The sequence below is a fragment of the Bactrocera tryoni genome, chromosome 2 (genome assembly GCF_016617805.1).
Source record: "Bactrocera tryoni isolate S06 chromosome 2, CSIRO_BtryS06_freeze2, whole genome shotgun sequence".
NCBI lineage: Eukaryota > Metazoa > Arthropoda > Insecta > Diptera > Tephritidae > Bactrocera > Bactrocera tryoni.
In genome coordinates this window covers 78,818,186-78,887,464 of record NC_052500.1, presented here as the reverse complement: position 1 = coordinate 78,887,464, position 69,279 = coordinate 78,818,186, and the positions used below count along the sequence as shown (strand labels likewise).

Genomic DNA, 69,279 nt, shown 5'->3' with positions numbered 1-69,279 from the left:
GTGTGTGTATGTGATGTATGTATGGGGTCCAACCCCTGGCCACCAGTCCAGAGCCGTATGGAAGCTCAACTGGTAGTAGTTTCGGCTACGAGGTCTGACCGGAACTTAATCCTGGTACCACGGGGAACAGGAGCCCTTAGAGGTAACTCCAACCTGCTCATGCGGACTGGCCCATCGGGGAGTATCGTGGTGGTTGTGGTTAAAACCCAAATGCGGGAAGAACTGACTTTGTCAGTTGAATGTGGAGTTGCATTGCAACCGGGTGCCGGACCCAAAGCACGGCAGAGGTTTTAGATGGGCCTCGAACCCTACCAAGGGGGTTAGTGTGTCCATTCCACACTGCCAATTGGTACTGAAAATGTTTAGCATTCTCAGGGCGCTGATCAACGCATTGATTTGATCCGCTGTGCTTTTGAGCGCCGTGGAGTAAGGCTGTCGTCAGCAGGTGCCCACGTAAAACACACCGGACGTTGTCAACAGTGACGTGAGAGCCAAGTCGCGAGTGCGACGACTGTTTTTTTTGATGACAGGAGATATTTCGTCTTGCCCTCGTTCACTGCCAGACCCATTTGCATTGCTTCCTTGTCCAGTCTTGAGAAAGTAGAACTAACGGCGCGGGTGTTGAGGCCGATGATATCATATAGCAGCAGATTGAAGAAGTCGCACGATAGGGAGTCGCCTTTTCTGAAACCTCGTTTGGGATCGAACGACTCGGAGAGGTCCTTCCCGATCCTGCCGGAGCTTTTGGTGTTTGCTCAACGTCAGTTTACACAGTCGTATTAGTTTTTCGGGGATACCAAATTCAGACATCTGGGCATAAAGGCAGCTCCTTTTCGTGCTGTCGAAAGCAGATTTGAAATCGACGAAGAGGTGGTGTGTGTCGATTCTCCTTTCACGGGTCTTTTCCAAGATTTGGTGCATGGTGAATATCTGGTCGGTTGTTGATTTTCCAGGTCTAAAGCCACACTGATAAGGTCCAATTAGTTTGTTGACGGTGGACTTTAATCTTTCACACAATACGCTCGATAGAACTTTACACGCGATGTTGAGGAGACTAATCCCACGGTAGTTGACGCAGATTGTGGGGTCTCCCTTTTTGTGGATTGGGCAGCACACACTTAAATTCCAATCGTTGGGCATGCTTTCGCCCGACCATATTTTACAAAGAAACTGATGCATGCTCCTTATCAATTCTTCGCCGCCGTGTTTGAATAGCTCGGCCGGCAATCCATCGCCCCGCGTCGCTTTGTTGTTCTTCAGGTAGGTAATTGCTATTCGAACTTTTTCATGGTCGGGCAGTGGAACGTCTGCGCCATTGTCATCGATTGGGGAATCGGGGTCGCCTTCTCCTGGCGTTGTACGTTCACTGCCATTCAGCAGGCTGGAGAAGTTTTACCTCCACAATTTAAGTATGCTCTGGGCATCGATGACTAGATTACCCCTGTCGGTCAGCTTATCAAACTTTTCGTACTCACGCATTTCGGCCTCTTTCTTTTTCTGTGTGCAAATGGGTCTCGCTTCCCTTTTCAACTCCCGCTACATATCCCATCCCGCACGTGTTGTGGTCGATCGTAACGTTGCGAGGTACGCAGCCTGGTTTCTCTCCGCTGCGACACGTGACTACTCGTCGTACCAGCTGTTCTTTTGCACTTTCCGAAAACCAATGGTTTCGGTTGCAGCTGTACGTAAGGAGTTTGAAATGCCGTCCCACAGTTCCCTTGTTCCGAGTTGTTGACGAGTGCTCTCAGAGAGCAGGAGTGCAATCCGAGTAGAAAATCATTCAGCTGTCTGTTGTAATTGCAGCTTCTCGACGTCGAACCTTCCTTGTGTTTGTTGACGGGCGCTTTTTGCTGCACAGAGGCGGGTGTGAATCTTGGCTGCAACAAGATAGTGGTCCGAGTCGATGTTAGAACCTCAGAGCGTACGCACGTCTAAAACACTGGAAACGTGTCTTCCGTCTATCAGAACATGATCGATCTGGTTGGTGGCTTTTCGATCCGGAGACAGCCAGGTAGCTTGATGTATTTTCTTATGCTGGAATCTAATACTACAGATAACCATATTTCGGGCCCCGGCGAAGTCAATCAGCCTCAACCCATTTAGGGATATTTCGTCGTGGAGGCTAAATTTACCGAACGTAGTGCCAAAGATACCTTCTTTGCCCACCCTGGCGTTAAAGTCGCCATGAACGATTTTGACATCGTGGCGGGGGCAGCTCACATAGGTGCGCTCCTAGCGCTCATAGAAGGCATCGTTGGTCACATCGTCCTTCTCTTCCTTCGGGGCGTAGGCGCAAATCAGCGATATGTTGGTTTATTCCAGCGTCTTTTGAGGCCACGCTCATTTTAGTTTCTTCCATAGATGTTTTCCGACACTTTTTCAGTTGATTCTTACTGTCTACAGCCATATGAGCTTAACGGGGTTACCATATTTTTGTCAAAATTAAACGACAGTTCATTAATTCATCATTACAAACTCCAAAACTATCTTCGAAACCCAAATTTTAATAGCCGCCTTTTTTTCGTCCCATCAGGTGAAGAATACAATCAACTTCCTGCTTCCAATGAAATTTTGAAAATACTTAATAAACTAGATTCTCCAGTTACTTCAAGCTTTTTGAACTTTGGCTGGATTTAAGTAAAAGGCCGAAAATAACCGAAGACTCTGATTCTTAAGTTCGGTTCTCTGCTACTTGCTGCTTAAAAGAAATAAATATTTATAAATGGTCTTCTGATTTTTCAATTTCAAAAGCCGTCAATTCTTCCGGCAACGGATCGTATATGGTGGGTAACGGGTAGCTAGAAATAATTATTTCTCATTTGTTTTTTAATAAAAGCACTAACCAATTTAAATTGCGGCTCAACGTCCTCCGCAGGTAGACACAGTTGTGCACATACTGTTTGTTCTGAAATAAAAATTAAAATAACCTTGCCGTAACAATTTGCGAAAAAATAATGGAATCTTATTATAGCTCTATGGATTAAGGAATCGAATGATGTTCTAATAAACCATACTCGATGTCCTTTTTGCAAAGGATACAGGTACGACATTGCATTGACTCGCAAAAAGATAAACTAAAATGTTAATCGCTCCATAAAAGATATTGACTTCCTCTATAGCACAAAAAAGGGATGATCGACCTTTGGACCAATCTCGTCCTTTTATATTTTCAATAATATATACTACTTATATATACGTAATAGGTAGCCAGAGATATTAATTTCTCTTTTGCTCTTCTCTAATGACCATCACGACGGAGGATTTTTCCAAGTACTATTTCACTGGAAAATTCGTTGGCATTCGTATTTTTTAACATTCAAATGTTCATGTAACTTTAAATATACCACATACTGGTCCAGCTAACACCTACAGTTGTCTCAATCCCACGACAGATCACACGACGATCTTGCAATATCAGTTTGCTCAGAGCACCAATAGTTTGTGGAACAACTGCTTTTAGACGACCTTCCCGAAATTCGTCTTGGAGTGATCTACGACCTTGATTGAGTTCAACATAAATATAGATAAACACTGATATTTAATGGAGCTTCGTCGCTAAGAAGTGCCTACATATGTCAAAAAGTTATGAGTATGCATTACATTATAAGTTGAAGATGATGAAGATTAAGTTCTGAGTTGCCATATTGCAATATTGCAGGATTACCGGATAGACCTTTTTTATAACCTAATGTTATCTAACTTATTTAACCACTGTAAACAAAAAAGTTCTAAAAAGGATTAGAAAAGAAGAGATACGAGAAATGTCGTTTTCCAAAATATTTTTATTGGTTGCTTTATTTTTTAAAATGTTTATTAAAAATTATAAAATATCACATTCTTCCAACAAACTTCGTTATAGTACACGTTCTTAGAGAACAGCTGTTAACCAGTAGGAATATCATTTTGTATACATAAATAGAGAATGAATAGTCTTTCCAGCATTTCAGCAACCTCATTTATATTATAAAACCGTGCATAATGAGATTCCTCCTATAACCGATATCTACGGTATATATAACCATATTCCAACTCCATGTTGTAAATCAGCATTTGTATAGAAAATGATGCACAGGTAAGCGTGGGGCTTAATCAGTAGAAAGTCATTTAGTTTTAAACGTAATCTAGTATAGCTTGTGTTCGGAGTTTTATGAATTCTCCATATTATAGCTCAAGTTCTTTAGAGGGGTAAGGTTTGTATCCTGTATTACTTTCCTGCTGAATAGCACCTAGTTCAGTAAAAGCTCCTTCCAGTGTCCTTTCAAGCCGCGTACTTGCCTACTAGTCTTTCTTTAGGTACTTCCTAATTCTGATTTAACTTCCTGATTCTGATGTCTGATGTTGATGTATTCAATGCGTTTGAAGTTCTTTGATGTCGCGATTTCTTGCTGATGCGGAAGTGACAGAATTTTGATATGGTCAATGTTCAATCCTTAAACCTGATTTATTCCTCTGTAGTTTTAGAAGCCTTCAGTTATGATGTAACCCTGTTTGATATGACCAGCTTCCTTACTAGTAATGACTGTTGAATGATTTTTAATGCTACCAATTGGTGACGAGAAAGAATTATCCCTAATTCAGATCATTCAAAAGAAGAAAACGATGTTATCCCATTTGCCGTGAAGGCGCAGGCCATTTGGCATTACCCAGAGTGCACCAACGGGGAGGCGACCTGCATTACACTCCAAAAATGTTGTGATGTGTCTGTCACAAAATTGATAAATTACTTAATAAGCTAAATTCTCTAGTTACTTGCAGCCTTTTGAACTTTTACTCGGGCGAAGTAAAAATTCAAAAGTAACCGAAGCGTCGGTTTCTTAAAGTCGGTTCTCTTGCCACTAGCAGTCATTTGAACTTGTGGATGATTTTAAGTACAAATCCGGAGCAGCTGGAGAACTCCCTTCTCGATACCTGTTATGAAATTAAACAAACAATTAATTACGCAAATAATACATACATATATAAACAAATAGAATTAAGCAAAAGGAAAGCCGAAGAATCGGATTTTCAAAGTCGCTCTCTAGTTGCTTGCAGCTTTTTGAACTTGGGATAGAGTTAAGTAAAAAGCCGGAAATAACCGGAGAACTTCCTTTCCGATACCTGCAAAAAAAGTAGACAAAAAAACTCTTTAGTTACTTACAGCTTTTGAAACTTGGGATAGAATTAAGTTAAAAGCCGGAAATAACCGAAGAACCGGTTTCTTAGAATTAAATAACGCCTACAAGCATAACTGACCAAGAAACAAATATTCTTACAATAAATATTTACAAATATCCCTATTGATTTTTACTATTTCGAAAGCGTAGTATTTAAACGTTTTAGCCGGCGGCTCTTCCGGCAAGCGATCGTATTACGATCGCGTCGTAACTGTTCCTCAACTGTGCGATCTTTTGCAGGGAACTTACGAGCTTTTTGTGGTTGATAAGGTAAAATCTCTTCCAAATCCGCAAGAGTTACGTTATTTCGCAAACTTGAACAATTTCTAGATCGTCTTAAAGATTGCTCCCTTTGATTGTGCACATTACCTTTGATGATATTTCGCTGGATTCGAGTTGTTGCCCCACCCAAGTAATTGGTACTTGTATTTTCTGCTACAAGAGGTGCCGAATATGCTTGGGTATTCGGCAGAAATTCCGTTTGTTGTCTTCTGACGAAGTCTCTATAAACAACTTGATCTGCTGGAGGAACCAAATAAGGTTGAATGTATGGCAGAACCCCTATTTGTTGCATTCGGACAGAATTTCCACCACTTTTCAAAATTTGTCCCTCTGATGGGACGGAATGTGGAAGAATATGTGGAAACGTCGGAAACTGTGTCTGCAAAGGCTGTACGAAATTAAATCTATAATTTGGTGACATGGCTAAGTTTGGATAATTACCAAAAAATTCTCCGAGAGGAGGGGTCCGATATGAAAAAGGGGGAGCTATCGGTGGAAATGCTGGTGGCATTCCAAATTTTTTTGGTTGAGTAGAATTGCTTTCCCACGGTCTAAAGGGTTTAAACTCGCCTTGCACAGATTGAACCATTGTAAATTTTTTTCAACAACTCTGATATTATTTAAGATAATTTGCAGCTCTTGATGTACACTCTCGGATGACTGTCAAAGGAATGAGTATAACTGGGCACTTTCGTCCATTTATAGGAGACCTGAAATGTATTGGTAGGTAAGAGGTAGCCAAATATATTAATTTCTCTTTTGTTTACTCTAACCAAAGTTCAGACTAAACGACCTCCGCAGGTAGGCATAATACACATACCTTTTGTTCTGCAATGAAGACATTAATGTAAATTAAAATGACCTTGGATTAATAACACTGGTAAACACTGTTTTTGTCACATGAACTTTGTTATGATTTTTATTTATGTTGGTGTACCCTCATTAAAAATATATAACAGTTTTGTTTCTATCACATCCAGTTTTCTTGTGACAGCTACATATTCATTTCTGACCTCATATACGTTTCTTTGTTTACATAACTGCATTTAGTCGACTGTGTAATTGTTGTGTTTGCTAAATTACATTTTATTTTCATTAGTTAGATCGTAAATATGCCACGAAAGTGTTTGAACAACGCGGACAATTTTTGTTATGTGTGTGGAGAATTAACTTTTACATCTCAGCGTCGAAATTTCACATCACTAATTGAACAGTGCTATTTAGACTATTTTGGTTTTCCTATGAGGAATCAAGACAAATACTGGGTTCCACATAAATTTTGTGTAACGTGTGTGAGGCTCCTTTTAGGTTGGGCTGAACAAGAATCTAGACATTTGTCATTTGCTATACCAATGATTTGGACGGAAGCAAAGGATTATGTAAGTGATTGTTATTTTTGTTTGACTCAAACAAAAGGTATTACTACCAAATCCAAACACACTATCCAGTATCCAAACTTGTCTTCAGCCAAGAGACCCGTTCTACATAGGGCCGAACTGCCTATGCCAATGCCTCCAAATCGATCAAAAAGTGAGAATTCTAGTCTGGAATTTGTTCTCAGTCAGCATAATAGGGTATCTGAAGATAGTGACTCAAGTTATGAACCGTCAACTTCAAAAGAACCGCACTTATTGACACAACGTGGTTTAAGCGACTTAGTTTCTGATTTAAATCTGTCTAAAAAACAGGCTGAGCTTTTGGGGTCTAGATTAAACGACTGGAATTTACTTTCTCGTGGTACAAAGATTTCTTATTTTCGACGTCGTGACGATAAAATAAAACCTTACTTTTCTTGAATACAGTAAACAGGCTTGGAAAATTTGTGGTGATTTTAAAGTCATTGCACTTTTACTTGGACTACAGCTTGGTTATACGAAATTTTGCTGTTTTATTTGTAGAGTAGTAGTAGAGACAGAAAAAGTCACTATACAAAGAAAGTGTGGCCCAAGCGTGAACCGCTAACTCCAGGCCAAAAAAATGTTAAAAATGATCCTCTGGTGAACCCTGATGACATACTTTTACCACCGTTGCTCATAAAGCTTGGCCTGATAAAAAATTTTCTAAAAGCTATGCCTAAAGATGGAGATGGATTTTTATATCTAAAAGAGAAATTGCCTAAACTCAGCGAGGCGAAAATCAAAGAGGGAATATTTGTAGGCCCACAAATACGGCAATTGATGAAGGATAAGAGCTTTGAAGAAAAACTGAATGATCAGGAAAAACTCGCCTAGAAATGTTTTGTGAATGTTGTTCAAAATTTTCTCTGTAACTATAAAGCAGAAAATTACAAAGATTTAATAAATGAACTTAAGCTTTGGGGTGTCATATGTCCTTGAAAATACATATGCTGTACTCTCATCTGGATTTCTTTCCGGCAAATTTGGGTGCTATGAGTGACGAACAAGGTGAGAGGTTCCATCAAGACATTTCCTTAATGCAGAAGCGTTATCAAGGGAAATGGAGTCCAGGAATGCTAGCACACTTTTGTTGGAGACTTAAAAGGGACCTGCCGGAAGCCAAATATTCAAGAAAATCATAATTATCTATTAGATATTAAGAAATAATTCTGTAAGTGTGGCTGAAGTTTGTTCTTTTTACGAAAATATAAGTTTTGATGTCACAAGAAAAAATGATTTGTATGTACATTTTTTTTCATCGATATATTATTATTTGGTGACCCTAGTATATTCAAAATTTGATATAAATTTTCATGTGACAAAAAAATTACAATCTATCTATTGAGGAAATGTACAAGTACGAACCTTGCATGAATTGTAAAAGTGAATATTTTTTAATTAATTTTTTGAATCATCTATCAAATAATAAGGCCCTACTTAATATTTCCATTGCCGAATATTCTGCAACGAAACCCTTAAGGGGGGGTAAGGTTTGTTTCGTCGAAAAAAGACCTTTTTTCGTGAATTTTTTTAGAAAAAATTATTGCTGTAAGTTTATTTTACTTATTATTATATGAAAGTACAACATTTTAAGGATACTTAAAAAAAGTTTTATCGAAAAATAGCGAGGAATAACGGATTTATCGTCGATCTCTGCAGGCACCTCGAAAAAAAGTTGTTGTGCGGTGACCAGCCTACAGCATCACTGGATCATCTGAAAGCAAAAAATCAAAACGCTTTCTTTAGTTTATTAGTTTGTCTTTCAATTGACGTCGATTTTTTTTTTAATTTTTCAATTTTTCAATTTTTGGTACCATTTTCAAGCCAAAATGACGATTTTAGACGAAAAAAATCGACCTATTTGTTATTGTAAAATTCTTAGAAATTATAATTTTTGGAAAAACTCGACGTCATTCGAGTTGTAACAATATTTCATATTGTAAAATATTTGTACAAAATTGCAAAACGATCGATGCGGTAGTTTTTTCTGTAGGCTGGTCACCGACTTTAAAAATTACATATTTGGGAAAATCGATTCAAAGTTCTGTACACTTAGCGCAGGTAGTTAGAGGTACCGTTATTCAACCTGCTGTAACTTCGTTAGTTTTTTTCCGAATGACCTAAAACTTTAACACAATATTCTTGAGATCTTGATGGTTCTGAAAAAAAAATTTAAAAAAATGGAAAAAGAAAGTTGTCAAACCTTAGCCTCCCCTTAATCAATGTAGATTTTATGGGGTTATATATAGTTAGAATGCCGAAAAAGCTAATTTTCCAGAACTTTTTCTGAGAAACTTTAAAATTTATTGATCCAAAAATTTGTTCACACATTTTGGTATCTTTTAACTGTATTTAAAACTTAGTATTAGTAAAAATATTTATTTGGAAAGGACCTACAGCTGATCTCCGAGAGCTCCCTTCAAAAAAGACGTCTTACGGTGACCACTATATCTCTGAAATGGATCCTCTGAAATTAAAAAAAAAAAATAGGAGATTTCGTCAAAGTAATGTAAAATTTATTAATTAATCGATGAAATAAGCAAAACAAAGTTTTTTCACAAAATGACGGTTCTTAAATAAACGATTTTTGACCGGCCTTTAATTGTTTATATAAAAATATTTATCGGCCCGTGTTAAAATTTGAGACAAATTGGTTTAACGGTTTTCAAGTAATGTTGGTCACTGACTTTGAAAAATACCATTTTGAAAAAAAAAACGCGTTTAAAGTCACTTCCAAGGACTTTTGAGTGTAACTTCGTAAATATTCACCGGAACGATATGCAAATTTTTGTGTATATTCTGAAAAATATGGACATTAAGAAAGTAAAATAAAACAAGTAAGAAAGAGGTGCAGTCGAACGTTTTACACTCTTGCAACAATCATATAGAGAAAAGTCAGCCGGATGTTCGAAAATTCTGATATTAGTTTTCGCTCAAATGTATCCATTTTAGGCACAAAGATATACTGTTATAAACAAAACACGCTCTCTTGTTTTCATTTTGATATCTCATATATCGGAAATCTTTATATTAAATAAATGGGAACTAAGAAAAGTATTTGTTCATCATAACATTATAAGAGAAGGATTATCGCTTAATTTCCGTTGTATATATCACACATTGGCCGACATTTTCGATCAAAAGTCACCTATATGTACCGGGGCCTAAATATTCGGTATTTAGAGGCTTGAACAGTTTTTATTGTATTTCAACAATTTTCATAAGGTGGCACACACTAAAGATATTATTCGTGCAAAGTTTTATCCCGTTATATTAATTGCTTCTTGATTTGTGTACTGGAAACTAAACGAATCAAGTGGAATTAAATAAGACTTGTACTCAGCTAATTTTGTTATTGGAGCTTACGTGGTTTACTACATAAAACTTGTTAGAGGGCAGGTCGACGCTCACTTTTTCAAAAAGTGTTGCTCACAAGTGTCCCGTGCTATTGGGATCCTCTGTACGAAATTACAGCTTTATACCTTAACTAGAGAACCCGTCCACGCTTTACTGTGGCTGACACATAGATAATACTACTACTACCATCTAAATGATTTCTATTAGTTGGATTATAACTATTAGTTAATAATTAGATATAGCAATTTTGAGAAGCAATAGGTGTTAGTTTACAAAAAAATGGATCATAAAGCATTTCGTGTGTTAATAAAGCATTGCTTTTTGGGGTGAGATACCGTTGAATTTATGCTCTGCACCAGCGAAATCAACGGTTGAGAATAGGTTTGCTAAGATGGAAAGAAGCGAAATGAGCACCGAGGACAAAGACGCTCCAAAGACACGAAAACTATGTGCAAAGTGGGTGCCTCGCAAGTTTATAATCTAACAAAAACAACGAATTGCTGACTCTGAAAAGTGTTTGAGTGCTCTTTAATTGTAATAAAACCGAATTTTTGCGTCGATGTGTGACAATAGAAATACGGCTCCATCATCTCACACTGGAGTCCAATCGACAGACATTATAGTGGACGGCACATGACGAACCGGTCTTCAAGCGTGGAAAGACAAAAAGTCGGGACGCACGTGATATAATATTCATCGACTGATTACTAAGCCACTATGTATTTGGTTGCAGTTCTATTCTACTATTCCAAATATTTAGCAATTGTATTACAAGTATTTTGAAGGAAGGATCAGTTTGATATTGTACGCATATATCTACTTTATCGTTTTCCTTTAAATATTCCTCGCTAAAGAACTTCGATAATAAACACGTCCGATCGCTGCTAAATTCAAAGTGCTATAGGGAGAACCACGCCCTCCGACGCTATTTATAGCACGCTCCCGTCGCCCCGGCCGAACGGTACCGCCGCAAACGCTACGTCCCGCAATTTTTAAATCTCTAATATCTTCGAAAATATTCATTTAAATCAAATGTTGTAAAGGGTCATATACTTGTAGATCTATATTAAATACACAATGTATTTAAGGTATTTAATTGGATAAGGATTAATGCTGTATTGGTTAAAATCGCTTCGAAAATTAGCCATTATTTGCCGTAAAAAGTAAATGACAAAAAATTGTTATTGTGGGATATCCATAAGAGATATATATACATATACATACCATCGTGGAGTTTTCTTATATTATACATATAAACCTTCCTCTTCAATCACTCTATCTATTAAAAAAATGCATCAAAATCCGTTGCGTAGTTTTAAAAATGTAAGCGTACAAAGAGACATAGGGTTGGAAAAACTGACTTTATTTTATACTATGTATATTAATGTACATTGAGAAAATTAAAAGAAAATATATATTGTTTTTTGAAAGTTCTAACTGTACTTAACCCCTTAAAGTAAGTAGACATGTTTCGAATCACCGTTATCTTATTTTTTAACATTTCATTGGAATCCAACGTGAGCAATTTTTGTACAATCAAATTTTCATGCCATTTTGAATATATGTTGGTCCAACTAACGCCTAAAGTTCTCTCAATCTCACAATAGATCACATGACGATCTTGCAATATCAGTTTATGCAGAGCATCAATAGTTTCCGGAACAACAACTGCTTTTGGATGACCTTCAAGAAATTCAAGACGGATCTACAATATTGAATGAATTCACCACACCGAAAATTCAATTAAGTACATCTAAGTACTTTTGCCGAGTCGTTGAATGTTGTAAAAAATAATAGCGCGAAAATATTCGCAATTTAATCAAATTTTTTGCCCGAAATTTTATATTTTAATTTATATTTTAAGTTACTGTAATCCACACAAATAGCGATCTTATATCCAAAAGTTATGACTATGCAAACATAAAAAATGCTAAACTTTATGAAAAAGTTCCGAGTAACCAGATTGCAACAACAGGATTACCGGATAGACATTTGTATAACCTAATCTTTGCCATATTATTTAACCACTGTGAACAAAAAAGTTCTAAAATGGATTAGAAGAGAAGAGATACGAGAAATGTCGTTTTCCAAAATATTTTTATTGGTTGCTTTATTTTTTAAAATGTTCGTTAAAAATTATAAAATATCACATTTTTCAAACAAATTTCCGTTATTGCATATGTTCTTAGAGAACAACAGTTAATCAGTAGGAATATCGTTCCGTATACATAAAGAAAGAACGAATAGTCTTTCCAGAACTTCACAAACGTCGTTCATATAATAAAACCGTGCATAATGAGATTCCTCTAATAACCGATATCTACTGTATACCATATTCCAGCTCCAAGTTGTAAACCAGAACTTGTATAGAAAGAGATAAGGTAAGCTTATTAAGGTGAAAATCATTTCGGTTTAAACGTATTCCAGTATATCTTGTGATTGAAGTTTTATGAATTCTCCATGTTATAGCTCAAGTACTTAATATAGCTAAGGTCTGTAGCCAGTATTACTTTCCTGTTGAATAGCATCTAGTTTAGTAAAAGTTCCTTTCCAGTGTCCTTTGAAGCCGCATACTTGCCTACTTAGTCTTCCTTTAGGTACTTCCTGATCCTGATTCTACTGACACATCATAATAATCTTCGTAAAAGCAATCTTCGAAAAGCCATGTTTTTATCAAAAATTGGTACAAGGATTTAATCAACTTCCCGTTCCAGTATTTCAACAGAGCTTCGCTTTCCGCGAACTCTACTCTGATGTCGACATTTCTTTATCATGAGGGAAGTGCCAGAATTTTAATATGGTTGATGTTCAATCTTCAGAATGTGGTACAACTTAAATATTACAATAACCTTTTTTCACAAAGTGAAAGTAGAAAGAGACTAACTACATGATGTGTTTTCATGTCGTGGAACCTGATGAATTTACCCACCGAGACGCCGTCTATAGGTTCGAAGGACAAGAATTCAAACCGAAAAATTTCGAAAAGTATGGATTGTAATAGAAGTATTGAAAATGATAGACGGTTAAATATACATATCGCCATCGGTACAGAAAATGGCTTTTACATCCCGACACCCCGATTCAACGATTACCACTCATCAGCAAAAGAGATAGTTTCACTTGTCATTAGTGCTTAATTCCTCTGAATTTTTAGACGTCTTCAATTATGATGTATTTGATATGATCAGCTTCTTTACTAGTGATGACTCTTGCATGGTTTTTAATGAGACCAATTGGTGAAGAGAAAGAATTATCCCTATTTCAGATCATTCAAAAGAAGAAAGCGATGTTATCCCATTTGCCGTGAAGGCGCAGGCCATTTGGCATTACCCAGAGTGCACCAACGGGGAGGCGACCTGCATTACACTCCAAAAATGTTGTGATGTGTCTGTCACAAAATTGATAAATTACTTAATAAGCTAAATTCTCTAGTTACTTGCAGCCTTTTGAACCTTTACTCGGGCGAAGTAAAAGTCCAAAAGTAACCGAAGCATCGGATTCTTAAAGTAGGTTCTCTTGCCACTAGCAGTCATTTGAACTTATGGATGATTTTAAGTACAAAGCCGGAGCAGCTGGGGAACTCCCTTCACGATACCTGTTATGAAATTAAACAAACAATTAATTACGCAAATAATACATACATATATAAACAAATAGAATTAAGCAAAAGGAAAGCCGAAGAATCGGATTTTCAAAATCGCTCTCTAGTTGCTTGCAGCTTTTTGAACTTGGGGATAGAGTTAAGTAAAAAGCCGGAAATAACCGGAGAACTTCCTTTCCGATACCTGCAAAAAAGTAGACAAAAAACTCTTTAGTTACTTACAGCTTTTGAAACTTGGGATAGAGTTAAGTTAAAAGCCGGAAATAACCGAAGAACCGGTTTCTTAGAATTAAATAACGCCTACAAGCATAACTGACCTAGAAACAAATATTTACAAATATCCCTATCGATTTTTACTATTTCGAAAGCGTAGTATTTAAACGCTTTAGCCGGCGGCTCTTCCGGCAAGCGATCGTATTACGATCGCGTCGTAACTGTTCCTCAACTGTGCGATCTTTTGCAGGAAACTTACGAGCTTTTTGCGGTTGGTAAGGTAAAATCTCTTCCAAATCCGCAAGAGTTACGTTATTTCGCAAACTTGAACAATTTCTAGATTGTCTTAAAGATTGCTCCCTTTGATTGTGCACATTAACTTTGATGATATTTCGCTGGATTCGAGTTGTTGCCCCATAATTGGTACTTGTATTTTCTCCTACAAGAGGTGCCGAATATGTTCGAATATTCGGCAGAAATTCCGTTTGTTGTCTTCTGGCGAAGTCTCTATATACAACTTGATCTGCTGGAGGAACCAAATAAGGTTGAATGTATGGCAGAACCCCTATTTGTTGCAGTCGGACAGAATTTCCACCACTTTCCAAAATTTGTCTCTCTGAAAGGACGGAAATCGGAAAAATATGTGGAAACGTCAGAAACTGTATCTGCAATGGCTGCACGAAATTATATCTATAATTTGGTGACATGGCTAAGTTCGGATAATTACCAAAAATTTCTCCGAAAGGAGGGGTCCGATATGAAAAAGGCGGAGCTATCGGTGGAAATGCTGGTGGCATTCCAAAAATTTTTGGTTGAGTAGTATTGGTTTCCCACTCTCTAAGGGGTTTAAACTCGCCTTGCACAGATTGAACCATTGTAAACTTTTTTCAACAACTCTGATATTATTTAAGATAATTTGCAGCTCTTGATGTACACTCTCGGATGACTGTCAAAGGAATGAGTATAACTGGGCACTTTCGTCCATTTATAGGGGACCTGAAACGTATAGGTAGGTAACAGGTAGCCAAATATATTAATTTCTCTTTTGTTTACACTAACCAAAGTTGAGACTAAATGCCCTCCGCAGGTAGACATACATAGTTATATACATACCTTTTGTTCTGCAATAAAGACGTTAGTGTAAATAAAAATGACCTTGGATTAATAATTTGTGAAAAATAATTGAATCATAATGCAGGTAAGTACAGAGGTCAATAGATAGAGTCTATTGAGGAAATGTACAAGTACGAACATAGCATGAATAGTGAAAGTGAATCGATCCATGGAAGATATTGACTTCCTCTGCTTTCTCTCTGATGTCCCAACAAAAATCTCGGACGACTGCCAAAGGAATGAATCTTGCTGAGCGCTCTCATCCTTTCATATTCTCAAATAGGTAGCCAGAGATATTAATTTATCTTTTGTTCTTCAATAAAAGCACTAACCAGAGGAGGTTAAACGCCCTCAGCAGGTAGACATAAGTAGTTATACACATACATACCTTTTTAGAAATGACTATGAAAAAGGGTGATTCAATTGAATCTTAATATAACTCTATCGATTGAGGAAATATTGTTAAAGTAAATTTTGTAATAAGTATCGACAACAAGAATAAGAAATTTACTCTTAAACTTAAAAAAAAACTACATTTTCACAAATCTTTTTAATCGGCTTCAGCGAATTTTGGTTTCGCAACTCTTTTGCGACTCGACATCGTTTTTGCAAAGGATTAATTGACTCGTTTCATACACAAAATATGAATCGATTGATGTCAACGTGACTGCTTTAAACCACTTTTTTCTTAACTTTTTCATTTTTGTTGTAATTAATAAAGGTTGTGGTGGACGACTAACAAGTTTTTAGAGACTTAACGACCTACACTGAATACTTTGTGCCACTCTAATACTTGTTTTCGTGAAAAAGAAGCTTCCGTCACAATGCGTATCAAATTTGATAAGATGGCATTTCTTTATTATTTTTGGAAGTAACTATCATATGAAGAGGACTTTCGTATTTTTTAAGACATACTGTATTTTGTAGAGCTATTCTCTGCACAACGCCATGTCCATGTTCCTGTCAATTGCAGAGAGCAGGCCTGCAGTTGGACTAGGAAACCTGGGCTAATCCTCTTTTTTCATAAAATCTGATTGCTAAAACCACTTGTTCACTACGCTCCAACAGAAGTTAATTAAATTATAAGTACTTTCTGATTTTGGTAGCTAACACAACAGGTTCGTCCATTGTCAACTGGAAAAAAAATTTTAAAGGTAAAATTGAGCCGACATGTGTGATCATCTACCGCTTATCAGAGAACATAAGAAATTATTTTACAAATTTGAATTTTTTTATTCTAATTTTCTATGTTCTTTAGCTAAAAAAAACACTAAATAGATGATTGTTTTGCATTCTATGATTTAAATTAATAATTTCATACTGTACTGTATTATCAACGAAAACTTCTTTGCCGACTTCAAATCAAAACAATCTTTTATTCAGTGTGTAGATGTCGCTTTTCACAGCAGTTATCTGCCATATTTATTGTATTTTAACTATTTTTATAGTATTAAAGCAGAGAACGTTTAATATAGAGAAGGTTCAACCAGAGAACGTAAAGTATATCTGTATTAAAGAATTAAAAGCAGAGAATGTAGAATATAGAGAAGGTTCACCGCGTTGCCAAATTTACGATATTTCATTTTTTGGAGGGGTACTCTTTTCTATTAGTGGATTTCACCACAAAATCAGGGGTACTCTTTTCTATAAGCGGATTTCACCAATATTTAGCAGGAGCGTCGAAAATAGCAGAATTGAGCATTTTCAGTGTTAAATGAGAAAAATGATGCTAATTTCAATGTACGCTTACAGATTCGTATATTTACAATGCGCAAACGGCTATGGATATCATTTATATATAATCTCCATATATTTGATAACAAAGGTCATTAGTATGTATGTATGTATATGCAATTTGATATATTTAATGATAAATTTCATTAAATCTGTTGGTAATATTAAACGTTCTCTGTTAAAAGTTTCGTAGTCAATAAACGTATTATAGCTAGATATATACATAAAAATTGATATTTAATAGTCACAAATTATGGGCTGAAGTGGGGTTTTAATTTTTTTTTAATATTTTAATATTTCTCAGTTACAATAAACATTAAAAAAAAATCGTATTTTTTCCTCCGAACTGAGAAATTTTAATTTCGAAACCTCCTAAACGTTACTCGAGCAAAACGATTAACTATAATATAATTTTTTTCAGATGATTCGACAGAAAGTTATGAGGTGTCCACAGATTTTAAGTGGCTGCTAAAAAATTATAAAAATGGACCTTGTTTTACAGGAATTAACCTTACTCTCTCCTTTAATTACGAGTTCATATATCCGTTTTTATACCGTCTTCGCTTGTTAAACAATTTATTTTGTTGTTGTTATGATAAACTTAATCAACAACAAAAACGTCGAAGAAAATAAGTTCAAAGTTATTTAGCAGACAATTTGGCGTTAAATAAGTAAAGGAGCAAAAGGAATAAGGATAAACTAACGGAAATTCGGACAAATAAAAATTAAAAGGGCTAGCTAATGGAATTTAAAAATTTGTAGGTACAAGCCATTTATTGATTAGGCTGCTGCCGTCTAACAAGTGAGTAAATATTTTAAAATACATATTAAATTATATTATTTATATTTTAATTTAAAAATTATATTCAAATACAATAAAAATAAAAAAAAAGTATATTCATATATTATTAATTCTTGATAAGGGACGTGTTGCAAGCATCCAAGAGCACAATCAATACATATCTAAGTGATCTCAAGCAACCTCCAGGAATTCATATACAATAAATATTTACAAAAACTGCTAAATTAATTGACACGCAAGTATATGTATGTTTAAAATTCTGTAAAATGTTATTTAATCGCTTAAACGCCAATACGTACGCACATCAAATAACTGATGGTGTGTGTTATGTGCATAAAAAGTTCGGAGTAATCAAAGAAACAAAATTAAAAATGCAAAATGGCGTAACCAATCAACCGAAACGTTTTAAAGTTGAGGCTCTAAAGTCTAAGACGTCAGATACCAATGGTCCAGGGAAAAAATCAATTATCGTTGGAACAAAAACCGAAACCAAAATAAGAAATAAACCGCTAGACATCCCAGTCCTTTCTTCACCACCGCTAACATCTAGGCAAACAAAGGTTAAACGAATAGAACCACTGAAAGGACCTTCTCGACCTGTATTGGATGATATCTCTGAAAAACCTCTGCAACCAATGGTTAAGCCACGCATTAAACGGAAAGAACCACTGAAAGGACCTTGTAGACCTGTACCCCAGCCGCTACAACAACAACAACCGAGAGGACCTGCTGCTTTAAGAAAGTACTTGGATGGTATTTCTGCAATGCCGCTAAAACCTGTGCAACCAATGGTTGAACCATGCTTTAAACGGATAGAACCACTGAAAAGACCTTTTAGGCCTGTACCTCTGCCGCTACAACAACAACATCTGAGTGGACCTCCTATGTTAGGAAAGTACTTGAATGATGTCTCTGCAATGCCGCCAAAACCTCTGCAACCAATGGTTGAACCATGCATTAAACGGATAGAACCACTGAAAGGACCTTTTAGGCCTGTACCCCTGCCGCTACAACAACCTCTGAGAGGACCTTTTAGGCCTGTACCCCTGCCGCTACTACAACCACTGAAAGGACCTTTTAGACCTGTACCTATGCCGCTACTACAGCCACCACTGAATGGACTTTTTAGACCCGTACCTCTGTCGCTACCACAACCACTGAATGGACTTTTTAGACCTGTACCTCTGCCGCTACAACAACCACTGAAAGAACCTTTTAGATCTGTAGCTCTGGCGCTACGTCAACAAGAAATTTCTTTGTTTGAAAAGCATCTGGAGAATATTCAAAAAAGGCGCGATCAAAACTTTAAGTTTATCTGCAATATAACAAACTCGGAACCAAACATGACGATTCGACACTTAACTAATACAACACTGAGATCAGCCAATAAGGAAAACTTAATCAAAAAACCGAAGGAAAAATACGTTAAATCAGATTCAAAAAAAGCGAATACAAAGAAACCATCAAATAAGAGGAAAATTAATAAGGAGCAAACCTCAGATTCTAAGCAAGCGAATGCAAAGAAAGCATTAAATAAAAGAAAATATAATAAGAAGACAACCCCACGCTTGTCACCAGGTGTTCTAAAAGCAAAAATAGAAAGTCTTTCACCAACCGTTGTCAAAAAGCAAAAAAAATTGCATCAGGCAGTGCAAGCCTCAAATTCAAAGCAAGCGAATGCAAAGAAACCGCCAAATAAAAGGAAATATAATAAGAGGACAATAGAAACTTCTTCACAGCAAAACTTGGAACAGGCAGTGCAAGCCCCTAAAAATAAAGCGGAAAACAACATGTATGTATGTAGTGAAGAAAGTAAATCCACAATAATATGTGGTTGTATCAAACAAGCTTAATTAGGCGCAATTAATTTTTATAAAACATAAAAATTACAACAAATGTAATATCTAAAAAATATATAATTAATATATATTGATATGTAACTATGAATGTATTTTGCGTAAATATGTATGCATGTATGTATGTATATCATGTGAAAATTTAGAAATTTAGTGTTGAAACTATTTTAAAATTTTCCTTCCTACTCTTCATATTACAAGTTATGTATGTAAAATGAAGTGTCACACAATGTATGTAAACAAATTTCTTTAAACCTCAAACAATGTAAACAGATTTCTGCAAATGTCAAACCAGAGAATGTTAATAAATTTATTAGTGAATGATTAATATAATTTATTAACATTAATTCTTATTTATTAACATTATTTATTAATTAAAAACATTAATTATAATGTATTAACATTTTCTGGTCAGTTCTAACAGTTTTCTATAATAAAAACGTCAAATAAAATATACCAAAATGCGAATATTAATTTTAGCAATGTTTTATTAATTTTCTGCAGTCTCAGTTAGTCTACTTTTAGTCATAAACCTATATAAACAACTCTAAATAATCAGAAAGTGTGATTTTTTAATTAAATAAGAAAGTTTTGGTTGATCTGCTTGCATTTAAAACGCCAAAATTACCGCGAAACTTCTTTATTTTTGCCTCAATTATGTGATAGGCATTTGAAACTTGAATTAAAGGTTTACTCTTTTTCACACATTAGAAAATTTTAAAAATTATTCGAGACAATAGCAACTTAACTGTTGAAACCTAAACGGTCAAAAACTGATGACGCTGAATTTTTTTGTGGTTTTCTTTGTATTGGAGATGATTTCTTAGAAATATTAACTCTACCGACACGCTTTGTAAGTGCCGACATCGATTTGCCTTGTGCTGTAGAGCTGCTAATATTGCTTGCACCACCCAATCGACGATGTACTGGTAATTCCTGACGCATCAGAATTTCATCTGACTTCAATCGCAAAGATTTTGCTTTGACGGGGCTAATGCGTGATTTTGCATTGATATTGCTGGCAGCCTTTAAGTTGTACGTTTTCTTTGTGGTATGTAAGATCGTGTCTATTAATGAAAAAATTTTATCAGTTTAGTTATACAAAGCTAGTTTGAAAATGTGTGCAACTTACTCAAACCCAGTCTTGATTTTACGCCACCTGCAGCGTTGCCTTGATAAACGCTTCCGCCATTTGATTTGTAATTTCTTTCGTTGGGAGATTGTTTAAATCGCGGTTCCGATGCTATTTCATGCACCTCTGCGGTTGACGCGAATTTCACAATTTTCTCACTGCTGCTTACAGCATTGGAGCTGGTGACGATATCATCCATATCAATGTCATTATCACCATACATTGAATTATTATCGTCGTCGTCACTTTCGTTTGTTTTTAATGGTACCTTCTTCACCAGTATAACCTTTTGTTTTTGTGGATGTATGCGTACAGGTGATATATTTGAAGTTATGATCTTTGATTTTACGATTGTAGAACGATTCTAAAGGCAAAGTATTAATTAACTAATTTTATTTGATATATACAGTCCGCTGTTAATGAACTTACTGTTGTTTTCGAAGTGTTTTTTAATATTGGTTTAATATGTTTAGCTATGATTAAATCATTATCAGCATCTTCCTGAGATTTTCCTCCCAAACGTGAAAATATAGATGAACCAGCAACTGATTTACTATTGTTGCCACCGACACCAGTTACTCGTACTTGTACATTGCGTATAGTTGTTGCTTTCGCGTTACTGTTACTACTTCCACTACTAATTTCGCCATCATCTGTATCGTCTTTAGCCAAATCTATAGTGGATGAAGAGTTTTTAGCTAGACGTTCAAATACATCGGAACGTTGTGTGCTTTCACGTTGTGAATATACTAAAAAGTAAAATTACATTTTAGTAAAGAAAAAAATAATAGCTAATCAATGAGTATTACTTACATTTTTCTTTTTTGGCAAGTATTTCCTTGCTTCGCTTTGTGCTACCAGAGGGAAGCTTTATTTTATATTTACCTTCATGCTCTGGTAAAACGCGTCGAGTTTGCTTTGGCAGCGGTTCACCCAACTCATCTGAAGACTTTAGATATACACGGCTACTACTTGTGGTTGAAGTACTTGATGTTACTGGCACAGCTGCAATAAAGAATAATACAGTAATCTCTAACAAGAAATTATCAGCTGCAACAAAAACATTTGATAAATTTGTTAACTTACATTTTAGTCTAATCGTGGTAGTTGTTGATGGACGCTCTTGTGATAAATGAGGGTTTGCCGGTACGGCTGCAATGGGCACACACATTTCCGAATTGGTGAGCACTTTTTCTCTAGCAGTTTGATCACTCACAGTCTTTGCATGCCTAATTTATAAATTTAAATACAAATATACTTGTTTGCCACACAAAATAAGTGATATTATTGCATTTTTGATTCTTCTAATTTTTAAGAAATTTCTTTTTTGTCAAACTTACCTTAATATAGCTATTATATCGCCCATCGGTGTTATACCCATTTCTCGCAAATATTCTTTATTGAGATCCATTAACATATCATTTTGTATGCGATTTTCCACAAATATATGTGCGTAACTGGCTGCCGCTGGTGAAGGTATACCAGATGCATTGAAGAATTTTACCCATTGTGCTATTCAAAAAATCAACAGTATTAAGCTATTTTGTATAGATATCTTGAACATATAAATAAATAAACAAGTCTGCCCACACTTAAGGCCACAACACTAAATAAGTTTTTTAACTTAGTTAAAATCAAATTAATCCTTTACACACCTGCAGCTGCGTTAGACATATTCGTAACACTACAAGCACATTTATTTAAAATATTAAATTGTTTAACGAGTGCACTTTTCACGGACGAAATATCAAAAGCTAAAAATAATTATTTGCTTTCTGAATCGCAGCCATTAAATGTCACTACAAACGTCCAGCAAAATATGCACATGGGGTTGCCATAACGATTAGTTCGCTAAAAAATAATTACTTAGGCGTTTGGCACACAGAAACGGCATATAATTAAAATTCTTACAAATGAAAGTGAAATTGCGACATTATTCGTTGTGAATCCGGATCATAATTCTTGTCTTCTTCTGCATTTTTATTATTTAAGTAAGAAGTGAAAATTTGGAATTAATAGTGTGATCTCTAAAATAACCGCTTCATTGAAAAAAATTGTAAAATTTCGTAAGATTGAATTTTCACTTAGATAAAATTGCATGAAGAATACTTAAAAGATGTAATTCTTATGTGAAAGTAAACTTTTTCTTATATATTATTATATTAATGTGTTACTCTTTGGCATACAGCTTAATAACCATTTTTTTATTTTTTACAAAACTTTATATTTAAAATTATTGGATGTTACCAAAAAGAAGAAGATGTTCCCATATATGAAGAAGTAGCGGGGCAGGGAACTTACTATCGTTTAATTACGTTAGCCAAAAAAACTACAGTATGGTTACCAGGATGGATCTCTGATGGTTACATTATTTGAAAACTGGTGGCATCTCGTCTTTGTTTTCTGTATAACAGCTGACTTTTGTTATTGTAAATAAGATTAACCTCTAAATGAATATAAAGTTTTGCAAAGTGGTTATAAGGCTAGAAAGTAAAATTTGTTTTTTCTGTGTGCAAGATGATTTTAGGAAAATTTTTAGCACACAGCACTGTGCAAAAAATTAAGTATTTGCTACCGAATAAGACACTATACACACATAAGCGACTGCTTTCGATTACCAACACATTAGCCTCTAAGGATTCCGTAAATATATCCAGCGAAAAAACGCAAAAATATTTGGAAAGTCTGCGATTTGAATTCTATAACTTGCGAACTAATCCCACACCGCACACATTACCCCGTCTAAACCAATTAGATGGCGTTGTATCTGCTCTAGAGCAATATCGCTTATTAAAATCGAAACTTGCGAGCCAAGAAGATATTGAAAATGAAAAAGATGTGGAAATGCGACAACTCCTTGAAGAAGAAAATGAAGTAGGTGTAGAAATACGCACATATATTCATTTTAATGAATATCTTTCAAATTTTTCAGGTATATGGAGATATTTTACGCCAAACGGAAGAAACATTACTTGATAAGATGCTTATGTTAGCCGAAGAAGAAACATATAACTCATTAATATTTGAAGTTAATGCCGGAGCCGGTGGCCAAGAAGCAATGCTGTTTGCGCGTGAGCTTTTTGACATGTATACAAACTTTTTTGATTATAATGGATGGTCGTATGAAATTATCGACAATGAGGAGACAGGTATCGGTGGCTTACGACATGGTAACGTTATTGTACAGAATAGAGAAGCGTTTAACCAAATGCAATATGAAGGCGGAGTCCATAGGGTACAACGGGTGCCTGCAACTGAAAAATCTGGTCGCATTCACACGAGTACAGCTTCTGTGACAGTAATTCCACGTCCAGACAATGTAAATATTAATATATCTGAGAAAGATTTAAAAATTGAGACTAAAAGAGCGAGTGGCGCAGGAGGTCAGCACGTCAACACTACAGATTCGGCAGTAAGAGTAGTCCATTTACCAACCGGTTTAGCAGTTGAATGCCAAACTGAACGTTCGCAAATAAAAAATCGTGAACGTGCTATACAACGGTTACAAGCAAAACTGGTGCAACGAGAATTGGAAAGTAAAGAAGCAGACGAAAAACGCACTCGCAAAGCACAGCAAGGAAATTTAAACCGTAACGAGAAAATACGTACCTACAACTTCGTTCAGGATCGTATTACAGATCATCGTATATCCAATGGCACAGTGCATAATTTAGAAGAATTCTTTGAAGGCGGCGAAGGCTTGGAGAGACTTATAAAACGTGTCGCTGTAGAATATAGACGTGCAAAACTAGTAGACTTAATTGATAAATATGAAGCCTTAGTTACTGAAACGGGAAAAGGCGCGAAGAAAAATGTGAACGAATAAATTTCTATTCAAACTATTTTTAATTTGATAAACTAATTTTCACTTTTATCCATTACATTTAAATTTGGTTTGAACTTATTTAGCAATATTACTCCAGTCTCCAGCAGAACCCATTTGCATCAAATGTTTTCGTACTTCCTTTTCCATTATCGCTTGTATTTCACGGCAACCGTTCAACGCCTGCTCCATGACAGCTGGTAAATTATCAAGATGGAATCTTTGTGACATTTCCATGAATGCGATCTTATTAGATGTTGGTAAAGATGCGACTGTTAATGTGGGTCCTCCGGACATCTCTTCCACATGTGAAACATCCGTAAGGGGTATGTTGTTTTTACTCAATGATGCGGTACATGCCACAACGTATTCCTTAAGACAAATACCAGCATCGACAAGCGCAAGGGTGGCGGCATTTAGAGCAACGGCATAATTAGCACCATCTGCTTGTAAAACTTCCACGTATACATCAATTTGTGAACGTGGGTATAACTCAGTCTTTATGGCAGCTCTCAATGCTTGCCGTAGGTAAAGTGTAATTTCTTGTGATTTACGATCCCCACGTGGTCTGTTCTTACGTTCCGCCGTAGAAAATGTCGCCATACTATATTGGCAATTTATAACCACTTCGTTAAGATCGAGTTTGTTACTTTGTGCCTGATGAGGGCCATAAACTGCGGCAAGCACTTTTGTGTTGCCTTGTTCCAAATAGGCGCTACCGTCAGGTTGTTCAAATACACCGAGTTTACATTTGATACAACGGAGTTCATGAGGACGACGACCATCAAGACGTAGACCCTGCTCGCTAAGTAATTCAAAATTAGACATTTCTTTCAACAAAATTAAAACTTAATTCGTTAAAGCAGGAAACAAATTGTTTTGTATTGGAATTGCACGAGATTTTAATGTTGCAGTGTCAATTTTGTTTTGTTTGGTCGTATTTGACAAATGTCAACTCAGGGTCGCAATAAACAAATTGAAAATATTTATACAACGTTCAAAATATTTTTATATTATAAAGTTTGAATTCAATAAATAATACTCCAAATTTATAATACATACATAAAATACACTTTTTTTCTTTTCATGTCTTTAAAATGTGCTTAAATCACTAGTATTTTAAATATTCGTTAATGATTGCATAAATGAGGACTTTTTGATCTCCGTAAAACAAAAAAACTTGGTATCACTGGTATTTTGTGTCAAAAGTGAAGTCATGTAAAAAATGCAATGGGCGTTTAACAGTGAATAAAACGAATTATTTTCAATAAACATAAAGATATTCAACACATTTATATTAAAAGTTATCGAAGAAGTTTAGTGAATATTTGAAAAAAGTTGGTACGTTACAAGCGGTGTTAAAAAAATAAAAATATGTTATTTGCTCTTAGCTGTGAAGGAATTTCTCTACGCAATATAATCGCTGTTTTGACTATATGTATGCGAGTATAATAAAAACCGCCCACCACCCATCACCAATATTTTCTTTTTACGAGCCTGCGAGCGTTACAAAATTGTAATTCACAACACTAAATTTGAGACCGACGATAGTGCCAGTGGCCAACAGCGCCAATTAAAGTTAATTAAATGTAATTGTAATGTTGATTATTAGAAGAAGGGAGTGCGACGCAACTCTAGCTTTTGCTTAACAGAGTTAAGAGCGTTGCACATTTTACCCATACATATGTTCTGCTTATCCATATTATTAATATATGTACATATGTACGTACGTGTATGTATGTATAAGTTTATTATTATATGTTTTGATACAAGTTGAAGAAACGCAAATACAATTTTTTGAATTGCGTTCAACGTAAAAATGCATAAGTAATAAATTATATTTAATAAGTGAAATATATTTTTGGAATAATTACGATTTTTTTGTATTTACATTAGATTAAAACATTTAATCACGCCAAAACAACGGTTTAAGTCTAAGGATCACATAATAATGCCACCATTGAAGACATACTCGCCACACAACGAATTCAATGCAAATTGTCACAATGGCAATAGTACAACTGGCGAAGGTGAAAGTAATACATCGGCCGCTGCCGCAACAGCATCTTCAAACCTAAGTGATATTTGTGGTGCTGTAAGTAATGCAGGTGCACAACAACGCGCTTCACTGCCTTGTTACAGCAATGCACAATTTCCATTCAAAGTGCTAGCCAATTTAAATCAATTACGTGCAGAATCGCGTTTCTGTGACGTAGAAATTGTTGCTGGTGGTATTACATTCAATGCACATAGGGCAGTATTAAGCGCGGCCAGCGCCTACTTTGAGGCAATGTTCCGCCCTGAACTTGGTTTGAATGAAGTGAATCAAAAGTCAGTGGTGTTGCACACCATAGATGGCGAGATCTTAAGCATTCTACTAGATTTTATATACACAGGACGATGTGAAATTACACAGGTGCGTTAAAAAAAATTAATTAAATTAATTTTATAAACAAATAATTAGCACTTTTTGTGTATTTTCTTTATTGAAATATTCGATATTTGTTTATTTGCAGTCTAATGTTCAAGAGCTATTAGCTGCAGCTGATATGCTACAGTTGCCGGAAGTTGTTGACGGCTGCTGCGACTTTCTCTGCCGCGAATTACATGCCACCAACGCATTGGGCATTCTCCGCTTTGCAGAAGCTCATAATTGTGAGACTTTAAAGAAAAGTGCATTGAACTTTGTGCACTCAAACTTTCCGGCGGTAAGTGGAATTGAAATACATACATACATATGTGTTAAGATATATGTTGTACCAAATATATCAAGTTTAGTTTTAATAGTTAAAAATTTAGGGAAATATACATATGTATGTATATTTAAGAAAAAATGTAAAAATATGTAAAATAATTAAAAAAATAAAGTTTGCGCCTTGATGTGTTTCCGGCCGGGTTCGAACCGGCGACCTTGTGCGTGTGAAGCACACGTGATAACCACTACACTACGGAAACGGTTATAAAAAATTTGACATTTAACGTATTTATTATTACAGTACTAATGTATAAACAAAATATTTCTTTTTATTAACTAAATTAATATATTTATTTATTACAAATATATACCATGTACATATGTATATTAATGAAGATAAAATATAATTTAAAATTACCTTTATTTTTGCACAGATAACCCTCGAAGATGAATTTTTAGACACACCACAAACTCTACTCGCTCAGCTACTTACTTCCGAGCAACTGCGTGTCGATTCTGAATCTCAAGTTTTCCAAGCGGCCCTACGTTGGATAAAACATGATGTTACTCAACGTCGTTGCTACGTCTTCGACACGCTATCACATGTGCGTTTAGCACTTGTACCCGTCAAAGTAATCGATCAGGCATTGAAGGATTGCCGCGATATGTCCGTAAAGATTGCCTTACGTTCTATTTGTCGCGATATAGCCTCGAAGCGTGGCCAATTAGTGCCACTACGTGTCTGTCCGCGTCAACAAGCTAAAAAGAACATCTATATAATTGGTGGTTCGCGACGTGAGTCACAACGTGACTGGACACCGTCCGATTGTATTTTCGAAACAGTCGCAAAGTTCGATATCTTTCGACGAGAGTGGTCCGAAACGGCACCAATGGAAATCGGACGCATTCTGCCTGGTGTGGCTGCGTTGAATGGAAAAATATATGTCATAGGTGGCGAACGTGGATCTCAAATTCTGGCTAACGGTGAAGTATATGACCCACAAACTGATGTATGGACACCGATAGCACCAATGATTGTGCCGCGTTGTGAGTTTGGTCTATGCACCTTTGGTGGCACACTGCTGGCGGTAGGCGGCTGGTTAGGTGACGATATAGGCGGTTCAATTGAGTGCTATGATCCTGAAAAAAATGGATGGAGCAAGTTGGGGGAGTTGCCAGAACCACGTTTTAGTATGGGCGTAGTAAGTTTTGAAGGACTTATTTATATAGTTGGTGGCTGCACAACATCAAGTCGTCATTTGCCCGATTTAATAAGGTGCGTATACTTCAAATACTCTTCTCATTTGTGATTTAATTTTTAATTAAATACATATGTATGTATGTGTTTTTTATTTTTTGAACTTAAGTTTCAATCCCATAACTCTCGATTGGCAACCGATGGCACGTATGCGCACCGCCCGCTGTCAAATGGGTGTAGCCGTGCTAAATCGTCATCTCTACGTAGTGGGCGGCAACAGTAGTTCACAGGATGTGCTGAGCACAGTTGAGCGTTACAGTTTCGACGATAATAAGTGGGAGAGTGTGTGCTCTATGTCTGTACCACGTGCTATACCCGCTGTAGCTGCTGCTGATGGGCTACTCTATGTGGCTGGCGGCGATCAGGTTAGTTAATACGCCTTTTTAATTTTTTTTATTAATTAATGTTTTAAATGTTTCAGCCATGCGAGGATAACTTTTATCGTGCTCATATCACAATCAACGCCGTGGAAGCATATGATCCCCTGACTGACACTTGGAAGAATTGCCCTGATTTGCCTGTTGGGCGCTCGGAGGCTGGCGCTGTCGTTGTTTAACGCATATTTATGCATAGCAACGTGACACTTTTGGGCAATAACAACTGCTGCGTTTATATCGTTGTGCGTTTAGTGAAAATTATGAAGTGTTTTACGAAACGTATGCGATAAATTTAATATACGATAGATAGGGTATGCATTTGTATTATATGTATTTCCTGATTTCATAATATTATGATTTTTTAAAATATTTTTACATTCTAAATATAAAATTAAAATTAAGATTTCGCATTAATAAGCCACAACTATTCATATTACTTGAAAATATTATTTTTGTATATTATGCATTTATTAGAGTGCGAATTGGAACGCCCTTAAACTCTTAGGGTTGCAAATTTTTTAATTGAAAAATGTTGCATTAAAATTAATTCAATTTTTAATTTTAATTTGTTATTATAAGTTAAATTTTCTTTGCTTATTCATAATTTATTTGAAACAACAACAAAAAAGTTTATGGTTCCAATTTCTGTTTTAATAATTGAGTTTAAAAATTTTGTTTGGAATTAAAAATTCAAAATTATGAGAAAATATTACTGATTTAAAAATTTGAGTAACAAATAGGAAATTGTTTTTAAATTAAAAACTGGAATGGGAAAAAAGATAAATTGACAAAATTCTAACCAAAAAACTGTATTTAAAATCAGTTAAATATCAAAGCGACAAGAACTAACAAACAAACTATTTTATTAAAAATAAGCCTTAATTTTGAAAAGTTAACAAAAGTGGTACGCAAACACGAGAAAAAAAATTCAATCAAACTTTCTATTGTTTGTGATTGTTTTTTTGTACCGGTGTTTGGTATTTTCGTTCCGATATTTAGAATTGAACGTTGAAAATTATTTTTAATTACGAAATAAATAATATTTAGTTCAAATGTTAATTCAAATATATTGGAATAATTTGCAACCCTGAAAATTAAAATTAAAACGGCAACTACGTATAAAATTAATATAAACAAAACGTGCAAATTGTTTTGAAAGTGCCTAACATTGGTACGTAAACATCAATAAATAAATAAATGATACCAAAGTGATCAATATATTATTTAATGTTTTGTTGAACTTTTGAGCGCCAAGACTGTTGAAAAGTTCTTTCAATTATGTATTTATTCAAACCTTGCAGAATTTTCTAAAATGGAGTAAACAAATAGGCTTCCAATTGTAATTGTTAACAAAACCTAAATGAGATAAATAAATACAGACATATGTCAAATTTAGCAAGTAAAATCGAAATTCACCGTATATCTACAAAAAATATTTAAAAAGACTACAAAGTTAATTTGAAACGCTATAATATTAAAAATTATAAACTTACATATAACGGTGTCTTTTTCATAACAAAACACAACAAATGTATGTATGTATGTAAGTATCCTGTAGTGCGTATTTAAAATACTGTTAGCACTGTCCGTAATAACTGCAAATACAAAATTATCTGTGAATATGTTGTAACTAATTGTATTAAAAAAGCTTTTATTATACTAAAATAGAATGAAGTTATGTGACACGTCTAATTTATGGTTGAACTAATGTGTCTTTTTTTTGTAATAACAGCAGCAAATTATGCTCATAATTTTTGCTTTCAAAAAACTTAAAACTGAGGAAAAATCAAATAATATATATACACATATGTAAAGTAAAATTTCAACGTTAACGCATGGCTAAAAAAAAAAAAACAAAAACAAAAATTATTTTTATTTGGAGCAGATATAAGTATGTAATAGTACTATTGATGTTGTTACTTTGCTAACTATAAAACTGCGCTGCTAGTTGAATATATAAGATAATCGCAGAAACATTATGTAATTGTTATTTTTTAAGTTTGTGTGGAATCGATCTGATCGTTCTAAAATAAAAATACATAAAACAAGTAAGGAAGAGCTAAGTTCAGGTATAACCGAACATAAACATACTCTTGCAACTTGTAAGGATATATGTAAGCCAGGGAAATAACTTCAGTTACATAAGCACTGTTAGATTTGTCCGATTTCATTCTTTTTACACTGTCGGTAGGAATTCATGTAATATTTGCGCTAAGTGAATTTGGAAAGTGACCATGCCCACTTTTCAAAGTTTTTGGCATATAGCTGTCCCTTGCTACTGCGATCCCCTGTATCAAATTACAGGTCTAAATCTTAATTTAATGCTTAGTTATGGTTTTTATAAGCTTTCGGTTAATGGCGTTTGGTGGGCTTGGCAGTCCGATTCCGCCCAACTACGAACTCATATTTTTTTGCCAATAGCGCGGATATACCAAGTTCCAAGATATCTCAATTTTTAATGAAGGTACAGCTTGCACGGTCGGTCACCCCGATTTCAACACGTTTCTTCATTTTGATCATTTATATATACATACATACATATATGTATGTTTAACAATATATATCTATCCCGCTTGTTTTTAGGTGATACGTACAACCGTTAGGTGAATGAAACTGTTATACACCGTAGAAACATGTTGCAAGAGTATAAAAAATCAAACTCTTGTGAAGATAACAAATAAAATTATGCCACATAAAATGTTGTATCAAATGACTAAATAGAGTACAGACATAAGTATTAACATTATCACTAGCTATAAGAAAAAGCAAATAAAAATAATAAATATGTACAAAAAAAAACTGTGAGACTAGTTTGAATATTTACAGATGGATGGTCAGAAATTATAATAATACCACCGAAAACTACCATATTTCAATAGGACTATAAAATAAAAGAAAATAATTAAAAAAAGAAACAATTATATTAGTATGTTTCCGGCCGGGTTCGAACCGGCGACCTTGTGCGTGTGAAGCACACGTGATAACCACTACACTACGGAAACGGTTATACACTCACCCTCAAACTGCACACTTCACTCATATTTCTCATAAGGACACACCGCTCAAAAAACTGACAAATTTGCATTTGTGTTAGCATGTTGTAAACCAACAAGGAACGCCTCTGAGCAATAAAAATTTATGCTTGATGTTGGTTTTTAGCAACAGAAAAACAGTCATAATTTAATAATTTCAAGAAATATGATGAAAATGGAGCAGTAGTTTTCATTTCAGCTGGATATTAATCTTCGGCACATTAGAAAAAATGCTAATAATTTTGCATACTAAGAAATCTCATAGATGAAAAATTAATACTTGCATTTTTGTATGAATTATATGTATTTGAAATTGGCACCTTCAGTTAATGCAAAATTATAATTTAAACCGGGAATCATAACTCATACAATATATTTTTAAAAACCTTACAAAAATACATGAAATTCTTAACATTCTATACTTTCAACCATCCATTTGTTGTAGGAAAATATTGAAAGCGTTACGCATATGCTCACTGCCAAACTGTGGGTTAGATTTAAGTGTCTCGCGTAGCGCGTAACGACAACTTTTCAAGTCGTAGGGACTCGTGAACTTTTCTTCGCTACGCAGCAAACCCAGCTGCATCAGCATGTAATTCAAAACGCGACGCTCTTGTTTCGTTTCCACAGCATAGTCGACTGTCTCTTTATAAAGCGCTTTTGCTAAATCCAATGCCGCGGGCGATGATTCAGAGAGGTGCGCACATTTCAATGTCGTAAAAATTAGCAATAGTAGGCGATTATCGTCGGTGAATTGCTAAAGATATTAATAAATAAAATATTGAATGCAAATTATAAAAATAATATTATAAATTACCTCAATAATGCTTTTGAAGGCCTTCAATTTATCTGTCTCCTGCAGTGACTCGAATGCTTGTATGCTGCAAGGTTTCCGACTCAGACAAAATGATTCAACGGTAACTGGCTTTGCTGGTGTCGCTTGTTCAACAAATTGAACGTTTTTAGCAGACATAAATGTATCATTTGCACCAAACATCTGTTAATCATATAAGGAAACGAATCAATTAAAAAAGACACTTTGCAATATGATATTTGAAAATGTTTACATTTGTTGTAAAAGCGGGAGATGTTATGTACGCTTCATCGCCCTCTTCGTCGGCATCTTCATCTTGGTATTCCTCATCTTCATCAACTTCCTCAGTAGTATCCTACGCAATTTTTAAAAAATATTTATTACATTTATTTATTTACTTTAGGTTGTACGTACATCTTCTTCATCATCATCATCCTCTTCATCGTCGTCATCTCCGTCCTCATCTTCATCATCGTCGCACTCCGATTGATCTTCTTCAAGGCTCTCTAATGCATTTGGATTCGCGAATGTCTCTATAATCTCCTTAACACGCTCACGTCCTTCATAACCAAACTAAAAAAAATTTAATGGCATAAGTGAAAAAAATTGTCGGCACAAATGAGCAGCACTTACTTGGTTACCATCTAAGTTAAGCCTCTTTAAATTTGTCTTATTTTGTAAAGCTTCAGCCAAAACAACACCGCCGTCGGCGCCGATTTCATTGAACCCCAAATCCACCACCTCGAGTTGATTATGGTTTTCGCTTAATGCCTCGGCAAAATGATAGGCGCCATGAGTTTTGAGCAGACAATCACCAAAATTAATATCTTGCAACCTAAGTTGGGGAAATACAGTAATTTAAACTAATAAGTTTATCGTTTGTATAATTTTGCTAACTTACATTGGCGTGTATGCAAATGCTTCTGCCAGTGAAGCTGCGCCTTTCTCAGTTACTGTGTTGTCGTTCAAATTCAGAATGCGCAAGTTAGGGTTCTCTTTGAAGCCGCTTGCTAATGCAGCAATGCCCGCATGATATATGGAATTTTGTGGCATTGCTATTTCTTCCAAAGTTTTTAGTGTAGAAAATATTTTTGCTATAGCTTTAGCACCATCGTTTTCCAAACGATTGCGACCGGCAATAAAAACTTTCAACTTAAGTGGTGTTCCGGCGGCAACACTGCTCTTATGGCAATCCAATATAGCTTTTGAAAGCATTTGGCCACCACCAATACCCAAACCGCAATTATTCAATCGCAATGTTTGCAATGAGTAAACTACTGGCGAACGCAAAAGATCCTCTAGTCCAACCATACCATTTGGACCCAGAGCATTATCACTCAAATCCAATACTGTAAGTTTGGCACCGGCTACCATTAAACCATTACCCAAATGCTTTAGTGACAATGGTGTCTCGGTTTTGAGTCTTCTTGAAAACATATTATACCACAATGCTTTATGAAATTCCGGGTGCTTCTCAAGGCCTTTTGCAATAGCAGCCGCCGCATCAATGCCCAAGGTGTTACCACCCAACTTTAGGTAGTGGACAACTTTTGTTGTTTCCAAAGCCTTAACAATATCAGCGACTATGTAAATATGTAATTTTTATAATAAAGTAAACTATTTTTCTTAAACAATTGTTGTTATGCGCTTTCCACTCCTCTTACCATCCTCAGCTGTATCCCAAGTTAGTTGTTTATCCTCAAACGAGAGTCCTTCTTCCTGCACATCATGCAACTCTTGTGCAATTGTTCCGAAATTAAAATTAGACATTATTGATAACGTAAAAATTTGATCACTGCAGAAATAACTAAATCATACACTTGCGAATCTTTACAATGCTTGCAAATTTCAAATATTTTTGTTGGTACGCTTGTTTTGTAGGTTATTCAGAAATAAAGCCGCTTTTTCGCCGCTTTGCAGCTGTCAAGGTAGTAGCAACAGGGTGACACAAAAAGCAAAATATAGTATGTAATTTTTTGGGGTGGTTTTATAGGGTAGCCAATCTTTTTATAACGTAAAAAATATAATAAAGGAATTTTCAAATATAATTTAGCACGTTATGGAATGCCCGTTTATAGGTTAGCTGTTAAGTAGCAGTAGTAGTAAAAGATTGTGTTAGTAGAATAATAAAACTTGACAAAGAAGCTGAAATACACTTAAAATATAAAATTCATTCATTGAACAAAACAGTAATGTAAAACTTAACATACAGGCTTTAACACACAGATTCATAACATTTCATTAACTGTTGCTGTTTAAATGTTATCTAAACTGGTTTGCAAAAGTCCAATTCCCGCTTACAAAAACATGACTTTTCAAGCAATTTGCACTTCCTAGCTATTTTTTTTATCAGTAAGGTTTTTAAAAAAATATTATAAAACACACGAGACCATCGTAACAATGTGCTGAACTGACATTCTGTGTTTCTTGTTCTACAAATAACTGTAAGGGCAATAAATTCTTTCCGTAAAGCATTAAATCCATAAAAGGGACTATAACTGCTAAATCACAAAATACCTGTACAATGTGAACCACTATTATAAAGTATTTTTTCAAATAAAATTTGTTTATATTTATTAAAATTTATTTTATTTATAGTATATTGAATGATAATGTTTTAAGTATAACCTTATTTGGTACATACTTAATATGTTTCATGTTCCATCTTAAAATCCGTCTCTACGTTCATACATTTATCAGTTATCATAAATATATAATTAGTTTGACATTGCTAGTTTATTTTCGAAAATACTTTTTCAAAAATCAGCTTTCAAATTGAAATTGTACACACAGTTTTTGTGCGCTAAAAATACATATAGTAATATACAAATTAGCAAGAGATAACGAAAATAAGGAATTTATAAAAAATAACGCTTCTTTCGCACAATTATTTCAATTTAAAAACAACACTTTTAGACAGATTTTGCGATACTTATTATGCAATCTTCTTATTATACCGTTTATTTTGTATACTAACGCTAAACTTTCACTCGAAAGAAACGTGGAGAGAACTTGTAAATTGAACCATTTATATTTACAAATTTTAAACTACTTTCAAAATACTTAAAACATAAAAAGGAAATTTGGACGTCCAGACGCCACGTTATCATTCTAACCGCACACAGCATTGAAATATCTTAATAATGAACAAAATTTGTTTAAATATATAACAGTCGTTGACTGCAATTATTATTGTAATAGGTATTGACATTTAATTACGAACAAAAAGTAACCAATATTAATATGTTAAAATCATAAAAAAAAACCTGGCATGTTGGCTGATTCACTATGCCGAAGCTTTGATGAACAATGGTCTAATGGACTAAATTAAAAATACAATACAAAAAAACCAGCAATGATTTGAATTGTGACGAAATGTGATATCGTATAAACAAGTACTGCGATTTCCGATTTCCGTTTGATCATAAGCTGATGGAATGAATGAAAGGTGTACGGTGGGAAAAGAATGTATATAGAGGCGTTTGATTCAACATGAATGTATAGATATAAGGTGAATTATAATTGGTTATTGATAACCTTGCTGCTTCTCCAATTTCTTAGTGCTATAACTCTTCTGATCTCACATTTTATATTATATGCAGACTCTTTTGCACATTAAGTCTAATTTTTTTATAATTCATTGGATTGGAAATGCTTAACATTCAAAATCTGAATCGTCATCGTCGCTCTCGGATGCAACCCTTTTCTTCTTCTTTTTCTAAAAAAAATAATAAATTAATTAAATTTACGTTAGCATTAAAATTTAATAGCAAATGCTGCTCACCTTTTTGTCACTATCACTATCACTTGTTATTGCCTTCTTTCGTGGACGTTTCGCTGTAGGCTTCTTCTTTATCGGTGTGGCATCTGATTCGCTCACTACAAACGCATTGCTGCCGTTAGGTTGATCGGCATCACTGCCATGTTCGTCATCTGATATATGTGCCACCTGGTATGACTGTTCTTTGATACCTTCATTATCTCTGAACTCGAGCTCACCATCGCTACTCTTTTCGGCTTCGCTATCCAATAAGCCAGAATAATTAATTTTCTTGGCAGTTGCTCTGCGACCTGGTCGATCTGCGCGTGGCGCAACATCGACATGCATTTCAATATCACTACCAGATCCTAAATCATCGTCTTCATCGGAAGAATTCTGTTTCTTTTTACGCTGTTGAACAAAAAAAAAACATGTTTAGTTCGCACTGTATTTAGTCAAGCAAAAGTGAAAAATGCTCACCCCTTTGCCGAAGTTCAACTTAGATTGTTTCAAACCATCTTTGGGTTTACGAACGCGCTTCTTCTTTTCTCCATCACCGCCAGCGCCCGCTTCCTTAGCTTTTGTCTTTTTCAAAGCAGCCGGTGAACCTTTCGGTCCCTTTGCGCCACCTTCAACTATTGTATCAAACTCGTCCACTTCTTCACCCTTAGCTGCCTTAGCTGCTTTTTCGACCTTCTCCTTTTTAATCTTTGGTCTGGCGGCGAGTGCCACTGCAGTTGAAATCTTTTTCATAATCTCCTCAGTAACCTGTATGCCATAAATATATATACATTAAACAGTTTTCTTTAATTAAATACATTACTTTACATACCTTGAATTCAATTTTAATGCCATTTGGATCGGGGAAAATGTTTTCGTTGCCATCCTTAGCAGCACGCTTCTTCAATGCACCAGATAGAGCCTTTGCCTTAGCAGTTAAGGCCTTTGCTTGTTTCTTGTTGATGCCTAACTCTTCAAGTCGTTCGCGTTCCTCTAATTCATTAAGTTTCTTTTCAAAATCATCCAAATCATCCAGCCACAAAGTTTGTACTGTCTTAGCTTTAAGTGCTGCAAGCTCGGCTAACTTTGTATCGCGTTGTTTCAACAATTCATTTTTCTTTTCCTCGGTCAACATCCACATGGACATACCCAAAAGATAATCGAATTTCTTGACATCTGTTAATTTATTAAAAGCCTTCTCCGGATCTACCGGCTTTTTCTCCTTCTTCACTGTTGAGCTGGTTGCAGTTTCATCGGCTTGATCTTCATCATCTTCATCAGCTTCCTCTTCTTCTTCCATATTTATACGACGCTGCCATTCCTTTACTGGATCGGGTCGATAGCCACGTTTGATCAGTTCATCTATCATGGCCTTACGTTTCTTATTTTCAACCACTATGGTACGATCGCACTTTTCCATAATAAAGCGTGCCTGATCGGTCAGACGATCAGCCTGTGCTGTCAATTGACCGATTAAATACTCTTTGCGCTTAACATAATACTCTAGACGTACGGGGAAATATTCTTTCATAATATCAATAGATGTAGGAAAACGACGTAAGCAATTGTTTTGATCGAAGCAATGCATTTGATTGGTAGACATTGAAGAGGTTAATTTGAAAGCACGATGGAAGCCGCCATCTTCAGCTTGCAAGCGCTCGAATTCACCAGCAGTGAATGTAATAACGAAACGCACTGTGGTATCAGTATGATACTCGCGGTAATCGGCAACAACCGCCTTACCTTTTTCACCGTTTGAAAGTGCATCCAGCACACTCTCCTTGTACGCTTGGGTCCAAGTGCCCACTGGCAGTTCAGATATTTCGATTTTATTATTTTGTACAATTTGTATATTGCCAGATGAAATATAACGGCCATCAGAAACGTAGTCAATGGTGCCCTTGAAATTTTTATACCTGTAATAAAAGTAAAACAAAAACAATTCAAATAGAGCGAAACGGGTAAACATGATTATCATATATATGTAGGGTTGCAATAAAACATTTTATTTTGTAATCTCGAAAATCGCAATTTAATATTATTTTAAAATGTTTGATTCCAAATACTAAAGCAAAATTTTAATCCCAAATGTCGGCTTGAAAAAAAAGTTAATTCCAATTTTTTAATTAAATATAGAAGGTAATGAAATTAAATGTATTATTTTGAAATCCCGAAAATCTTAATTGAAAATAATGTTAAAATTTCTAGTAGCAAATACTATATGTGACCCTGGAAAGGGGGCTTTGGTGTCAAAAAATCAATTTTCACTTTTTAGTTAATTCGGATGGAAGATGAGTTGTAACAGCTGTTTCCCAGAAAACTAGTTTTCGCACGTTAGCTCCCTTTTCGTAGACCAGGTCACATATTAAAAAATTTAGTCCCGAATACCGGATTGAAAAAAAAATGTTTAATCCAATGTTTATACTTAAAAATTAAAAAATTATTAATTTACATTTTTTAGCTTCCTTAGAATTAAAAATTTAATGTTTAGTTTTTAAACAAAAATTTTTTAATCGCTGTACTGTATATAACAACAATATGCAAAGTAACTTACCAGGGATGCATTGGCAAAGGCTCCTCATTAGCCAGCATTCTACGAATATTCTGTATGATATCACGCGGGTTGTGATTGTAAATCTTTGTGGACCAACCTGTGCCAATACCATCAGCACCATTCACCAAAACCATTGGTATAATTGGTATATACCACTGTGGTTCAATCTTTTGACCATCATCAACTTCGTACGTTAACAACGGATCGTCGGCTGGGTGGAATATGAGTCGCGTCAAGGGTGACATTAAGGTGAAAATATAACGAGCGCTCGCACAATCTTTACCACCCTGCAGACGTGTACCAAATTGACCACGAGGCTCCAATAAATTAATATTATTTGATCCCACGTAATTTTGCGCCAAATTGACTATGGTAGCCTGCAGTGACATCTCGCCGTGATGGTAGGCGGACATTTCAGCCACAGAACCAGACAATTGCGCAACTTTCACCTCACGTTTGTCGTTACGTTTGAAACAGGTAAACATAACTTTGCGTTGGCCCGGCTTAAAACCATCTACCAAACATGGTATAGAACGGACATTGTCAGCATTGGAGAAGAGCACCAACTCAAGATTAACAAAGTCCGAATATGTTATGTGTTTGGTGCCTTTGGTGTACAGATAACGTTCGGGTAAACCAAGTACTTTTCGGCGTTTCACCTCGTCCATGTGCGACGTTAACCATTCTTTACGTGCGTCTACGTGCTTTTTAGAGAAAGCCATAACAATGGCGTCATCATCCACACTGCCGTCATACTTGAAAGTTATGCGATGACGTTCCATGTCTTGGAAATATTCTTTAGCCTCCTTAGATGTGGAGGTACCCAAACCTAAGTAAAATTATAAAAATGTTGGTTTTAATAAAAACATTTCATGTTATAAAATTGATTTCATGGGTATGCATATGCACTATATTCGCAAATTGCTATTTGTTGAGAAAAAAATACCTTTGTAGTATTTGATATTATATGTATTATTGTTGGGCGTATCATTCTTCCACTCTTCGAACTCGGGTAGAGAGTAGAAGGAAAGCACTTCATTTTTCTTCGATGCCTTAACAATTGGCGTAATGAATTCTTCGAGGAAAGGTAGTCGTAATAGTTCGGGCCAATTTGTGTGTATGAAATTAATCAGTAATCCTTTTATATGTGAACCGTCTTGATCCTGATCAGTCATAATCATGACCTTGCCATAACGTAAAGTTTTCAAATCCTCCATTGTAGTGTATTTCTTCTTGTACTGCAAACCAATAATCTTTACCAGATTATTGATTTCCGCATTTTCAGCCAGCTGTTTAAAAGAAGCCTCACGTACATTTAGAAGTTTACCACGTAGTGGAAATACACCATACAAGTCACGGCCGATAACACCAAGACCGGATACAGCCAACGATTTGGCTGAGTCTCCCTCCGTTAAAATAAGCGTACATAAGTACGAATTTGATTTTCCAGCCTCGTTTGCATCTTCGAGTTTGGGTAAATTTTTTATTTTAGAAGACTTTTTACCACCTTTCTTGTCAATTTCACTTTGTGCTTTAAATTTGGCCCATGATAATACGGCCTCCACAATTCCGGACTTGGAAACATTTGCAATGAATTTTTCTGAGAGTGCACATTTCGATCCAAAACTTTTGGATTGCAGTGTCATGTTTTCTTTTGTTTGCGAATCGAACGTCGGATTTTCGATAAGACAATTGACGAATACCCACATATGGTTGCGTACTTGGAAGGGTTTTATGTTAATACCGCCTAAAATAAAAGAAAAGATTAAAATTAAAGAATATTATAATATAAAAATATTTTCTACACACCTTTGTTCTTCTTCTTTACAACTTCGATCAATTGTTTAATTATCATGTCCACTACATAGTCCACGTGACGTCCACCTTTTGTGGTTGCAATCGAATTCACGAAAGACACCTGTTGGAAATTATTTTCTGAGGGACAGCAAGCTACCTCCCAACGTTCACCAGCTTGTTCGTAAACAATTTTAATTGTTTGCCCGGAGTCATCACTATTCTTTACATATAAATCAATGTAATCCTTGAAATTCTTTACCGGCAATTTTTTGCCATTTAAAAATACAACTACACCCTTTGTCGCAGCGGCAATATCATAAGCACGACGACACATTAGTGCAACAATATCTTCATCAAGACGATCCATTTTAAACTTGGACAAGTCAGGACTGAATGTAATTTTTGTAAAATCGGAGCCCGCAAACTCTTTGATCTTAACAAAAAAAAAATAAAATATATATTACATTAATACTTATTTAAATAGCATAGCTACGTTAGAAAATTCTATACCAACCTTTGGCGGAGTTGTTTTTGACATATTGTTAGCCCAAATTTGTTTGAAACTTTTCTTGTATTCCTTAGTAGCGGTTTCAACCATGAAACTAGTTGAAAAAATGTTGCATAACTTTGCGCCATAACCATTACGACCACCAGTCACTTTTTTCTCATCATCATTGTAATTTGACGAAGTTAAGAGATGACCGAAAATCATTTCCGGCACATACATTTTGTGTTCCTTATGAATGGTAACTGGAATTCCTTGCCCATTATTCCAAATTGAAATAGAATTTTTTTCCGCATCAATATCGATTTTTATTGTACTCATAGTTTTGTCGCGTTGCTTATTGTCGGCGGCATTTACAAGAATTTCATCGAAGATCTTGTACAAACCAGGTACATAGGTGACTGGTCGCTGTATCATTCGATTTTTTTCCTCATTATATACCCACATGGTTTCGCTAACGTGCTCCACCGAACCGATATAAGTGTCTGGACGCAATAGAATATGTTCTAATTGAGATTTCTTTTGGTACATTTTTTCGATGGAGGTACCACTCCCGGCCACACTACCACTGCCGTTCTCCATTGCTGTATAATTGGATAGCTAAGAATATAAAAAAAGTAAATTATTTTAAAAATTTTCAAAGGCTTAAGTAATTAATTTTAACATTATGTACTATACACCTACGTAGTAAACAAATTTGTATAAATTGCTAAATTAGTGATATAATTTGCTTCTAGCAGAAGCTGTACTGATCTTAATTTTAATTTGGCGCCTTGTATGCCAGACGCTACGCATACATATATGTATGTATGTAGGTATGCATAACATTACCACAGCAAGAATATATTATGGCACATACAATATCCTTATATTTTGTAGATTTCGAGAAATATAAGAAAATATAAATATTCTAAAATAAAATTGAATATTGAGCACATTAGGTGGATTAAAAAATATAAAAGCAGATGTTTTGAAACTTGCATTTGAGTATGTACACCTTTTTAACGCACCCTGTATACCAATTTCAAATTTGTATGCCAGGGGAGTAGGCGTCGGTATAACATTCGTTATTTCGTCTAAAACTTAAAACAAAAGCATAGACGTAAAAATTTTAATATTTTCTGTGTCTTGCTACAATAAACAATATTAAAAACTGAAACTATTGCTTTTCTCATGTACAATCGCATTTGTTTCTTTCTCTTTGGCTTCCGTTTACTTTTTCGCTCGCTCACAAAGCCGCTGGCTCTGCCACCGCTGCCACATGAGTGCGCCATTTTTAATTTGCAAAGCGAATTGCAGCGAATGCCGCTTCGCGAATATACAACAAATTTTTATGTCCTCCAACTCTACTCGCAACTTATACACTTTTTCAAAGCTATTATTAATGTTTTTACACTTAATACTTTTGTAATCTTACCTTGTATAGATAACCAAGGTTTTATTTCTTAATTATGCACAATTTCTTATAAATTGTAATGTAATCGGTCTCACCACCGTAAGTTTCAAAGCCGGCAAACTGAATATGTTCACGTTGTGCAATTGACTTCACAAATTCAAATGATTTTATTCAAATTGACATTAAAATATATGGGTTATGAAAAGCAGTAAAAAAATTTATTTCAATTTTACAACTGACTTCACGCACTGCGACTGCAACCGCGAACGAAACACCGAAACACGTCGTTGCTTTCCGCCGTTGAAAACTGAATTATTTTCGCTTGACGCGAACCACAGCGAAATGCCAATGCCGATGCGAATAGTAACAATGATGCCCATCCATGGTTGCATTGCAGTTAATTTATATAACTTTATATGAATAAGGGTATTCTTTATGCGGTTATATAGCATTAAGATAACAGTTAATAAATATCTTTTGTTTGAGACGCTTGTCTATAATTCACTTTGAGATGCTAATTTTATTAACAATTAAAAGTTATTATACAATTCTTTAATAAAAATGGATCGATTTTTTCTCATTAGATTCAATGCATCCTTAAATACCATTGGATGTAGTGTGCTGCCAACTCTTTTTGGAAAATGTGTATGTTAATTCAAACTTTCAATTAATTTGTAAGTTAAATTCTTCATATATCTTTTATTTCGATTTAAGTTTTTATTTAAATTATAATAAGTTTATACAAAAGAGTTACATATTTATAAGAGTGAGTGAAATGTTAAAATATGTATTACTAATATTATGCGCTAAGAACCGTTACCACAAAGCGACAAATTTCTTTCCATTTACTAGTATTTTGAGTTAAAAATTTTAACCTTGAAATCTTTAAAAGAAAATTAATTTTTTACGTATTCTCACTGCAGAATAATGACAATGTTTTGTCACTACTTGCTTACATATGCATAAAATATTTCGTTCCTAAAAATAGCTTTTAAAAAACGTCCGTATACAAAAACAGGATTCGTATATAAATTCATTTACAAACATACATACAAACATATATCATGAAATGCAATTTTAAATGCAAATTCTTTCGATATCTTTTTGGTACACCAAGACGTGAGTCCTTAGTGAAACTTTTATATATGCATATGTGTGTGTTTATGCATAAAATAAAAATAAAAAACCAACTTTTATCAGTATCTAAATTTTCTATAACAGACTAATCGTAAATAATTTGGCAATATTTTTGACAAGAATAAAAAATAAACAATTTCAACATTTCAATGTGTTGGCGATCTACATCCTTAAATTGCAAAACTACATTTACCGACATAGTAGTTAAATAAAATTCCAAATGCATTTCAAAAATTACGCAGTTATAAATTTACTTAGAAATGCCTTCTGTTTAAAGATCATCATCCCCAATACCTTCGAATGCCTCATTGTGGACCGACTCTTCAGCACCATTACGAAAGAAAACTGCAGAATACGAACTCGAACTGGATATTTTTGGATTGAATTTCGTGCGAGTGCGTTGAGTGAAAAATTTAACAGGTGCAGTTGGCGATGATGAAGAAGATGAACTAGACGTGGTAGTCGCTGTTGTTGCAGTTGATGATGACATTAATTCTGTGGACAAAGACGGTGTAGAGGCGGATGACGTTAATGTCGATGGAATATGTGATACTCTTCCATTTCGTGAAACATATGAAAGCAATTGGGATTGAGAAATTTCTCTAACTCGTGTGTTCAAACCATCAACAGTATCTTTACAATTCAGCAATTCATCAACCATTGATTGTAGACAAACCGACATAAGCATAGCTTGTGAACTTGTTATGGTAATCCATCGTAAAGTCTGTTTGGACATTAAGTATTCAAAGGCAAGCTGTAAATTTGTTGGCGATTTTCCGTAATTACTTGCATTTTCATCGGTACTGTTTGAAATTGATGAATCTATGGTGCATGTGTTATGCATAGCTGTTACCCGCCAGCAACGCATTCGTGTTACACGAAATTTAGTCTCATAAATTTTTCCAGCTTTTGCAGTACGCATACTTAACTCTTTATTTCCAATGGAAATAAGTGCTGTGGTTTTTGGTTCCGGATAGTCGATAAGTGACGCACTGAATTGCAAGCACCCATAAAGCGGTAATTGTCGGGCCATCTCTATGTACTCTGTTTGCATCCCGTGCTCTTGCAAACTAGTTAGCTTCTGTAAAACTTCGGGAGGGGTAATTATCCATTCATTATCTATGTCGCATACAATTTGTGCAAAAAGCAGTTTCAGAGCAACCTGGTCATGCAATAGTCCCAAATCATATATGGGATTCCAATAGCTTTTACGGATCATTACTTGGCACGATAAAGTCTTCTCTTGCGCCCATAAACGTGATAAATACGGTGATTCGAAGTCCATTAATCGTCTTAAAAGCACCAATTTGTTTTGTGTAATATCATTGTTTTGCCGTCGCACCAAATATAGACAAAAATGTTGCATAAATTGTGTGGGCAGTTGTACACATTCACATACTTTACGCAATACCGTGTTGGCATTATCGCCAATATGGCAATTTACCTGCAGGGTGAGGTCATTTGATAGCCACACCTCCAAAACAGCTGACACACGCTTAAGATCGCTACCACTATAATCCAGCCCTAAAATTCCATCGGCTAAAGAAGTTTCCTGTTGTGCATTCAGCAGATAACTTTGAAAATTATCCATTTTCGAAATAACGGCATCTTGCCCACATAATTGCAAATAATGTTCTAAAGAAGCCCTTCTCGATTCTAGTTGCCCATTAGTTAATGGTAGCAGACGCTTTGGAGGGAATGTCGCTGGCAACTGGATATTGAGATCTGCACACCTACGACGAAGCTGTTCGTGCAGTGCATGCAATTGTTTGTACCTCAAACAACAATGGTAGCTGCCATTTATATATATATTGTAGCCTGTGTAGGTGGTTCCAGTTAACTCCGAATATAATTCTTGCGTATCCGGAATGGAGAAGTGCATGTCTTAGCCAAAGTTTCTGTTACTTCAAGTTTTATTCTCTGCTCAATAGACACAAGCCGAAGTTTATATTTCTTATCACTCTTTATATTTACATGAATATTATTGGTTCTATGAAATTAATATTTTATTAAAGTTTAATATTAGTCACAGTCATTCACTCTTCTTTCTAATTAATTAATATTTGGGCTTTTGTTGTTTTCCTGACTTTTTATTTCGTTCTTTCTTTGTTGCGACTAACCAGAGTTGTCAAGTAGCCTTAAGCTAATTAGAAGTAATAAATATTGAAAATTAGTTAAATTTTGAAAAAGTACCATTATATAAAAAGTTATATACTTACCCCAGATCTGAAAACAATTCATATATTAAGTAAGCAAATAAAAAAATTAAGTAATTATGAAAACTTCATTCTTTATTATGTGTTCTGGCATAAATTCGTACGTTATGAATGAGGCATCACTGGTTTCTTTTTCTCAGAAATACTACCCTGATGATGAGAAGAAATGAACCATAACCAAAAAAAGTAAACATGTAAACAAACGCGAATTGAATTAAAATATAGCTCCAATTATCATGAACACATTAAATATCGAGTTATTACCCCAACAAAGACCGCATGCAAATGTTTTAAACATTTTTGAAAACGAAAAGGCAACCTCTCATGGATTTGTGCCTGTCAGTGCTCCAATGGTGCGATACAGCAAGCTGGAGTTTAGGCGGTTAATTCGTCAGTATGGGGTAAAACTTGCCTTTACCCCAATGGTTATTGCAGATTCTTTTATACATAGCCAAAAGGCGCGCGATAATGAATTCACAACATGTTTCGAAGATATTCCAGTTATATCACAGTTTGCTGCACGCGATGCCTATGAGTTTTCTGTTGCTTCTCAACTAATATACCCATATGTTGATGGCGTTGATTTGAATTGTGGCTGTCCACAGTCATGGGCTATATCTAAAGGATATGGTTGCGGACTTCTACGACACCCAGAATTGGTTCGTGATATTATACAAACCACTAGACGTCTTCTACCACAAAGTTTTAGTATATCGGTAAAACTACGTTTACTTAATGGAGTTCCAGAGGAATCTATTAGATCTACTGTTGAATTGGCAAGACAACTGGAAAAATGTGGGGCTACATTTTTGACAATCCACGGCCGAACAATGTGGCAAAAAACATCAGATCCCCTTAATATTCCCGCTATGGCTGAGGTAAAAAAATCGGTTTATATTCCTCTTGTCGTCAATGGCAATATACGTAGCTGGCAAGATGCGCAAGAATTGCATGACCAAACAAAAGCTGATGGTGTTATGGCAGCGCGTGGATTACTTTCAAATCCGGCACTATTTGATAATAATACTGAAGAAAAAGAAACGCCAATTGAATGCGTGCAAAAATGGTTAGATATCGCAACTCGCGCTGGTGATAACATACATTTCCAATGTTTTCATCACCATCTAACTTTTATGTGGAGTAGCCATATGAAACGTAAATTGCGTTTGGAATTCAACAACTTTACTAATAAGCAACAAGTGTTCGATTTTTTTGAAGAGCGTTACGGTTTGAAGCCGCAAGATACAACACATAGCAATCCCTTTGATTATACCAAGTGTGTTTATCCGCCAGTGACATATAATTCTACAACTAATAAAAACAAAGTCGAGGAATCATTTGGTGGGCAGACATGGAATGAAAACTCAAATGGAAAATACTTTAATGAATTTAAGGAGGAGTTGTCGGAGACGGAAACACGATGCGACAACCAACATGAGGACGTTGCTCTAGAAGGAAGCTTTTTCACGGAATTAGACTGATTACCATTTAATGCGTGAATATTCAGGAGAATTGACTGTGTTAAATTAAGAGAAATACAGAAAACAAATTTTAATTTAATAAAAATATACAATATTTTTTATATGCGGAAAAATTTTAAGATTTTTTATTGTGAATATTGTATATTAAGTTGGTTTTTAATACCCATGAAGAAATATCGGAGACCCATAAGATATATAATACATATAAATGACGAAAGGGACGAGCTGACTCGATTTGTTGATATCCGTCTGTCTGCATATATGCAAACTACTCCCTGAAATTTTTAACTATCCTCTTGCCTCTAAGAAAGTGCTCATTTCCCGGAAGCGCCGATATCGGACTATTAAAGCATATACTACATAGGTGCCATACAAACTGACTGAACAAAATCAAGATCTTGTATACACAACTCTTGGAATCTGGTATAAATACTTATCCAAGATAACGGAATAATCGTTGAAGATGTTGTTCAGATTGGGCCATTATAGCATTTATGTAGCTGCTTTACAAAATGACCGACCAAAAACAAGTAGTATATGCAAACTTGTAATTGTGAAGGGTATTATGCTTTCGTTCAAACCGAAAGTAGGGGTTTCTTTGTTTGTACTGAAAATGCAGTATTCGACATTCGAATAATTTAATCGTTTTGTGTTATTTTATTGCAGTGATATATTAGATGTATTAATTATTTTTTTTAAATATTGTAGCTTAAAAATTGTTTTCGCAAGAATTCAAAATTGAAAAAATGGAAAATATTATAAACTGTCGCTGTCTATAGCGCAATATATAGTATGCAGTGGTCATACTACTTGAATGCAACCCTGCAGTTATTGATTGCATACTTTTCAGAACGAAAGTAGGAAAACTATTTATGGAAGAATTCCGAAACGAACTAGATAAAGAAAATTCTTTATAAAATTCTAAGTTAAGCTATTATATATTTTTGAATTTGCAGCAGAAATTGTCAATGAACAAACTTCTTGAAGTTGTATTTCTATCTCTTTTGGACTGATTGCGTTGTTTTTGTAAGGCAGAAGAAATCAAGTGTGTGATAAATACTGACAAAAAGGAATGTAGATAAAAAATTGGGCACAGAAGAAAAAATAAATTTACAATAAACAAAGCGACGGACGAAAGAGTGTGAAAGCAATTTGGGAGTGCAAAAACAGCACCAAAATTCAACGTCGACTATATTGTCTGATATTCGAAGTATTTTAATTAAAGTTCAGAATAAGTTTAATGCAGCGAAAGATATAAGAAGGCAATATACGTAATTCGCATAAAAAGTAAACTTTGCGTATAGTTTAAAGAAGAGCATAAAGAAAGTTGTATGTGCAGTTGTATTGGCGCATAAAACGTATAAATAAATAATAAATAGTGAACGCTACAAATAAAGCAAAATACCTACAATGGATCGCAATAACGGGTAAGTTAATAATATTTTCTCTAAAATGCAATTATTTTATTTAGTATGCCGTGGAAGTATTTGGCAAGAGAACTACAGTGAAAGCAGAATATGCAAAATGGTGCCAAGGCCTTTAACCACCAACTCCGTTGAGACTTTTAGATTACTCTTAAGCACCATACCTGCTACGATGAGTTTGTAGTTGACAAATGTACTAATCGTGAACGCATCTAAAATTAATCGACACCATGTTTATATGAATAATGTTTACATTTTCATGTTTTCAAAGGGCTTGGTGCTTAATATAACGCGTTTAAAATCCTCTAGTAAAAACGAAAATAATTCGCTTTGAATTTTGTTGTTTAAATGTCAGGTAATAACGCTTCTTGTATTAATATAAAACGCAGCCGACGTTGATCACGCGCATTCGAACGTGAGAACATTTTGGATAAATGGAAATCAAATGCTAAGAATCCTTACTTTGGTTTTCGAAAATTTACAGGTGTACTTGTAATATTTTAATTTGGACTGTATGTGTAAAACTAAGCAATCGGTCGTTAACATATAAATATACTGTAGATGCATATATAATATAATCTCTTTGACTAGAATTTCAAAAAATTCTCCCTCAGGAAGTACTTGCATAGTACCAGTTCTTTCTGAATGTGTTAAGCGTAAAAACAGCAGATAAGTAAAATTATGCGGTTACAAGTATTTCCCTTTTAAAGTATACCAAGATATGTTTATAATTTTGATAAATATGTAAATATTCATGTGTACGGGAAAAATATATACATAAATATATGTTTCGATATATTTACAGCTCTAATCGCTACACACCAATCCGGCGCGCAGGCCAGCAACAACATCAATCAAATTCGTTATCATCACTTTCATCATCGAATAATAATCAACATCAACAACATTTAGATAATCATCGCAATAATTCGTCACAATATTCAACGACCAATCATAGCGCATATTCACCACAATCATCAATGTCCCGCGAACCGCTCACACAACATGACGAACTGATTCGATATATCAGGGAAGCATGGACAAAGGTAATTTATTAAAAACAACGTTTGTTTAGGAATGAATTGTTTGGAAAATACAGGTTTAAGACATTAAAATAATGGAAGTGGCGGGCTGTCATATAAGCATTTTCAAAACTTACCTCATATAAATTTAATAATAAATGGGAAGGCGGTTGAATTGAATCGAATTCATGGTAAGAGTAATCATGGTAGTCCGAATAATTAACTTCGTTATAGAACTCGTCTCGATTACTCGGCTGAATTATTTCAGACGTATTATTAAAATCGGCAAAGTTTTCATCATATTCGCCGTCAGTAGATTCGACACCTGCAAATCCGTAATCAGAATGTGCATTATTTATTATGCCAGCCAGAGACGGGTTAACTGATGCCGAATTCGATACTGGTAGCGATGTTGGCGCAAATGACCAAGGTGGTGTTGATGGACGACTGTCGAATTTGCGTTTACGTCTTCGAGGCATTTTTATCTATTTATATTTTTTTACATTAACTTCAAATTGAATGGACGTTATGAGTTTATTTTGATTTCTATTTATTCGAATTTCGTTCTCTTTGGTTGAATTTCGCTTGTTTTGTTGTAATGACTTTTTTAATTTACATATTTTTCTCGAATTGACGCGGTTACGTTGACATGTCGGTGGCCGATGAAATTTTTCAAAATAATTTATATTAAGAAGATTTGTAAGAGAGCAAGAATATTTGTAAATTACATTAAACAAATAAACAAAATATTTTTGACTGAAGTCAATTAGTTGTAATTTGTAGAATTTTTTTATATTATTGCCACATTTGTTAAAATTACAGTAAATATATTGATGGATAATGCTTAGAATCGACCCTATCGGGGCTATGAAACCCATAACATTATACAAACATTTTTATTTTTTTCTGATTATCACTGTAAAATTAAGTAAATTTATTTTCTTTTTACAGGTAAATGAACAGAATACGCCCGTAAATTACTGTAATGAGTCGGATCATCAACTAAAAAATTTCAAACCTTTTAATTTGGAGGAGTACTGGGACCAACGGCATTTTCAAAATATTCGTGTATCACATGGACAACAATAAGATAATAGAAATTTATGCAACAACAACAGCAGTCGTAAAACAAATTTTTCTTGTTTTATATGTTCTGTGTTGTTTGACATGCATTGAAAAATGTTATTGTAATACTACAAGTAACACACACGCTACATAGAACTATGTATTTCCATAATTGAGAAAAAATCTGAAATTTTCTTCAAAAATCCCGGATATTTAAGCAAATACTTATTTGAAAGTAAATTGCGATATAAAGTAGTTGTATTTCTCAAAGCTGAAATTCTCGTTACATTGTAGTTAAGAAAGTATATTTAATTACAATATAGCAATTACAAAAAAGAAAAAAAGTAACGAAACGAAAAACCAAAATTAAGTTATTTAAAGTAAAATAGTGTCGTATGAATCGTTCATTCTATCAATTAAAAGATTTCGCAATAATATTATTAAATAAAGAAGGGAATGCAGACGAAATATTTCAAAATTACAATTAAAGGCAATAAAAAATATATAAACAAACTTGTTGGATTTTCATTTATCTTTGGAGTATTTATACAGATATAGGTAGATACGTATTTCTCGTGCAATGGTGTGATTAAATGAAATCTTTTATCCTTAAATGGTCATTGGATGTACTTAATTTGCAGTTTGCTATTAATGTAAAAATAATAAAATCAATAAAAAATGTAATATTGGGCTGAATCGAAGCAATAACACACTTCACAAATAACAGTTTCCATACAAGAATTTGATGTACGCTATAGTGGTCCGAACTGAATTCCTTCAGATATTATACTACTGCTCCAGATAATAATCCTTGACCGATTTCGTCTAGATATCTTGTCAAATAAAAAAGTTGTCCTTAATTCCAGCTATATGCTTTAGGGGTCCCATATTTGAGGTTTCAACAAATCAATAGCAGAACCTATGCAAAATTTCAGATCAATCTCAAAAACTGAAAGTACTTCGGCTAAAAGTAGACATATGGACGGAGCTAAATCGTCCCAGTTCGTCATGTTGTTGATTTACAAACATATGTATGTGTATATATAAATTTTAGCCTCCCACAATTCCTTCTGGTTGTTATAAACTTCATGGTAAATTTAATGTTCATTTTATGTATGTTATTTCTGTGTCAAAAATAGAAGTTTCTCCGCATGAACTTCTAAATATACTTAAAAGTTTTAGTTTTTTTTGTAAAATCATAAACAATGGGCAAGAGACAACATCCCAACCATATTTGAGAATATTCTGCAAATGCCACCAGCAGTAAAATTAAACCTAAGCGATTCTAAAATTTTCAGGTAATTGAATACCTAATATTTCATATTATTACTTTCACGTTGCACTTTTATATAAAAAACATTTATTTTTTCTATTTTTATTATTATATATTTTTTGGAATAAAAATACTCCCCCATGTACACCAACAAAATCTCCCGGAGTCAACGGGTTAGGCAATAATTTAAAATTTCTTAAACCATCTTGCGCAGCAATTTGTTGATTTTGTCCTCACGGTTACCGAAATCACCACCCTCAACGTAGTGATTGGCCTTCTTGCGCCATCCGCCGGTTGGAGTGTTCAGTTTGAATGGCCATAAGAAGTTTGAGGCTTTCTTGAAGTGTGGTCCAACGGTGAAGATTTCATGTACCAAATCCTCAACGCACTGAATGTCATGTGCTTTACGCAATTTACGTTCAATCACGAAGTTGTCGGTGATTGGAACACGTTGACGGTTGTGCTTGACGAAACCACGTTTGTAGACCAATTCGCGGACAGACTTCAGATTTGGGTATCCCCATGTAATGTAGGGTTCAGCAATGCGCAACATATTAATGGTGGCTTTGTTCAATTTGATGAAAACACCATTGTTAATCTGGCGCAGACGGAACAACTGCAAAACTTTACGCACTTTGGGGGCAACTTTGTTGATACTAGCGAAAATTAAAGAAACACATTGAAATATTTTGTTTATGCAAATATATCATACCAGCACTCACCCACGAATACGGATAACAAAAGCCAATTTGGATTCAGCAGGCACGTAGAATTGACCGCGTTTCTTGGCCAAACGACGCAACTTGATCTCACGACGGTCAGCACGCAGATACTCGGCTTGGTATTTCTCGGCACGAACCAAGTTTTCACGTTTGCGTAGCGCAATGACAGCAGTACGCTTCAATTTACGCTTGATCAAGACAGCACGTTTGCTGACTTGTTTCTTGCTGAACTTCAGCTTCGACTCGGGGACAGCGGGTAACTTCTTGGCAGATTTGCCCTTTGCTTCGGGCTTTTTGGCGGCTGCGGTGGCAGTCATCTATAATGCAAGGATACACGAACATTTTAAGTAGAATTTAATTTAGTTTTGCAGGCATTAAAAGTGGAAAATCACAAAAATTAGAAAAATTAGAAAAATCACAAAATCTTTCGCTAACCTTAACTTGTCACTTAGCACGTTGAAAGAGGAAAGAAAGAAAAGAAAACGCGAAAGGAAGTATAGCCATGTTGGCTGCGATTCAAATTGACATTATTATGTTGGCTGTACTGAAGAACAAGATATATGTCAATAAACAAATTGGAAAATGGTTTGTGTATAAGCTAATTAAATTAAAAAGGAAATATTTTTTATGAAATATCGCTATAATAATTATTGTACTGTTTTCAAAGCCAATTTTGACTACTAAATTATAATTTTATGCTTACATACTTTCGTTTTTATGTCAAAACGTAACAATTATTTAATTAAGATGTTTGTAATTTAGAAAAATGATATATATAAGTTGTGGTGCAGCTTAAAGACATTTGCTACTCTGAACGCATTCTTCTTTGAAAAGTCGGTTTTTGCTATGCGAATCTACTTGTGTGAAACCACTCAAAACAGCTGTTTTAAGCAATTTGGTAAATTTGCTTCATATAACTGCAAATAGTTTTTACTGAATTCAATTATTTATTTCGGTGATATATTAAATATTATATTAAAGTAAGGTGTATACAAAGTACATTCTTTAAAATATGTCTTTGGAAATTCCTTCAAATCCTGTTTATCATACAAGTGTGGAACAGAAGCTTCATTCGAAAAATGCCGCCAAAGTATATCGCTATGGTTCGCCAAAAATTCGTGACCAATTGCGTGATGTTAGTAAATATAAAATTTTTCCTTTGCTTTATTTATTAAATATGTATATTCAATTTAGAAATGTCGCATGCGGGTGCGTGAAGCTAGGCAGGCAAACTTCACCAAACGGCGTTTAGCAATTGTAACAGAAGAGGTTTGTTTTCTAATTCTTCGGAATTTTAGTAATACTATATTTTTGATAACAATTAAATATTTTATATTATTAATTAGTTCGACCTTGATAAGCTGTTGCGAGAAGAAGTTGCTAACTTGGAAAGCGACTTGCGTTTGCAAGAAGAAATTTTCAAAGAACTGCGCGATGAAATGAATGAATGGTTTGTACAGGAATTGGAAGCAGAAGAAATATCGCTAATAAATGCCGCCGATGAAGATGCAAATAACAATTCTGTTATTTGTCCCATTTGCCAACAATGCAATCTTTCCCATGCAGTCGCAAAAGAGAAAGAAGAAACTAATATTTTCAAGTGCACTTGTGGAGTGAGGTAGGATTTATTTGAACACACTTTTTAAAAGTTATTTGATATACATGTGAGTATATTTTCCAGTTTTAATAATGCGGCTAAGCCTTTGGCCCTACGACAAATATTACATTCACAAATAGATGTGCATGAGCAAAATTGTGATGTCAATCTCACCTTCTATTTGGAGCCGCAAAGCACATATGATGTAGAAAATGATGCAAGTGTCAACAGTCTTTGTGCTATTTGTGATAAATGTGATTACTTTTATAGCTTCTAAGTGTTTAAGATTTATTTCTTCTATTTATGAATTATACCAAGGCAATCGAATGTAATTTAAAGATGATGCTCGCCATAATTAGAAATTAGTAAGTGAACTGAATAAAAAATTTATAAATTTTTGTGCATTTAAGAATTCTCGGCAACAGAACATTTTAATTTTTATGATTACTTCTACAAACATGTTTAAAATAATAGATATAACAATGGAAAACTCACTTGTATATCGTTGTATTAATAAAGTGCTATATATTGAATTGTTGAATTGTTTTCACTTATTTACCGTCACATAAATGATCAACAGTGGGTATGGTGACAAGGTATTAAAGTTGAGCGATGAAAACAATGAACTTCAACATACGTTGAAAAGAAGATAAACAAACAGCAAGTCGAGAAAGAATAATAATCGGTAGCATCTCTTGTGTAAATAATGTGTAACGTTATCTGCTTGAATTCTTTATATTTTAACCAATCTAAAGTCATCAACAGTGGTGATAAGAAGATAAACTACTTAAGAAAAATATATCACACACTTGTGTACTATGTACAGCTCCTGAAGATTCATGTCCCCATTAACAACATACTCGCTTTATGCATATATTCATAAGTGCATGCACTTACCTACAAATGCTGTATGTACATATATACGGAAATAAATTCATATATTTTTATGAATATCACCAGAAAATCACTTGGCATGATCGCATGAAAAGTTATCCTGAATTCAATTATTATCAACGTTTGATGAGAGCAGATGATCGACGGGCTGCAGCTACAAGTCTCTCATGGGGTAAATAAACAGATTAATGAGCTTAAAGAGTAATAGCGCACGTACATACATATGTATGTATAATTGTACATCTAGTCAGTGTCTTCTTCCGTCTCTTGGAGATACAATTTAAGCATATGTATGCATGCATGTGTGCCTAGATGCGCGAGCATCTTCAGTCACTCACATGTTTCTTCAACTCAGTGGCGACTGTGGCATCTTCGAAATGTTTGGGCCACTTTGTTTCAGAAATGCCGTGTCGATCGGCGGCAACGCACGCGAAATTCGGTTCAACAAATTCATAAAAGGGGTATTTCAAATTCGAGTACATTTTCAATTATTTTTTTTGCACAAGAAAAACGCAAAAAAAAAGTGTTTTATTAAGAAAAAATAAACAAATATTTAGCGGTTTCCAAAATTTGTACATACTAAAATACACAGTGTGGTGTAGTAGTAAATATCTTGCTACACACGAATAATGGCTATTGGCGATAGTGCGCGTCTGGAAATCAACAAAATTCATATTTTTATTTAAAGTGTGTGTGTGTTTGAAATTTGGTTTATAAAAGAAAATGTTTTTGTGGAATATTTGCAAATTGTTTAATTCGATGGAATGACAGCATATAAGTATTTATATACATATGTAAAGTGCAGTATAAATAGTATTTTTGAATCTTAATAATTTGAAAAATTAAATTAAGTAAAAAATAATAATTTTAATTAATTAAAAATTTATTAACGTAATTTTTTTTATTCAAAAATAATATTTATTAATTATTATTATTTTTAATTTTTTAAGCATTTTTCAGTTTTTAAGTTCTGGTTATGAAAATTAATTAAAAGTGTATTATTTTCATAACTTGTTTTAATATTTTTATGCATTTTTCAGTCTTCTATTTCAAGTCACGAAAATTGAAATACACAATAATATTTTATGATTAAATTACAATTACGTAAAAGTGCTTTATAAGAAATATTAATATTTTTATAAATTCCAATTTTTTTTATAAAATAAATATTAAACACAGTGCATTTGTTGTATAATAAAAATACATAAAATATAAATAAATCGATAAAATAAAAATGGCTCTCATATTATACTGCGATGATTTAACACAAGTCCCTCAAAGCCTTAACACGGATATATGCAGTATTAGCACTTTCAAATGGCAATTAAGTATCGTGGTAAGCGTGTTGTTGTTAGTGATTGGCGTACACGTTTTAAGAAAGTGGAAATACAGGTAAGAATGTGAAAAAAAAAGTTTTCTAACATTCACTTACTGTGGATAATTATTTTGAAATCTGTGTTTAGTCTAAAATAAAACTTGTATACGCGAGCCTCATTTCTTGAGATTTCGATCTGAAATTTTGCTTACGTTCTTTTCTCCCCAAGAAGATGCTAATTACTCGAAAGCGATGATATTGAGAGACAATAGCATATAACTGCCATACAAACTGTTCGCTCAAAACCAAGTTCTTGTATTGAAAACTTTTTTATTTGACAATTTTTTTTACGAAATTTGACACAGATGTTGTTGTCCAAGACAACGGTAAAATCTGCGAAAAAATTATTCAGATCGGAACACTATAGCATATAGCTGCCATACAAATTGACCGATTTAAATAAAAATAAAGGACTTTTTATACCCTTTCAAGATATGCAATTTTGAAGGGTATTATTAGTTAACGTTTTTTCTTGTTGTTTTTTTATTTATTATTTATTTATGCATATATGTATGTACATATGTATGTACATACGCGTACACTTAGCAGTAAGTCTATGTGTTTTGCAACATTTGTTTTTAAAACTTAAGTTTTTCAAGGAATTGTGATTAAAGTAAACAAAATATGTACATACGTGAGAATTTTACATACCGACAGCAATCAAATTTTCGGTACTCTTGAACTAAATGCTATTTGATTGCATAAAATTCCAAAATAATCTCGGCACTTGTTGAAATAGTAGACACGCGCTTCAATACATGTTTACACATATACATTCATACATACATACATATGTACATACATGTGTTAGTACATGCAATTCATTCACGCATTTGTTGTGGAAAAATTCAAAATTAAAAAAAAATATTATTGAAGCCAAGAGTTGCATAAATATGTGAGTATGTTCGCTTTCATGTAATAAATGTGCTTCTATATAAATACTTACGTATGTATGTACATATATGTACATATGTATTTATGCCTACATATTTACAAAAAAGCATGTTCTTAATGAAAAATGTGCAGTCATTAATTTACAATCGAATACATACACATATACATACATACAATTACTTCGAAGCGGATTTCATGCCTTAAGTGTTTTCTCTTACAATTTTACAGAAATTTCGCAAAAATCGAAAGCTCACGCGTTTTTCTAGCAATACGTTATAAGAAATAAAGCTAAAAGAGCGCAAATGAATTTTCAGCAACTTACGGAGAAAAATAATGAGCGAGTTTTCCACATTCGTGGAACGCGCGAAGTACAACCACACACATATGTATGTACTTATAGCTTGTCTGCAAAAACAAAAATGGAATAAAAAATAAATAAATATAAACAATGAGCTTAAATTTAGCAAACGTGATTAATATTCTTATAAACAAAACCAAAGCGAAACAAACGTGAAAAGGTGAAATTAAAGAAAACTCTTGAACTGTAAGCAATAATGAAAAGTAAAAATGTTTGGCAGCCAGTTTATATGTGTTTCTGTATTTTTTATACAAATGCAAAATATATTATTATACTGATTCATAACAAATTCGAAATAAAATTAATTGGCATAGTAATTAAGGATAGTCTTACCCACTTAGAAAAATTTTTTTAAAATAACATTTACCCAGGAAATTTAATTACAATATCCGGGTGCTTTTTTGTCCCAACGTCTTACAGGGCCTTCCGAAGCACAAAACAATAAAAAACGTTAATTTCGCCTGCACTGAAACTTTAGTCCTCTTCACTAATAGCAAATATATGTTTCGCTAGCCCTTGACAGCCACGTTGTTTGATATAAACGACCTTCAAGCCGTATCAAGGCTTCGTAATAAGGAAAAAGCATATTTTCTGAAAATCTTTATTTTGATTTTGATCGCTCAGTTTGTATGGCAGCTACATATATGCTATAGTGGTTCGATCTGAGCAATATGTTCGGCCATTGTTTTCGTAAAGATATTTTGTCAATAACTTTTCCATACAACATTGGTTTTGCTCGTTAATTTTGTATGGAAATGGTGGTCTATTCTGAACAATTTCTTCGCAGATTGTGGTTTTGCCTTGGGCAGTAAACTTCGTCGAAGCTCATATTGTTAAATAAAAATGTTTTCTATGCAATTGATTTTTTTTGCGTGGCAGTTATATAATGTAGTGATCAGATATCGGCGATTCTGACAAATAATCTGCTCATTGGGGCAAAAATGACGTGTGGAAAACTTCAGATCGATTTCTCAAAAACTGATGGAGAATAACGTCTAATTCGACTCACTTCGCCACGCGGATTGTATATATATATATATTTTTATTAGACCTACTACATTTCTTTCTGGGAGTTGTAAACTTCGTCGCAAACTTAATATTCTATTTAATATTATACTAATTATACTAAGAGAAAAAACATCAAGATAAGGAAAAAATTTAAAAGGTCATAAAAAAAAACTGACACATACGAACGCCAAACCCTTTGAGGGTTTTACTATACTGACCTAGTACCATCACCCTGACTTGGAATTTCTCACCCCCCAGATTAGCTGTTGTACTGTGTATTCAAATAGATTATGTGGGAAGAATGCAATTTCTTTTAAGTTGATCAGCTTTATGGCGATTTTGAACTGACTGATTTAAAATATCATTACTAAATGATTTCTGAAACTCTGCTTTAGTCTCGGCTGCGTTTTTAAATCCGTGTTTTAATCTTGTTCTTAAGTTCAAACGGTCTTCTCTTAGGCTAGTGCTTCTTCTTGCAGTTTTTTTTCGCTCTAAAACGCCAGTTTTACTGTCATTAAAAGGTATGTGCTGCTATTTTACGAATATGCGTTTTCTTAGGCAGAATTTTGTTTGATTTGGACACCCTAGTGTTCTAATCTGGTTTAATATGACATACGACCGCTATTTATTTTGTTTACAGTAACTTCAAATATTCAACTCGACTATAAAATGGAATTAAATCGCGAACGTTTTCACGCGATTATTTTTAATAACTTTCGACACTGATTAACTCAGCAACAGGGCATCGATGAACTTAATTCAATTATTGGCGACGAATCTCCATCCAGGACCAGTGTTTATCGATGGTATGCCGAATTCAATCGAGGTCGTAGATCACTCCAAGTCGAATTTCGTGAAGATCGTACAAAATCATTTGTTGTTCCGGAAACTATTGATGCTATGCGCAAAGTAATATTGCAAGATCGTCATGTAACTTATCGCGCGATAGAGACAACTATAGGCATTATTGGGACCAGCAAGTGTGTAGTAATATCGGCAGAACTTTGTCTTCATTATTTATTTTCATCGGCAGTTCGGAAATTTCACTAAGACTTCCGATTTAGTAGGTACTTATTTGTGTCTTTTGCCTTACTGTCTTAATAAGTTTAAGATTGGGATTACCGATTCAAAAATTAGTACATCAAATGTCTCCACTTTTTTAGATGTGCACAGATACATATTTATGTATATGTATTTAGACCGTGCAAACTTTTCATGACACATTTTCACTTTTTAGTGTCGAAAATTCCGAGAAACGTGAGTAAACACCGAAAATTATCAGAACAAAGATGAGTTGAAACAGTAGAAAGATTAAAAATGTGTGTTTTACTTATGGTATTCCCCATAATTCTACACACACGCTTACATTAGCCTTATACTATATATGTATGTGCATGTGTATACCCTAATCGGGTCCAGCGGCGGGGAGTCAACCCAGCTGTCAAGTGCCAAATGCTACGACAGCTGCGGGCACAATAGACTCAGACAAACAGCAGCCATCGCATTGCTTTATCAATAAAAGCGTTCTGTGATATTAATCAGCGTTCAGTAAACAAAGAAGCACAGAAGTACGATGATATATACTTGTGTACATATGTATAAGTTACCCAGTTGTAAGTTATCTGCTATGAGCATACCATTAGTATGACATATTTTACTACTTTCCTACTTCTGACTTTTAGATGCAATTTGCTGTTCAAAATAATATTTGCGTGACATGGCGCGTTCTTTGAAGCGTACTTTTCAGCTTCGAAACAGAAAGCAGTTATAGAGAGATAAATTTGGCGAAACGGTGCTTGAGCGTTGACTCTCGTTTCGTATTTCGTCAAAAAGTCAGTCACAATCATGCTACACTTCGACGACGCGTTATAGTGTTGCAACATCTGGCCACAAATACCCTCAAAACGACTATTTAGTATTCCTTATTGATTTTTTGACCCTATAGGTCTAATTCATAATGAACTACCCCACGGTAATCCAAAAAAAAAATGTTGATCTTCTTCTTTATTGGCGTAGACACCGCTTACGCGGTTATAGCTGCGTTTATAAGAGCGCGCCAGTCGTTTCTTCTTTTCGTAATGTGACGCCAATTGAAGATTCCAAGTGTAGCCATGTCCGTCTCCACCTGGTCTTTCCAAAGAAGTGGAGGTTTTCCTCTTACTCTGCTTCCCCCGGCCGGTACTGCGTTGGATACTTTCGGAGTTGGAGTGTGTCAATGTCGTCGTATATTTCGTACAGCTCATTGTTCCATCGACTGCCATATTCGCGGTTGCCAATCTTCCACAGAACCTTTCTCTCGAAAACTCGTAACGTCGACTCATTCAGATGTTGTTATCACCCATGCCTATGCATCATATAGTAGGACGGGAATAATGAGTGATTTATATAGTTTAGTCTTTGTTCGTCGAGAGAGAACTTTACTTCTCAATTGCCTACTCAGTTCGAAGTAGCACCTATTGGCAAGAGTTATTCTGTGTTGGACTGTTGGTGTTAATGCTGGTTCCAAGTTCGATGAAATTATCTACGACTTCGGTCGTTGAGGCCATTGATATCAATATCACCGGCGTACGCCAGCAGCTGTATACTATTACAGAAGATTGCACCTTCCCTATTCAGATCTGCAGCTCGAATTATTTTCTCCAGGAGTAGATTGAAGAAACCGCGCTATAGGGAGTCGTCTTGTTTGAAACCTCGTTTGTTATCGTACTTCTTGGACATCCTGACAGACCTTTTGGTATTGTTCAACGTCAGTTTACACAGCGTATTAGTTTTGTAGGGATCGAAATACAGTCTTAGCGGCATAAAAGCACCTTTGAAATCGACAAAGAGGTGTTATGCGTCGATGCTCTTTGCGCGTGTATTTTCCAAGATTAGGAAAAATGAAAATGTGTCGAGTCGACCCGTAAGAAATGTTGAGATCTTCTCCTAATTCTCTGATGTCAACACGTCGATTTTCAAGCACTGCTTCTTTAGTTATTCTTTTCAAAGCTTTCTCTAATATTATATTTACAGCTTTATTGTAGCATTTAATGCAACGATATTGAAATTTTAAGTTACCTTTTCACGACTGTTGGAACCTCACGAAAACTTTTTCATATCAGAAAAACTTGATAGGTTGGATCGAGCAATGATCTGTATGAGTTAAGCTATAATATTAGATATGCCACTGATGGTGTTTAGAATAGAGGTTCTACGAATTATAAGAAGCTTCGAAAGGTTGATGGACTTGCATAAAAAACACTAAAATTTTTTAGGTTAGTCTGAATATGGGACTATCATACAATAGTCGTGAGGCGAAGAATTAGCAGAAGCTTTTACGTTTCAAAAATCCACTTTGAAGGAACTTGTCCGATATTTTTTTTTAATCTATAACCTTTCGAACTTCTAAATAATATAAAGTTAGTCACGTGCTCAAGTCACTCATAAAGCTTGTTCTCACAATCTACATACGTTCTTATAGACTATTCGCTCAATTTAGTGCTGACATAACACAACAGTGGTGTGTGGGTGCACTCACTCACGTTGCTCTGCTCTGTTGATGAGCCTGCTGATGACGATTTACGCGCCCATATAACTGATAACAATGTGCTGATGATTTCGTTGTCGATGTTGTTGATAATAATGATGATTTGTTGGGGGCAATGCCGTTCGCCTTTAAATTTGTTGCTCGCATTATTTTCCATAAATTTTTGTTGTTCGCTTCGCTATTGTTGTTTGTTTATTTTCGCTGTCGCTGCTGTGCTATGCCTCCCGCATATGTACATAACATACATTTGGTACATACATATATACAAGTATGTATGTAGTATGTTTGACAAGTTTATGGGTTCGTAAAAATAATCTGTATGCGCGGGATTTCCATTTGTTGTGACATCATTCGTTAGGCATGAGTGGCACATACACAGCCACAAACACCAAAGTAAGGTGCATGGTTTATTTATGTGTTTTTATGCATATGTATGTATGTATGTATGCCATGAAGCTAATGGAATCGCACGCATGCATACGAGTACCAAAATAAATGCATGCGACTTGCAACATAATTCACATAACATTTGTTGCACATTGTTGACTAATGCATTGGCATCGTTAATTTGCTTCCTTCTGTTCTTCGCTTGTTCCGCGGATATCCTCGTCGACTTAACTCGATCAATTGAAGTGCAGTGCACTAAAGTTCATATTGGCTTAATTGCTTGTGCAATTCCAATTGATGCCATGAGATGCGATAAGGATAGGATTTTCAAGTCATTGTTTTCAAGGAAATAATTGTCCAGCTCATCAAGCAATATTTGTGTGCAGCGTTAGAGTGGAGTTAAACGCATTTCTGGCAAGCAAGATTTTCAAAAATTCTTTAATCTGGTTTGAAAGTTCGCCAAAACAAGGTGAATAATTAAAGTTGAAGTTTTACTATAATATAACATAGATAACTTCTTGAAAATTCTAAAAAACCGAAACCATCGTTACCTGCCTATGGAGCAGACTTCACTTTCCTGCAGGCTCGCATATAAAGTTTACTAGGTTCAAATGCTGTGGATGACCTAGTAGATGCATACTCTTCCATTATCAACATCCATCACCCGTCTAGGATCGCCAGGAGCGTGGTCTTACTGATGAATGGAGTGTGGTTCTTCTTAGGTTAGGTTATCTCGCAGGGTTGATTAAAATTCGTTGATTTCACTTGAACTAATATTTGTCCTCTGTGAAAGTGGATCACCAGACCCTCATAGATCGATGAGGCATTTTGCGCTTAACACAAATTTATTAAGGTGGCTAATATCAATTCCGGCTGCTTCCCTAACTTCGACAAAGGTATGTCTACCGAGATATTTCAATCTCTGTCTGGCAAAAGCCGGAAAGTACCACTTAGTCTTCCTCCATGTAGATTTGGCTCGAGCTCGACAGAACGTTTAGCCGTACCGCTTGTAAATCAATTGGACAGCCTTCAGTCAGAACATTTACAATTGCGTCGAGAATGATTTTTCTAAGAGCCAATAGTTCAGAAGACATCTTACTGTTCACTCTGAGCCAGATGGATGTTACAGGGTTTATCCGGAGAGTAATAGAACTGAATCGATTTAAAAAAATTTATTGAGCCAATCGTTGCAATTCTTTAAAAACGTTCAAAATAGGCTCCTTCGGCGTCAATGCAGCGATGCAAAACAAGTCCGGGGGGCCACATCTGGGCTGTAGGCAACTTCGGAAGTGTTGAGATTCTGGCCTTGGCTGGCTGGCTGTTCACAAGAAATGCCGCCATTTCTGGTCGTCAGTGAGCACTTTTGGGACCATCTTCGTTTGCACACCTTGCGCATGTTCAAGTACTCCGTCACAATGTCATGGACCACAGATTTTGATAAATTTAACATCTGAGCAATTAAACGAATACTTAGTCGATGGTCTGAGTTCAAAACTTTTGCGCACACGACTCATATTGTCGGTGTTTGTCGAAGTCGCAGGTCTCCCAGCACGGTCTTTATCAGGGACCTCTTCCTGGCCTTCCAAAAAGGCCCGGTGCCACCGAAACACACCACTTCTTGCTAAAGCAACAGCTGAGTAAGCCTGTTTCACCATATCAAACGTCTTTGTCGCAGATTTTCTGAGTTTCACACCTGGAGGACCAAGGGTCGAACGCCACAACGAAAAGTAGACCGGCAAGACCATATTCAAATGTAACATGGAATAAACCGGAAGCTATTGATAATGGAGTCATGCATTCCTTGATTAGTTTTGAGCGTACAGTCAGCGGGCTGCCTTTCAAATATAGTATTTTTGTTGTATCGCAATTACCGCAGGTGTGGTCTAAATAACAAGAACGGACTTAGAATTTATATCCAGTCAAAGACTGTTTACTTGGATGGATCGTAGTCTCCAAATTAGTATCAGAAAGACAGCAGAGCATTTCGATATCTCTATGGATCGAATCAACACATTTAAGTTAATATTTGTGGACTAGTACCAAAGGATCTGAATGCGCCGTTGCATTCTAGCATGAATGTGACGGACGTTTTGGTCAAACACGAAACGAGGATCATCGCCTAACAGCCATATTCGCCAGTTTTAGCTCCTTTATTTATATAATATTATTAATATAGTAATTTATATATCTTTCTCCACCTTCCATATGATTTTTGATGGTATCCGACATATTAGAGTTGCCAAAGATTTTAATACCGAATTATATTTTGGGTTTAACATTTTCTGCAAAATGATGGCCAGAATCAGTAGCCCGCTCGAATGTTTGCTTTTATTTAACCTCAAAAATGTCCATATGTTTCTTCAAGCGGATATACATTCGTATTTAAATATCCATATTTACGAAACAACATGTGCACAAGTATACAAACCCACACGCACACATAAACATATTTCTAAAATTGGCTACTTAAACTGGCTCATTTTCACTTACGAGTTCCTCCAGATTGCGTATGCTGTGCGCATTGTAAGCACACATTGCTTTATTGATCATTAATTGTGAATTGAGAATAACGTAACATTGAAATACTTTCGGAAATTTCACTGCCAGCAGCGATTGGAATATAACTTAGGCAGTGAGGGAGTCACTCTCTGAATGCTTGTGTATTTGTATGTATGTATATTTAATATATTAAACAGTACTATATTTCGAAATCATTGAGTACATATGTATATTGTTATATCCATATGTATATATGGATGTGTGTACGAATATACATATGTATGTGTGTGTGTTGACTTTACTAGAATGTTATTAATCTCGACTAAATTTTGGGTGGTCGAAAAAGTCTTTTCGTATTTTGTCAATAGATGTCGTTGTCCTCGTATATCTCCAGTGCTACCAATCACATTGTGTCATACCATATAGTGTTGGAAAGGTGAGATTTTAAAATTAAATTCGGAGAAGTTGAAAAAAGTTACAGCTGCTCAAAAATGAGAGAAAATAATGAAGAGATTCGCTATATTTTAAAATTTTTTTATAAAAAAGGGAAGAATGCCACGCAAGTCCCCAATGAAATTTGTGAAGTTTACGGAGACGATGTTGTATCAGTTCGTATAGCACAACAATGGTTCGCTTGCTTTCGTTCTGGAAATTTCGATGTCGCTCTGGACGACCTATCGTTAAAAAAGTCGATGAAATTATGGAAAAGATTGAACAGGACCGTTACGTAAGCAGCTATGACATTGCTAAGGAATATAAAATTCATCAACAAACGAGTTTGAACCATTTAAAAAAGGCTGGCTACAAAAAGAAGCTCGATGTTTGGGTACCACATGAATTGTGTGTGAAAAAATTAATGGACCGAATTAACATCTGCGATTCTTTGCTGAAACGAAATGAAATCGAACCATTTCTGAAGCGAATGGTAACAGGAGACGAAAAGTGGATCAAATACGACAATAATGTGCGAAAAAGATCATGGTCCAAGCGTGGTGAAGCTCAACAAATGGTCGCAAAGCCAGTATTGACGCCTCGAAAGGTTATGCTGAGTGTTGCGTGGGATTGGATAGGAATCTTCCACTATGAGCTGCTCCAGCCTGGTCCAACGATTGATTCTACTGTCAACAACTAATGAGATTGAAACAAGCAATCGAAAAAATGGCTAGAACTGATCAACAGAAAGGGCTTCGTCTTCCATCAGGACAACGCTTGACCACACACATCTTTAATGACTCGGCAAAAACTGGGAGGGCTTGGCTGGGAAGTTTTGATGCATCCACCATATAGCTCTGAACTTGCACCATCGGACTACCATTTGTTTAGGTCAATGCAGAACTCCCTTAATGGAGTAAAGTTGGCTTCAAGAGAAGTCTGTGGAAATTACGTGTCGCAGTTTTTCACCGAGAAACCAGAAAAGTTTTACACTGATGGAATAATGTCTCTAGGGGAAAAATGGCAAAAAGTGATCATAAAGTTCGTTATAAATATAAAAAAATAAGTTGAAGTTTGATTTGGAAGTTGGAGTACAATGGATTATTTAAGAGATTACTTACAATTGTGGATTTAAAAATCTTCTCCGAAAATTTGAAGTTGATCCGTAAAATCATTTTTATCTGACTTTCAAGTGGTTATAACCCCTCAAAGCAGTACTTTAATCAAGCGTATTACAAGCATTAATGGATATAAATATATTTTTGTCTTCCTCCCCATTTAATATTCGAATAAACGCCATTTACCACTTGAGTATATAACATTAATTGGAAGCCATTACTTGACTAACTTGACTGCAAGGGAAAAGGTTTACTAATTGATTTTTTGTTTGAAATTGGAAAATATTATTTTAGGCTGCAATATATACTCATTTAAGTGCATTTGCTGCGAGTGCCTCGCTGAGGCATCACTTCTGCTCGCATTTCCTTTATTAGCCCAAATAATCATAAAATTAAAATCAATAATTGGGCAATTGCGATTCTTTTCAACACAGTAAAAAAGCCGCTAAAGAATTTTACGGATATATACGGAAATATACGCGGATATTTCTTGTGAATTTGAGTATACTATGCTACAAATCTAACAACTGCCCTGTAGGAAATTTGTATATAAATGATGATTTGCAGTCAGTATGTGTTTTGCTATGATTGGTGAATAGCTAACTAGTTTACAACTTCATGAGAGGTTTGGTCAGTCTTGAGTCCAAAGCCTATCTTTTACAATTTATTCTGCAAGTATTTCACGCTATGGGAGTGGGTCGGTGCTCCCGAATCCTCTTGTGTTCTGCTACTAGTTAGCTGGGCTTCGTGGAAGCTTGGCCAGCGCTGGCCACCATCGGTATATGCCACATCACATAAGCCTTTTGACCCAAGATCGATCGCAAGAGATCTAGTGATCTCTTTGTTATCAGTAAGGCTAGCCTTTCCCTAGTTGTGAGACTTTTAACAGGCCATTGCCTACCAGACGCCATTTGCTGAAGCTGCACAGAAGAAAATGAACGAACTGGCGGGAATGGAAATTATACGCCTGTGCAATTTGTATTGACTACTAAGCGTTTTGCTAAATTATAAGTTCGAACACAGGATTCTTCTTTCTATGGCTTCCCAAAGGACTACATATAGCAGTCCACATACAATCTTTGATTAGCCATCTAACCTAACCTAACTGAGTGAGCCAAATGCTTTGGAACTACGGAAACAAAATTTTTGTATAATGTTTCTAAGACTCTAAGATCCTAGAGCATACTTAAAGCTAAAAAAATATTTTAAGATCAGCTACTAAGCATTCTCTTATGAATTCTAAGAGAGAGGGAAAGAGAGCGCGATAGAGACAGAGTCGGCCTCGTTCCGATCATTTAAAGACTGTTATATATTCGTACTTTTTTCAACTTTTTATACTCTGAACCGGGTATGTAAGTTTGCAACGTAGTTTCTATTATCCATAAGGAAAGGAGGCCCTGTAAATTAATGATTTGTATAGAAATGATTAGGGTGACAAACTAAGCGGATTTAGCCATGCAAATAAGTCTGTCTGTCAGTTTTTGAGATATCGATCTCAAATTGAGCACACGTTCTTTTATCCTCAAGGATCTTATCATTTGTAGGAACAGTTGGCTATATGGATTTCCTCGAGCAAAAACGGCCTATTTTCAATAATTTCATAATATCAAAAAGGAAATATTTATATATACGAGTATTTTATTATTCCAAAGATATATAAATATTTTTCAAAAATTTTAATGAATTTTCAAAAAATAATATCAAAAACTTAAGATCGGTTGAGTAGTTCGCGACAAATCTTGACAACCGAAACTATTACTCAGATCAACTAGAGCATTTGAGACAATATTCTAGAGATATTGTACATATATGTAATTAAAAAAGACAATAAGAAAATCGATTTCGATTGAAGCCGTTAAGCCCATGTAACTCCTTAAGTTCCTGAGTTCCTACAGGGTTGCGCCACACATTCTCGTCCGCAACGCAAGTAAAATTGCGTTGTGGCAGGTGTGTGGCAGCAATTGAAGTTGGCGAATCAACACTATTTACCAAACTCATACATACACATAAACACATGTTTGTATATTTTCTATGCAACTAAGCATAGCCACTTTAAATGTGTGGCTGCCGATGCGGCTTCGTTGCATTCACACGTGTTGCCCATTTATATGCTTTTCATTTAGTATATTTGTTTTTGTTGTTGTACTTTTATTATTATGTGCACTTATTGCACTTCTGGTGTGTTGTTGTTGTTTGTGTC

At 35.0% G+C, this 69,279-nt stretch overlaps 12 protein-coding genes and 2 non-coding genes across 17 annotated transcripts; 6 read left to right on the top strand and 8 right to left on the bottom strand.

The window, feature by feature from the left end:
- The first annotated feature begins 17,587 nt into the window (after positions 1-17,587).
- LOC120769542 (pollen-specific leucine-rich repeat extensin-like protein 1) lies at positions 17,588-19,551 on the top strand. 2 transcript variants are annotated; one of them, XM_040096587.1, is made up of 3 exons: positions 17,588-17,652; positions 17,774-19,146; positions 19,309-19,551. In XM_040096587.1, exons 2-3 carry the CDS (start codon positions 17,919-17,921, stop codon positions 19,503-19,505), a joined length of 1,425 nt encoding a protein of 474 aa, XP_039952521.1. In that variant the 5' UTR covers positions 17,588-17,652; positions 17,774-17,918; the 3' UTR covers positions 19,506-19,551. The 2 variants fall into 2 exon arrangements, with proteins under 2 accessions (XP_039952521.1, XP_039952520.1); XM_040096586.1 differs by having other exon boundaries at positions 17,774-19,551.
- Positions 19,552-19,978: 427 nt separating this feature from the next.
- Positions 19,979-22,431, bottom strand: LOC120769267 (uncharacterized protein C19orf47 homolog). The gene is made up of 7 exons (XM_040096173.1): positions 22,296-22,431; positions 21,981-22,152; positions 21,727-21,869; positions 21,454-21,645; positions 21,070-21,389; positions 20,641-21,004; positions 19,979-20,575 (listed from the first exon to the last, which is right to left on the bottom strand). Exons 1-7 carry the CDS (start codon positions 22,312-22,314, stop codon positions 20,253-20,255), a joined length of 1,533 nt encoding a protein of 510 aa, XP_039952107.1. The 5' UTR covers positions 22,315-22,431; the 3' UTR covers positions 19,979-20,252.
- A 645-nt stretch (positions 22,432-23,076) lies between these two features.
- On the top strand, positions 23,077-24,502 carry LOC120769066 (peptide chain release factor 1-like, mitochondrial). The gene is made up of 2 exons (XM_040095923.1): positions 23,077-23,514; positions 23,573-24,502. The coding sequence occupies exons 1-2, from the start codon at positions 23,158-23,160 to the stop codon at positions 24,464-24,466; spliced, it is 1,251 nt and encodes a 416-aa protein (XP_039951857.1). The 5' UTR covers positions 23,077-23,157; the 3' UTR covers positions 24,467-24,502.
- LOC120769067 (exosome complex component RRP41) lies at positions 24,464-25,395 on the bottom strand. Its single transcript, XM_040095924.1, has one exon. It carries the CDS (start codon positions 25,289-25,291, stop codon positions 24,542-24,544), a length of 750 nt encoding a protein of 249 aa, XP_039951858.1. The 5' UTR covers positions 25,292-25,395; the 3' UTR covers positions 24,464-24,541.
- A 226-nt stretch (positions 25,396-25,621) lies between these two features.
- LOC120768250 (actin-binding protein IPP) lies at positions 25,622-31,531 on the top strand. Of its 3 annotated transcripts, none has more exons than XM_040094843.1 (6): positions 25,622-25,804; positions 26,360-26,879; positions 26,980-27,171; positions 27,593-28,434; positions 28,526-28,781; positions 28,838-31,531. In XM_040094843.1, exons 2-6 carry the CDS (start codon positions 26,415-26,417, stop codon positions 28,970-28,972), a joined length of 1,890 nt encoding a protein of 629 aa, XP_039950777.1. In that variant the 5' UTR covers positions 25,622-25,804; positions 26,360-26,414; the 3' UTR covers positions 28,973-31,531. The 3 variants fall into 3 exon arrangements, with proteins under 3 accessions (XP_039950777.1, XP_039950778.1, XP_039950776.1); XM_040094844.1 differs by lacking the exon at positions 25,622-25,804 and adding an exon at positions 25,973-26,052; XM_040094842.1 differs by lacking the exon at positions 25,622-25,804 and adding an exon at positions 26,266-26,290.
- Positions 27,346-27,418, bottom strand: Trnav-cac. The gene has a single exon. It is a non-coding gene; the product is annotated as a tRNA-Val (tRNA).
- A 191-nt stretch (positions 31,532-31,722) lies between the features above and the next one.
- On the bottom strand, positions 31,723-31,795 carry Trnav-cac. The gene has a single exon. It is a non-coding gene; the product is annotated as a tRNA-Val (tRNA).
- Positions 31,796-32,162: 367 nt separating this feature from the next.
- On the bottom strand, positions 32,163-34,552 carry LOC120769272 (ran GTPase-activating protein). Its single transcript, XM_040096184.1, has 7 exons — positions 34,304-34,552; positions 33,541-34,222; positions 33,273-33,474; positions 33,054-33,212; positions 32,893-32,994; positions 32,643-32,822; positions 32,163-32,582 (listed from the first exon to the last, which is right to left on the bottom strand). Exons 1-7 carry the CDS (start codon positions 34,407-34,409, stop codon positions 32,250-32,252), a joined length of 1,764 nt encoding a protein of 587 aa, XP_039952118.1. The 5' UTR covers positions 34,410-34,552; the 3' UTR covers positions 32,163-32,249.
- A 733-nt stretch (positions 34,553-35,285) lies between these two features.
- On the bottom strand, positions 35,286-42,933 carry LOC120768061 (DNA topoisomerase 2). Its single transcript, XM_040094582.1, has 9 exons — positions 42,673-42,933; positions 41,265-41,855; positions 40,763-41,183; positions 39,900-40,700; positions 38,954-39,782; positions 37,232-38,315; positions 36,880-37,167; positions 36,424-36,810; positions 35,286-36,357 (listed from the first exon to the last, which is right to left on the bottom strand). The coding sequence occupies exons 2-9, from the start codon at positions 41,835-41,837 to the stop codon at positions 36,295-36,297; spliced, it is 4,446 nt and encodes a 1,481-aa protein (XP_039950516.1). The 5' UTR covers positions 41,838-41,855; positions 42,673-42,933; the 3' UTR covers positions 35,286-36,294.
- Positions 42,934-43,385: 452 nt separating this feature from the next.
- Positions 43,386-45,877, bottom strand: LOC120768062 (sorting nexin-17). Its single transcript, XM_040094583.1, has one exon. It carries the CDS (start codon positions 45,668-45,670, stop codon positions 44,060-44,062), a length of 1,611 nt encoding a protein of 536 aa, XP_039950517.1. The 5' UTR covers positions 45,671-45,877; the 3' UTR covers positions 43,386-44,059.
- A 322-nt stretch (positions 45,878-46,199) lies between these two features.
- Positions 46,200-47,572, top strand: LOC120768063 (tRNA-dihydrouridine(20a/20b) synthase [NAD(P)+]-like). Its single transcript, XM_040094584.1, has one exon. It carries the CDS (start codon positions 46,241-46,243, stop codon positions 47,483-47,485), a length of 1,245 nt encoding a protein of 414 aa, XP_039950518.1. The 5' UTR covers positions 46,200-46,240; the 3' UTR covers positions 47,486-47,572.
- Positions 47,573-48,347: 775 nt separating this feature from the next.
- LOC120768066 (MAPK regulated corepressor interacting protein 2) lies at positions 48,348-51,506 on the top strand. The gene is made up of 3 exons (XM_040094586.1): positions 48,348-48,912; positions 49,715-49,955; positions 50,883-51,506. Exons 1-3 carry the CDS (start codon positions 48,896-48,898, stop codon positions 51,018-51,020), a joined length of 396 nt encoding a protein of 131 aa, XP_039950520.1. The 5' UTR covers positions 48,348-48,895; the 3' UTR covers positions 51,021-51,506.
- Positions 51,507-52,383: 877 nt separating this feature from the next.
- On the bottom strand, positions 52,384-53,500 carry LOC120768065 (60S ribosomal protein L7). Its single transcript, XM_040094585.1, has 3 exons — positions 53,427-53,500; positions 52,992-53,308; positions 52,384-52,925 (listed from the first exon to the last, which is right to left on the bottom strand). Exons 2-3 carry the CDS (start codon positions 53,306-53,308, stop codon positions 52,466-52,468), a joined length of 777 nt encoding a protein of 258 aa, XP_039950519.1. The 5' UTR covers positions 53,427-53,500; the 3' UTR covers positions 52,384-52,465.
- A 395-nt stretch (positions 53,501-53,895) lies between these two features.
- On the top strand, positions 53,896-55,082 carry LOC120768231 (RIP-like protein). Its single transcript, XM_040094817.1, has 4 exons — positions 53,896-54,126; positions 54,186-54,260; positions 54,338-54,609; positions 54,673-55,082. The coding sequence occupies exons 1-4, from the start codon at positions 54,004-54,006 to the stop codon at positions 54,863-54,865; spliced, it is 663 nt and encodes a 220-aa protein (XP_039950751.1). The 5' UTR covers positions 53,896-54,003; the 3' UTR covers positions 54,866-55,082.
- The last annotated feature ends 14,197 nt before the right edge of the window (positions 55,083-69,279 follow it).

Bases quoted from the DNA above. Each gene is read 5' to 3' on its own strand.
- LOC120769067 (XM_040095924.1), bottom strand. From the start codon at position 25,291: ATGTCTAATTTTGAATTACTTAGCGAGCAGGGTCTACGTCTTGATGGT.
- LOC120769542 (XM_040096586.1), top strand. From the start codon at position 17,919: ATGTTATTTAATCGCTTAAACGCCAATACGTACGCACATCAAATAACT.
- LOC120768231 (XM_040094817.1), top strand. From the start codon at position 54,004: ATGTCTTTGGAAATTCCTTCAAATCCTGTTTATCATACAAGTGTGGAA. The intron at 54,127-54,185 runs GTTAGTAAATAT...TATTCAATTTAG, and splicing joins TTCGTGACCAATTGCGTGAT to AAATGTCGCATGCGGGTGCG. The intron at 54,261-54,337 runs GTTTGTTTTCTA...ATTATTAATTAG, and splicing joins TAGCAATTGTAACAGAAGAG to TTCGACCTTGATAAGCTGTT.
- LOC120768065 (XM_040094585.1), bottom strand. From the start codon at position 53,308: ATGACTGCCACCGCAGCCGCCAAAAAGCCCGAAGCAAAGGGCAAATCT. The intron at 52,926-52,991 runs GTGAGTGCTGGT...AATTTTCGCTAG, and splicing joins TTTGTTATCCGTATTCGTGG to TATCAACAAAGTTGCCCCCA.
- LOC120769267 (XM_040096173.1), bottom strand. The intron at 21,870-21,980 runs GTAAGTTTGACA...TTTATAAATTAG, and splicing joins GATATAATAGCTATATTAAG to GCATGCAAAGACTGTGAGTG. The intron at 20,576-20,640 runs GTAAGTTGCACA...TTTCATTAATAG, and splicing joins AAAATCAAGACTGGGTTTGA to ACACGATCTTACATACCACA.
- LOC120769066 (XM_040095923.1), top strand. From the start codon at position 23,158: ATGATTTTAGGAAAATTTTTAGCACACAGCACTGTGCAAAAAATTAAG. The intron at 23,515-23,572 runs GTAGGTGTAGAA...CAAATTTTTCAG, and splicing joins TCCTTGAAGAAGAAAATGAA to GTATATGGAGATATTTTACG.
- LOC120768066 (XM_040094586.1), top strand. The intron at 49,956-50,882 runs GTAATTTATTAA...TTCTTTTTACAG, and splicing joins TCAGGGAAGCATGGACAAAG to GTAAATGAACAGAATACGCC.
- LOC120768063 (XM_040094584.1), top strand. From the start codon at position 46,241: ATGAACACATTAAATATCGAGTTATTACCCCAACAAAGACCGCATGCA.
- LOC120768061 (XM_040094582.1), bottom strand. From the start codon at position 41,837: ATGGAGAACGGCAGTGGTAGTGTGGCCGGGAGTGGTACCTCCATCGAA. The intron at 40,701-40,762 runs GTGTGTAGAAAA...CTTTTATTTTAG, and splicing joins TGTAAAGAAGAAGAACAAAG to GCGGTATTAACATAAAACCC. The intron at 36,811-36,879 runs GTGAGCATTTTT...TTTGTTCAACAG, and splicing joins AGTTGAACTTCGGCAAAGGG to CGTAAAAAGAAACAGAATTC.
- LOC120768250 (XM_040094842.1), top strand. The intron at 28,435-28,525 runs GTGCGTATACTT...TTTGAACTTAAG, and splicing joins CATTTGCCCGATTTAATAAG to TTTCAATCCCATAACTCTCG. The intron at 28,782-28,837 runs GTTAGTTAATAC...TAAATGTTTCAG, and splicing joins ATGTGGCTGGCGGCGATCAG to CCATGCGAGGATAACTTTTA.
- LOC120768062 (XM_040094583.1), bottom strand. From the start codon at position 45,670: ATGCACTTCTCCATTCCGGATACGCAAGAATTATATTCGGAGTTAACT.
- LOC120769272 (XM_040096184.1), bottom strand. From the start codon at position 34,409: ATGTCTAATTTTAATTTCGGAACAATTGCACAAGAGTTGCATGATGTG. The intron at 33,475-33,540 runs GTAAGTTAGCAA...TCCCCAACTTAG, and splicing joins GCATTTGCATACACGCCAAT to GTTGCAAGATATTAATTTTG. The intron at 32,583-32,642 runs GTAATTTATAAT...TAATATCTTTAG, and splicing joins CCTTCAAAAGCATTATTGAG to CAATTCACCGACGATAATCG.